Here is a 72,089-nt window from a genome sequence, read left to right as displayed (position 1 = left end):
AGTCCAATGTTTTTTTCCATTATAAAAAAAAATGTAAGACAAGTCATATGCTCTATGGCTTGAGCATAAGTTCGTTCCTTCATCTTATTCTTATTCAAAGGTATTTGAAGGGGGAGATTAGGGGATTAGGGCCTGTAAGGCCCTAAAACCCAGGTGTGAACTAAACAAAGGAAAAGTCTTGGTTAACTGTTCTTCTACCATTTACACCTAAAAATAGTTAAACTAAAATGCTATTCAGTTAGAGCACAAATGCACATCACAAGGCAGATGTGACTGCTGGCAAGCATCAAAAACCCACATTGAGAGCAAAGTTTGGGCCAAGGAGTAAGCTCTTAGCGCCTGCTAGTGGTTATCTTTTATCATTGCATGGCTGGTAAAAAACTGAAGGGAGCTGTAACTTGTAGAGAAATATGATTAACCTCAGCTTCGCACATTCCAAATGAGGGATAATTAAACCCTCTGGAATGTGTATTTCTCTGTGGAAGTTTTCTTCATATATTTAAAAAAGGTGATTCACCTCTTTAGAAAACCAAACATGAAAACACAGGACATATATGAAATTTCTTAAGCAAGATTATTTATTTAAAAAATCAAGTACTTCTACTAGGCTGTCATTTAGTTAGTTAGTTAGTTAGTTAGTTAGAGACAGAGTCTTGCTGTCCCCCTGGAGGCTGGAGTGTGGTGGCACGAACATAGCTCACTGTAACTTCAAACTTCTGGGCCCAAGTGATCCTCCCACCTCAGCCTCCTAAGTAGCTAGGACTATAGGTGCATATCACCACACCTGGCTAATTTTTTATTGTTGTATTTTTTATAGAGATGGTGGAAGGGTCTCTCTATGTTGCCCAGGTTGGTCTCAAACTCTTGGCCTCAAAAGATACCCCCATCTCAGCTCCCAATCACATCCGGCCTGGTGACCTCTTTTTAAAGGATAAATTCCTCTGGTGGATTTTAAATATTTGATAATACACACATTTTTAGAAATACTGTAGAACAAATTCATAGCGTAAAAAGAGTATCAAGCATAGGCTTTGAAAATGAAATGCCTTGTAAGTTACAGGATTTTGTCTATTTTGTTCATCGCTGAAACTGTTGAGTGTGGCACAGTACATGGCATACACAAAGGCACTCAATACATACCTGTTGAATGGAGGGGGGAGAGATTGAATTTGCAAGCCTACAAGTTTCACTAGGATAAGAACCTGAAGACACCATGCAGAAGAAATCAGGAGGTGGTGATTAGAGCTGGTCTAGGGAGTGGGCAAGAGGCAGAGTAGAGCTCTTTGTGGTCTCAGGTACCCACCTGGTGTCCACAGTGAAGTGAAGCCTTCCCCAGTTGAAGAGATGTGTACTGCTCAGGTCTCAAACAAAAAAGTCTCTAATTACCTAGACACGCTGGCCTCAATGCATATACCTCCATCAGATAAGAGTGGCACCTTCACAACTCACTTCCACCTAGAGATTCAAATTCAGCTACAAGAGGGGAAAAAATTCCTTTTCAGGAAATGTCTCCAGTAATCGCTGTGGAAAACACACCAGGTTCTCTAGAACAGACAACAAGGCTCCAGGTGCTCCCCCATATCGTGCCCTTCCTTCGCAGTGCAACTAGAATATCTTTCCTTCAGAAGCCATTTCACCCCAAATTTCCCCTCCTTCAGCTTGTAGAGTAAAATAATGAAAAACTTGTACCTGGAGTTTTAGGCTTGAATCCTCTCTGAGTGTTTTCTATCTTCTGTCTTCAGGCAGGCAATTCTATTCATCTACTTCTCTGCCAAGAGTCTCAGACTGCATTAAATGATATCCTGTCTAATTCAACCTATGAGATCATAGTTCCTAAAGAAGAGCAAAAGTCCTTATTTTTACCCCAAATTCAACTGTTGATTACATTTTCAGAAAACGCAGTAGTAATAGAGTATGTAAGTGCTGAAGGGAAAAATAAGGAAATAATCTAACTAAAAAGCTACTTCTTTAAATTCTCTATCTTAATAATTAAGGGGCAGGGCGCAGTGGTCACACCTGTAATCCTAGCACTTTGGGAGGCCAAGGCAGGCAGATCACCTGAGGTCAGGAGTCAAGACCAGCCTGGTCAACATGGTGAAACACCGTCTCTACTAACACTACAAAAAATAGCTCGGTGTGAAGGTGGATGCCTGTAATCCCAGCTACTCGGGAGGCTGAGAAAAGAGAATCATTTGAATCCAGGAGGCAGAGGTTGCAATGAGCCAAGATCACGCCACTGCACTCCACCCTAGGCAACAGAGTGAGACTCTGGCTCCCAAAAATAGTAATAATAATAATAAAGAACAGGTGTTTGTTGGCCAGGCGTGGTGGTTCACGCCTGTAATCCTAGCACTTTGGGAGGCTGAGGCGGGTGAATCATGAGGTCAGGAGTTCAAGACCAGCCTGTGGTGAAACCCCATCTCTACTAAAAATACAAAAAAGTAGCTGGGTGTAGTGGGGAGTGCTTATAAACCCACCTACTCAGGAAGCTGAGGCAGGAGAATCACTTGAGTCCGGGAGGTGGAGGTTGCAGTGAGCTGAGATTCGTGCCACTGCATTCCAGCCCAGGAGACAGAGTAAGACTCTGTCTCAAAAAAAAAAGAACAGGTGTTTGCATTTAGCTACCTAGGACATGGAAACACAGAGCAATTTATTGACTTTTAAGTCTTTTACTGAAAACATGAATAATAAAATGATCAAAACAATCATGTGTCCTCTTATTATTCATTTAATATACAATAAAAAATCACAAATCATGTTATCAATGCTACACTGTTCCATAAAAAACTGTCTACAGGAGAAGCCTATGTCTCAATTACACCAATTGTTTTCTTTTGTTTCTTATGTAAATAAAGATTCTATTTTATTAAATTATCCTGAATGAGGACATTGTTTGGCACCAAGATCCAAAGCAGACATCAGAGTAGAGTTGTAAGGTTGGAATCCTGGCTCCATCACTAACTAGTAGGCTGTTTAACTTTTTTGTTTAGTAACTGCATTTAATAACTAATATTCTATTTCCTCACCAGAAAAATTGTATTAACAATGGTAACTGGCTGAGCACAGTAGCTCATGTCTGTAATCCCAGTGCTTTGGGAGGCTGAGACAGGAAGATTGCTTGATGCCAGGAGTTTTAGACCAGCCTCGGCAACCTGTCTCTACAAAAACAAAAATAGGCCGGGCGCGGTGGCTCAAGCCTGTAATCCCAGCACTTTGGGAGGCCGAGACGGGTGGATCACGAGGTCAGGAGATCAAGACCATCCTGGCTAACACGGTGAAACCCCGTCTCTACTAAAAAAATACAAAAAAAAACTAGCCGGGTGAGGTGGCGGGCGCCTGTAGTCCCAGCTACTCGGGAGGCTGAGGCAGAAGAATGGCCTAAACCCAGGAGGCGGAGCTTGCAGTGAGCTGAGATCCGGCCACTGCATTCCAGCCTGGGCGACAGAGTGAGACTCCGTCTCAAAAAAAAAAAAAAAATATATATATATATATATATATATATATATATATAACTACTGATAGTCCTAGCTACTGAGGAGGCTGAGGCAGGAGGATCACTTGAGCCCAGCAGTGGGAGGTTACAACATGCTATGATTGCATCACTGCACCCCATGCTGGACAACAGATGGAGACTGTCTCAAAACAAAAAACAACAGTAACTATTTCATAATAGCTATTAGAATGTTATAATTAAATGTTTTCCTAAATGTAAAATTCTTGGAGTAGTGCCTAACACATAGTAAGTACTCAATAACTATTGGCTTCTATACCAAAAAATAATCAGTTGGTTGTAAACCTGTTTGTTTGTTTGTTTGCGGCAGGGTCTCCTTCTGTAGCCCAGGCTGGAGTGCAGTGGCGGGCTATCATGGCTCACTGCAGCCTTGACGCTCCCTGCCCACCAAGTTCAAGTGATCCTCCCACCTCTGCCTCTTGAGCAGCTGTGGCCATATGTGCCCACCACCACAGCTGACTAATTTTTTTATCATTTATAGAGACAGGGTCTTACTATGCGGTCTCGAACTCCTGGCATCAACTGATCTGTAAACACAATCTTAACCTTCATATTACAGAGTGAAACTCAAAATGTTTCAAAATCTGGTAACATATGAATAAGAATTTGGAAGGAAAGAAAATGTGATCTCAACTACAAGTACAGCATATGGCCTTTTAAACAGCTAAAATAATTCTAGCCATCCCTTCTCTTTGCCGTTAAGATTTAACAACTGCATACAATTCCTTTTTCATTCCAACGACGGTATTTTTGCAGAAATTAGCTTGGCCACTGGAGGGCTCTTGCGGTCTCCCGTTAGTTCTAGATAAATGATTTGATAAAAACTAACTTTACTGACACACAAAGGATGAAGTTTACAAAATACCAATAGCACTGCTGACATACCCCATTTCAAAAATAATTTGCAATATATAGCAAAAGAATTTAAAATATATACATTGTTTGATCTAGCTTCTAAAAATGCATCTAATAAAGTATCAAATTGTTTTTTATTTACATTTCAATTAACTGTTCAATTAAGAAGTAAATTATATGCTATAAAATATGAATCTTGGCCAAGCACTGTGGCTCATGCCTGTAACTCCAGCACTTTGGGAGGCCAAGGTAGGCAGATCACTTGAGGCCAGGAATTGAAGACCAACCTAGGCAACATGGAGAAACCCCGTCTACTAAAAATACAAAAATTAGCCGGGTGTGGTAGCGCGGGCCTGTAGCCCCAGATAGTCCGGAGACTGAGGCAGAAAATCGCTTGATCCCAGGAGGCGGAGGTTGCGGTGAGCAGAGATCGCACTAATACACTCCAGCCTGGGCAACAGAGCAAGATCATGTCTCAAACAAAATAAATAAATAAAATAAAACATGAATTTCAAAATACAAATTTCTAAATGTAATTCCAAAATATCTGTACAGTTAGAGGTTAGTTTTTTAAATATATATAAATATATTTGGAAAATATACACCAAAATGTTAACAACTTTTTTGGGTAGTGAAATTGAGAGTTTTTCCTCTTTTGTTCTTCAGACATTTTCCAGTTCTCCATAATGAACGTGAATTCTTTTGATCATGAGAAAAAAAGTTTTAAATTGTAAAATATTTTAAGTATTTTTAAATATTCATTATTATATAAGGATCTATAAAGAGTACAGGCATACCACAGAGATAATATGGGTTCAGTTCCAGATCACCACAGTAAAGCAAATATCACAACAAAGCAAGTCATGCAAATTATTTGGCTTCCCAGTACATGCAAAAGGTATGTTTATGCTATACTGTAATCTATTAAGTGTAGAATAGCGGTAAGACTTGTAAAAATCTACATACCGGCCTGGCGCGATGGCTCACGCTTGTAATCCCAGCACTTTGGGAGGCCGAGGCGGGCGGATCACAATGTCAGGAGTTCAAGACAACCTGGCCAATGTGGTGAAACCCTGTCTCTACTAAAAATAGGAAAATCAGCTGTGCATGGTGGCGCATGCCTATAGTCCCAGCTGCTCGGGAGGCTGAGGCAGGAGAATTGCTTGAACCCGGGAGGTGGAGGTTTCAGTGAGCCAAGATCGTGATGCTGCACTCCAGCCTGAGCGACAGAGCGAGACTCCATCTCAAAAAAGAAAAAAAAAAGGAAAGAAAAGAAAGAAAAAGAAAAAGAAAAATGTACATTCCTTAATTTAAAAATACTTTATTGCTTAAAAAAATGCTAACAATGATATGAACCTTCAGCAAGTCAATCTTTTTGGTGGTGCAGGGTCTTGCCTCCATGTTGATGTCTGCTGACTGATAAGGGTGGTGGTTGCTGAGGGTTGAGGTGGCTGTGGAAATTTCTTTTGGAGTGCAAGGGTGCCATCTCGGTTCACCACAGCCTCCACCTCCTGGGTTCAAGCGATTCTCCTGCCTTAGCCTCCCAAGTAGCTGTGCCACCACACCCGGCTAATTTTGTATTTTTAGTAGAGATGGGGTTTCTCCGTGTTGGTCAGGCTGGTCTTGAATTCCCAACCTCGGTTGATTCACCCGCCTCCGCCTCCCAAAGTGCTGGGATTACGGGCGTGAGCCACTGCACCCAGCCAGCAATTTCTTAGGATAAGAAAACAACGCCTGTAATCCTAGCACTTTGGGAGGCCAAGGCAGGCTGATCATCTGAGGTCAGGAGTTCGAGACCAGCCTGGCCAACACAGCAAAACACTGTCTCTCCTAAAAATACAAGAATTAGCCAGCGTGGTGGCAGGTGCCTCTAATACCAGCTACTCGGGAGGCTGAGGCAAGAGGAGAATCACTTAAGCCTGGGAGGTGGAGGTTGCAGTGAGCCAGGATTGCATCACTGCACTCCAACCTGGATGACAAAGTGAGACTGTATCTCAAAAAAAAAAATTTTATCTGTAGCATGCGGTGCTATTTGATAGCATTTTACCTATAGTAAAATTTCTTTCAATAATATTCCCAGCATCTTCACCAGGAGTATATTCCATCTCAAGAAACCACTTTCTTTGTTCGTCCATAAGAAGCAACTCTGCATCTGTCCGGGTTTTATCCTGTGATTGCAGCAATTCAGTCACATCTAATTCTAGTTCTTTTACTATTTTCACCACATCTGTGGTGATTTCCTCCACTAAGGTTTTGAATCCCTCAAAGTCATGCAGGAGGGTTGGACTCTGCTTCTTAACTTGTGAATGTTGATATTTTGACCTCCTCCCGTGAATCATGAGTGTTCGTAATGTCATCTCAAATGACGAATCCTTTCCAGAGGTTTTGTGTTTATCTTGCCCAGATCCAACAGAGGAATCACTATCTATAGCAGCTATAGCCTTACAAAATCTACTTCTTAAATAATAAAACTTGAGGTGCGGCACGGTGGCTCATGCCTGTAATCCCAGCACTTTGGAAGGCCGAGGCGGGTGGATCACAAGTTCAGGTGTTCAAGACCAGCCTGACCAATATGGTGAAACCTCTTCTCTACTAAAAATACAAAAATTAGCTGGGCGTGGTGGTGCGTACCTGTAATCCCAGCTACTTGGGAGTCTGAGGCAGAAGAACTGCTTGAATCTGGGAGGCGTAGGTTACAGTGATCCAAGATCACTCAACTGCACTCCAGCCTGGGCAACAGAGTGAGACACCATCTCGAAAAATAATAATAATAATAATAATAAAACTTGAAAATCAAAATTACTTCTTGATTCATGAACGTCAGAATATATGTTTTGTAAGCAGGCATGAAAGCAACATTAATCTATTTGTACATCTCCATCAGAGCTCTTGGGTGACCAGACATATTGTCAAAGAGTAGTACTATTTTGAAAGAAACATCGTTTTCTGAGCAGTAAGTCTCAAAACGGGGCTTAAAATATTTTGTAAATCATGCTGTAAACAGATGTGCTGTCATCCAGGCTTTGTTGTAGCATTTATAGAGCACAGGCAGAGTAGATTTAGCCTAATTCTCAAGGACCCTGGGATTTTCAGAATGGTAAATAAGCATTGGCTTCAACATAAAGTCAGCAGCTGCATTCGCCCCTAAAGGGAGTCGGCCTGTCTTTCGAAGCTTTGAAACCAGGCATTGACTTCTCTCTAGCAATGAAATTCCTAGATGGCATCTTCTTCAGATAAGATAAAGGTGTTTCATCTATATTGAAAATCTGTTGTTTGGTGTAGTCAGCTTCATCAGTGATCATAGCTAGATATTCTGGATAACTTGCTGCAGCTTCTGCATAGGTACTTGCTGTTTCACCTTGCACATTTATATTATAGAGATGAAGTCTTTCCTTAAACCTTTGTGTGTTCACTAGAGTTGTACTTTTAATTTCCTTCAATAACTGTTCCTTTGCATTCACAGCTTTGCCAACTGTTTGGCACAAGAGGCCCAGTTTTCAGCATATCAGGGAATGTTGTAACATTCCTTCTCACTAAGCTTAATCATTTTTAAGTTTTTATTTAAAATGAGAGTTAAGTATTTATTTTTTTATTGTATTTTTTATTTTAATGTTTTTTATTTTTTTTGAGACAGAGTCTCACGCTGTCACCCAGGCTGGAGTACAATGACGCAATCTCTGCTCACTGCAACCTCCACCTCCCAGGTTCAAATGATTCTCCTGCCTATGCCTCCTGAGTAGCTGGGTTTACTGGTGCACACCACCATGCCCGGCTAATTTTTGTACAGAATGGCAGTAGTAAGTCTTTACCGATCAATAATTACCTTGAATGTAAAGGATTTAAATTCCTCAATCAAAAGGCCTAGTGTGGTAGGGTGGGCTAGGTGTGGTGGCTTATGTCTGTAATCCCAGCACTTTGGAAGGCGGAGGCTGGTGGGTTGCTTGAGTTCAGGAGTTCAAGACCAGCCTGGCCAACATGGTGAAACCCAATTTTTACTAAAAATAGAGGCCAGGCGTGGTGGCTCACACCTGCAATCCCAGCACTTTGGGAGGCCAAGGCAGGCAGATGATTTGAGGTCAGCAGTTCGAGACCAACCTTGCCAACATGGCGAAACCCCACCTCTACTAAAAATATAAAAATTAGCCAGGTGTGATGGCGGACACCTGTAGTTCCAGCTACTTAGGAGGCTAAGGCAGGAAAATTGCTTGAACCTGGGAGGTAGAGGTTGCAGTGAGCCAAGATGGTGCCACTGCACTCCAGCCTAGGTGACAGAGCAAGATTCCATCTAAAAAAAAAAAACTATCTTTTCTGACCACAATGGTATGGAACTAGAAATAAATAAGGGGAATTTTGGAAAATTCTCAAATATGTGGAAATTAAACAACATGCTCCTGAACAACTGATGGGTCAAAGAAGAAATTAAAAGGAAAATTTTAAAAAGTATCTTGAGACAAATGAAAATGGAAACAAAATATACCAAGACTTATGGAATACAGCAAAAGCTGTCCTGAAATGGAAGTTTATAGCAATAAACAACTACATTAAAAGGAAATTCGATTCCCAAAAAATCAACCTAATGTTACACCTTAGGGAACTTCAAAAAGAACAAACTAAGTCCAAAGTCAGTAGAAGAAGGGAAATAATAAAAGATACGACCAGAAATAAATGAGAGACTAGAAAAACAAGGCAAAATATCTGTGAAACTCAGAGTTCTTTTTTAAAAAAGATAAAATTGACAAAACTTTAGCTAGACTAAGAAAAAAGAGAGGAGGCTGAAATAAAATAAATAAAAGAGATGTTACCATTGATAAAACAGAAATGCAAAGGATGATACAAGACTACTATGAGGAAGTATTGAGTAGTTGAGTACTACCCAACAAATTGGATAACCTAGAGGAAATGGATAAATTCCTAGACACATGCAACCTACCAAAATCAAATAAGCAAGAAATAGAAAATTTGACAGATCAATAACCAGTAGAGACTGAATCTTTTAAAAAACAAACAAAAAGTCTCCCACCAAAGAAAAACCCAGGACCTGATGGCTTCACTGCTGAATTCCACCCAACATTTAAAAAACTAATACCGGTCAGACATAGTGTCTCATGTTTGTAATTCCAGCACTTTGGGAGGCTGTGATGGGAGGATTCCTTGAGGCTAGGAGTTTGAGACAAGCCTGGGAAACATAGCAAGACTTTGTCTCTACAAGAAAAATTTTAAAAATTAGCCAGGCGTGGTGGCACATTCCTGTGGTCCCAGCCACTCAGGAGGCTGAGGTAGGAGAACTGCTTGAGCCCAGGAGTTTGAGGTTACAGTGAGCCATGATTGTGCCATTATACACCAACCTTGGCAAAAGCAAAATCCTGTCTCAAAAAATAAAAAATAAAATAAAGAACTAATAAGGCCGGGCAGGATGGCTCACACCTGTAATCCCAATACTTTGGGAGGCTGAGGTGGGCGGATAACCTCAGGTCAGGAGTTCAAGACCAGCCTGGCCAACATGGTGTTCATCCCCATCTCTACTAAACCCCATCTCTACTAAAAATACAAAAATTAGCCAGGTGTGGTGGCAGGTGCTTGTAATTGCAGCTATTTGGAAGGCTGAGGCAGGAGAATTGCTTGAACCCAGGAGGCAGAGGTTGCAGTGAGCCAAGATCGTGCCACTGCACTCTAGCCTGGGTGACAGAGTAAAACTCTGTCAAAAAAAAAAAAAAAAAAAAAGAGAACTAATATCAGTTCTGCTCAAACTCAAAAAAACAAAATAAAGAAGGAAAACTTCCACACTCATTGTATGAGACCAGCAATATCCTCATTACCCTGATACCAAAAGCAGAGGTCACTATAAGGAAAGAAAATTGCAGGCCAATGTCTCTAAGGATGCAAAAATCCTCAACAAGGGTGGGTGCAGTGACTCATGCCTGTAATCCCAGCACTTTGGACTGCCAAGGTGGGCAGATCACTTGAGGCCAGGAGTTCAAGACCAGCCTGGCCAACATGGTGAAACCCTGTCTCTATTAAAAATACTAAAATTAGCCAGGCATGGCTGCTCACACCTGTAATCCCAGCACTTTGGGAGGCCGAGGCAGGTGGGTCACCTGAGGTCAGGAGTTTGAGACCAGGCTGGCCAAAATGGCTAAACCCCATCTCTACTAAAAATACCAAAAAAAAAAAAAATTATCTGGGTGCGGTGATAGCCGCCTATAATCCCAGCTACTGAGGAGGCTGAGACAGGAGAATTGCTTGAACCCAGAAAGCGGAGTTTGCAGTGAGTCAAGATCACGCTGTTGCATTCCAGCCTGGGCCACAGAGCGAGACTCTATCTCAAAAAAAAAAAAAAAAATTGGCTGGGTGTGGTGATCCACCACCTAATAATTTAATAAGGAAGGAAGGAAGGAAAGAAGGGAGGGAGGGAGGGGAGAGAGAGAGAGAGAAAGAAAGAAAGAAAGAGAGAGAAAGAAAACAAGAAAGAAAGAGAAAGAAAGAAAAGAAGAAAGAAAAAGAAAGAAAGAGAAGGAAAAGAAAGAAAGAGAGAGAAAGGAAGAAAGAAAGAAAGAAAAGAAAAGAAAGAAAGAAAGAGAAAAGAAAAGAAAGAGAAAGAGAAAGAAGTAAAAGGGAAGGGAAGGGGAAGGAGGAGGAGGGGGAGGAGGAGGGAAGGGAAGGGAAGTGGGAGGGAAGGGGAGGGAAAGGAAGGAAAGGGAAAGGAAGGGAAAGGAAGGGAAAGAAAGGGAAAGAGAAAATGGGGTATATGTAGCATATATGCAAAATGGAATGTTATTCATTCTTGACAAAGGACAACCTGTCATTTTTCAACAACACGGATGAACCTAGAGCATATTATGGGGTGTTGTTGTTGTTGTTGTTGTTTTTCTTTTTAGAGACAGTCTCGCTCTGTCACAGACTGGAGTGTAGTGGTGTGATCTCGGCTGACTACAACTTCTGTGGAGGATATTATGTTAAGTGAAATCAGCCAGGCACAAAAAGACAAATACCATGTGATCTCACTTATATGTGGACTGTAAAAAAGTCAATCTCATAGTAAAATGGTGGTTACCAGAGCCTAGAGAGATTGGGGAGATGTTGGTCAAACACCACAAAATCTTGGGAGGAATAAGTTCAAGGACCCATGTTACACGGTGGTGACTACAGTTAATAACAATATATTATATACTTGAAAATTACTAAGAGAGTAGATTTTGTGTCTTCACCACAAAATAATGAGAGGCAATGCATATGTTAAATAGCCTGATTTAGCCATTCCATGTGTATACATGTATCAAAACATCATGTTGTACACCATAAATGTATATGATTTTAATTTATCAATTAAAAGTAAAAAATAAGACATTGGCAGAACAGATTTTTAATCATTATCTAATGGCCGGGCGCTGTGGCTCATACCTGTAATCCCAGCACTTTTTTGTTGTTGTTGTTGAGACAGGGCCTCACTGTGTCACCCAGGCTGGAGTACAGTGGCGTGCTCTCGGCTCACTGCAACCTCTGCCTCCCGGGTTCAAGCGATTCTCTTGCCTCAACCTCCCAAGTAGCTGGATGGCCAGTACAGGCATGCACCACCACACCCAGCTAATTATTTTTCTTTTTTGTATTTTTAGTAGAAATGGGGTTTCACCATGTTGGCCAGACTGGTCTCAAACTCCTGGCCTTAAGTGATCCACACATGTTGGCCTCCCAAAGTGCTAAGATTACAGACACGAGCCACTGTGCCTAGCCTAATTCCAGCACTTGGGGAGGCCGAGGTGGGCAGATAACCTGAGGTGAGGAGTTTGAGACCAGTCTGGCCAACATAGTGAAACTCTGTCTCTACTAAAAATACAAAAAAATAGCCGGATGTGGTGGTGTCCGCCTGTAATCTCACCTACTTGGGAGGCTGAGGCAGGAGAATCATGTGAACCCAGGAGATGGAGGTTGCAGTGAGCCGATATTGCACCATTGCACTCCAGCCTGGATGACAGTGCAGGACTCCATCTCAAAAAAATATAAAAATAAAAATAAGGGATTAATATCCAGAATATATAAAGAATCCCTACAACTCAGCAACAACGACAACAACAATTTTTTAAATGGGCAAAGGACTTGAATAGTTCTCCGAAAATACACAAAGCACATGGTGCTCAACATCATCAGTCACTAGAGAAATGCAAATGAAATAGCACTTCACACCCAATAGGATGGCTAATACTGGTAAAATGGAAAATAACATGTGTTGGCAAGGGTGTAGAGAAACTGTAACTGTCATGCATTCCCGGTGCAGATGAAAAATGAAGCAGTCCTGTGGAAAACTTAGGTGGTTCTTCCAAAAGTTAAATATAGAATTACCATATGAATACACAATTCTACTCCTAGGTACACATCCAAAAGAAGAGAAATCAGGGACTTAAGTAGATAACTGTAAAGCAATGTTCATAGCAGCATTATTTGCAATAGCTAAAAGGTGCAAACAACCAAAGTGTCAATCAACAGATGGATAAACAGAATATGGTATAAACATGCAATGGATTACTATTCAGCCGTAAAAAGAAGTGAAATTCTGCGACATGAAACAACACGGATATATGTTGAAAACATCATGATCAATGAAACAAGCTAGACACAAAGGACAAGTATTTTTATTCCACTTACATACCTAGAATAGGCAAATTCATAGAGACAGAAAGTAGAAAAAACGTTATCGGGGCTGGAGGAGAAGATATGCATTAGGGAGTTACTGTTTAATAGGTACAGAGCTTCTGTTTGGGATAATGAGAAAGTGCTGAAAACAATGGTGATAGTTGCCTAACATTGTGACTATATGTCATTGTACACTTAAAAACGGCTTAAATAGTGAATTGTTGTGTATACCTTATCACACACAAAAAAATTTAATTACAATTTAGAGGATACTATAAACAGACTCTAAGATAGTCCCTAATGATCCCTGCCTTGTGGTATTCAAACCCTATATAAACTTGTCCTGTAATAAAACAAGGCAAAAGTGAGCGTGTGACTTCCAGTCTGGGACATAAAAAAAATTGTGGCATGACATTTTCTTCTGGATCCACTCATTTGGGGTAAACTAGTCATGTCATGAACAGCTCCATGGACAGGTCCACATAGTGAGCAATTGAGCACCTTGTCAGCAACCATGTAAGTGAGCTTGGAGGCAAATCCTTTAGTTCGATCCAGCTTTCAGACTTCAACCCTGGATAACATCCTAAGTGCAACCTTACAAGAGCTCCTGAGCCAAAACAGCAAGCTAAATGTTCCTAGATTTTTTTTTAAATTGCCCTTATTGATAACACCATGATATAATTTGTAAGTAGCTTGGGGTTTTTTGTTTTTAGAGACAAGGTCTCACTCTGCTTACTCTTACCCAGGCTGGAGTGCAGTGGTGTGATTACGAAACAGCTCACTGCAGCTTCATCTGCTACTCCTGGGCTCAAGCGATCCTCCCACCCCGGCCTCCCAAAGCACTGGATTACAGATAAGAGCCAGTGTGCCTGGCCATCTCCTGAATTTCTGACACTGCTAAATACGGGGGCAATTGTTATGCAGTAGATAACTTATTTAGTAAGGATGGTGAAAAAAAGGTTAAAGTCTAAAAATCATTAAAGAAAATCATCACATAATGCTGGTATTTTCATCACCTGAAACATTGTATAAAATTTCCTATTCTATAATAAAACAGGTTTTTCAAGTTAGTGTGTAATAAATAATAGACTTTTTTTTTTTTTGAGACAGTTTCACTCATCACCCAGGCTGGACTGCAATGGCACGATCTCAGCTCACTGCAACCTCTGCCTCCTGGGTTCAAGCGATTCTCATGCCTCAGCCTCCCAAGTAGCTGTGATTACAAGCATGAGTCACCACGCCCGGCTAAGTTTGTATTTTTATAGACAGCGTTTCACCATGTTGGCCAGGCTGGTCTCAAACTCCTCCCCTCGGGTGATCCACCCGCCTTGGCCTCCCAAAGTGCTGGGATTACAGGCATGAGCCACCGTGCCCAGGCAACGAATAATAGACTTTAAAGGAACAAAGGAGAAAATGTCAATCTTAGGGAACAAGAAAGTTAAGCTCACACATGATACTGAAATAACTTGAATCAAATTTAATTGGCATTAAAAGTTTTTATTTAGAATTTGATCCACAATCTATACAAGTTATTTACAAGGCATGAAAATGGAAAACAGCACAAAATACAATTGAGGTATAAGCTCAGAGCACAGTATGTCATGTTTCAATAAATATAATTCAAAATTTGTAAACTAGGTGACCAGATACATGAGTCTTATTTTTAGTAAAACCATATAAAATATTTATTTCACGTGAGGTAGAGGACAGTTTTTCTGTGTCATGTAATGCAACCAACCACAGCAACTTTTAACTGTAAAACTGTACATCATTGGCAAATTTTTAAATTTAATTATGGTCAATGTCAATTATTTGTTTCAACAGTTGCAGAACACATTTACTGCCTTCACAGATTAGAAATTCAAAAATAATTTAAGACTACTATGTTGGCTTAAAATTATCAGGATAAACAAATATTTCTAACAGGATAGTTAAAAACAAGCAAAATTTTATTTCTCATAAACTAATTCCTCAAAAGATGTCCTACATTTAGCAACTGTTTTCTAGGACATGTTTACTAGAACTACTTTAAGTATGCTGTGCTTTCTTTTCAAGTGAGGTATCTATATTGAGGAAAAAAGTCTTATAAATTCCTTTTATATTAAACTAATTTAATACACTATTTTGTTTTCTGGGCTGAATTTTTAGATTTTTTTTTTTTTTACATTTGATCACTTTCTAATTCAAAAATTGTAGCACTACGTAAGACATTTAATTCTATTACTAAATAGGCTCCAAACTACATTATACAGTATAGAAGCCATTTCAATGAAAGGATTTACCAAAAAAAAAAAAAACAAAACTGTCCTTTTAAACGAAATGTAATATAAAATACTCATATGTTTTTCTTCCAAAAGTGGAAATGCTTAAGTACCCTATACTAGAAAAAAAAAAAAAAAAGGCTGTTTATTCAATTCCACAATGTATAATACAGCAGTTATATGTCCCTTATTGCTGACAGCTTCGATAAAAACTATTAACAAGTAGTTCCAAGCACAGAAATACATGTACAGTATGAGCACAATTTTTCTTTATATTAATTTTTAATCTCCTATCATGTGGATTAAATGCATAAAGGGCAAATAAAAATGAGGAATCTTCCCTAAGTAATCAAAACATATGTCTTATTGAAAAGAAACTTTTAGAAGCTGATTAAAAACCTTCCGCACTAGCTTTGCAATTAATTCTGGAGAAATACCTTGACATATCTATAGTATTTGAGTTTCCTTATAACTGTACTTTCCTTCAAACAGAAGCTACCTATGTGCAAATAAACTGATTGTTCTGTCAGGACTTCTAAAAGATATGGATAGCCCACAAATATATACTTTATTTCACCTACTTGAATAGCTGCTTTACAATTCACTATGTACAAATGATTTTATATCTTAACTGGTAATATATTAAATATGTTATAAAATTAGTTCAAGAAGCATAAAACACCCTAACTCTCATGAACACAGAAATTCAAGCAAAAGAATATGCTTAAACAAAAACTAAAGCACACAGCAAACGTAAATTGTTGGTCAAACCTTTTCATAGTGTTATAAGTTACATTTGTGAAATTTAGAGTAGTTGAAGAGCTTCCTCAATAACAGCAAGAGGTTTTACATTTATTACCTTTATAGAGTAGGTACACTTTTCTCATACAATTTAGACTACAGAAACTATCACCACCCAAAGTAAACATCACCCAAGCTAATATTCTTTCTTCCTTCTAAAGATGAGCTAGCAAAACTTTTTATAGGCTGTCCCTTTAATGCAGCTTTTTAGAGTAAACATTTTTACATTTTTCCCAAAAAGAATTATTTTTTGAAGTCTGAGGAAAAATCTGCTTGCCTAGTGAATTTGGTACACAAAAACTAACAACAAATCAAACTTTAAGCTAGCAACCAACACACAAAATAAGCATGCAAAGAATAGAGTAAGTTTTATATGGGTATTTTAGCCGAGGCCACTTATAAGGTATTACACAATCTCTATATTGTTTTCAAGCTATGTGGTGCAGTTTAAAGTTACTTTTAACAATAATACGTATATTTACAATTGACTTAAAAAACTATTTTCAAGGAAGTTAGAAACCTATGGCACATCAACTCATCTTCTGAAAAATGAAGACTATACAACGTCATGTGGCAAATTTTCATTATGTGAAGGACTAGAAAACATATTTCTTTACTCAATTCTGAATTACCAGTTCATAATAATTTAATGGTGTTTAAGCACTGCTTAAAATTTTCAAATAACATATTTCAAGGATTAAGCAATTTATTTTAGAAGTTTTGGGTTGAAACAAATTATTTTATCATTTTCTAGGTAACATAAAGCAGAAAGGTTCCAAGTGAATTAGAAATATAAATGAAATTATAGGTGTTTCAGTTTGTCTTCCAAAAAGCTGAGCTGTGACACAAATAATTCAAAATTAAAATAAAACTATATCATAAATATCTGATTTTTCTTTCTCCAGATCTAAACAGATTGTATTGGGAGAATACATCATTTTAAATATTTGTTTCTGCATGTCATTTTAATATTTGTTCCTCCTTGAGAAGATTCCAAGAATCAACAAATTAAATTAGTCTTAATATAGCAAAATTTAAATGGAAAACTGAAAATACACATTTAGGTCATACTCAGTTTAGTAAAAAATTACATCTGGGGAAATACAAAATTCTTTTTGGATATGTACTATTAAGCAAAATATGAAAATAACTGGTTAAATGACAATCTAGTGATTTCTTTCTACACCGTTAGATTATCTACCTTCTGTGCTGGAAATAGAGTATAACCTTAACCCTAGCTAATTTATTTTAAAATAAATACAGCTCGCTGAAGTAATTCATACATAGTACCTTATAAGAGAACATGAAAAACATGTATTATCCCATAAAATCCATGGGGTAATAATGTCAATTAATAATAGTTTCAGGAAACTTCCCTTAAAAACAGATCTAAGAATTTTACCTAATATATTTTAAGCCAAGAATTAACAAATATGAAATTTGCCATTGGAGAATGACAGACTTTTCTGTGCAAAAAAAAAGTGCAGAAGATGTTTTCCCTCCCGAAACTATGGAATTCCTTTATCTCCTAAAACTTATCTAAAAATCTTTTAGTAGCAGATAACTAAACTGTCCTATATGCACCTATCATGTACTATCAGTTGACTGTAAATTCCTGATTTTTATATTAAGTAGTAATTGAAAATGGTCCATTCGTGCAAATTTTGGTAAGACTTAACATTTAAACATACAAAAGTCCAAAATAACCTTCAAGGTGTTTAACATTTTACAACTTAAAGAAAAACAAGTCCCTTATATAAATTTCAGTAAGACTCATAACTACATATAAAAACTATACAGGAGGATTATGGATTGTATAGAAACTGATATACAACAATGGTATCAGTTTTTCTCAAGAACATTAATATTTTCACACCATTATTAACAACACAAAGTTCAGAAATTATTTTATTTTTGAAAAGTTGCTGCTTAAAAAAAATCTAAATATAACCACATTTAAACTGAAAAACAAATTACAACTGCTTCTTCTGTTTAGCAGCAGTGCATAACAACACATTATTCTTCCCCACTGTGCTCATGGGGTATGCTATAACCTCAATAAAATTCCTCCTAGGATACACATTAAAAAGAAGAGAACTGGTGGAAATTCATTCCACAATCTGAACCAAGTAAAAGTAAATTTGATGTATGTTAATGAGTATACTGTATCAACTTAGAAAAATTGTGTTAATGAGAAAAGGGGAGATTCAACTCTATATACTTAAAATATAAAGCTACATTGTATCTAAAATTGAGTCTGAAATATGGATAACAAAATTGACCACAGTTATTTTCCATCACATACTGCAGCTTTTAAAAAGTACACAATTGTTAAGTTTGCATTAGAAATATAAGCAGATTACCTACTAGTTGAAACCATATGGTATTGTTACTAAGCTGTTTTTTTAAAAAAGTACAAAGAAACATACATTTTCATTCATTTGGAAAATGTAAAAATTTAAGTACTAATATATAATCTCTTCACTTTCTCTGATCTACAAATGGATAGAATGCCTAGTTATCTTCATGCAGATAAGTTCTTCAGAATTCAATTAACAAAGCAAGCAACAAACAAACAAACAAAAAAAACCTTGTCAATAATACACAGATGAATCTCTTTAACATTTTCTATTCTTTAGCAGTCTTGGATGATTTCAGAATTTGCAGCTTTAGCTCTTTTATCATCATCTCTAACTTCTGTCTTGCTTCCCGTTCCTGTCTGAGTTCATCTTGGAGTTCTTGCCTATCGGCCTCAGCATGGTCCAATCTCTGTCTCAGTTCTGCCAGCTATGTGATTTAAAAGGCGATGTCAATTTTAATTGTTTTGTTTTTCCACTTAATCCTCGTATCATAGAAAACACCTATTTTCAAATTACTTCTTACAAAATGAACTATTTCATGTATATTAAATTCATTAAGCATCTAATACTATTAATTTGACATCTGACAGGACATTAAATTTAAGAATAAGCAAAGGAACGAGAGGAACGAACACATCCACCATGTTCATTATGCCCTATACTTTACTATATGGCTCATCACAGCCTGCTCATGTTAGTTATTTGTTCATGTTCCTTAAATTGTGAGATTCTATTAACAAAAGAGAATTGTTTATTTTTGCTCCAGTGCTTTTGAACATAATAGGCAACAGTTCCTGTTTGTTAATTTGCAGATTTGAAAGCTCATATACTACATTAAAATAATATAACATATGATATTCAGAGGGCTAGAGATTACCAACCTAGGTAACTAAACTGCAGTAACCTAATAAAAGTTTAAACTAATAAAAGCAACAAACATCAAAATAATCATCTTGGACAACACAGCATAAAGCTATGTTTAACAGAATTATCTATTTTGAAATCTAGCTTCATAAACTGAGCTTGACAAAAAGTAATTCCTTTATTAGAGAAGTAACCGTGGCCGAGCACAGTGGCTCATGCCTGTAATTCTAGCACTTTAGAGGCTGAGGAGGGCGGATCACGAGGTCAGCAGTTTGAGACCAGCCTGACCAACATGGTGAAACCCCGTCTCTACTAAAAAATACAAAAATTAGCCAGGCATAGTGTCACACGCCTGTAATCACAGCTACAATCAGGAGGCTAAGGCAGGAGAACTGCTTGAACCCAGGAGGCGGAGGTCGTGGGGAGCTGAGATCGCACCACTGCACTCCAGCCTGGGCGACAGAGTGAGACTCTGTCTCAAAAAAAAAAAAGAGAAGTAACAGTTTCCATTTCCATGCTGAAAGGGCACCATTATACAAACAGTAATTCTTACCTGTCCTGCATATTCAGCCTCTTTGTCTTTTTCTAAATTTGAGTCACATGTACATTTTTGCTTCATTATCTGCTCCAATTTTTTCTCTAAGTCTTTCTGTTCAACATAAAATTCTTCCATTCTTTGAGCATGTTCATTCTGCAAAGATTCAAGTTCTTTCTGTAAATTCTGCTGTTCTTCAGTGAGTTCCTTCATAGATTTTGAACTACTCAACATTTTTACTTCCTGTAATGTAAAGAATCACAATACAATTTTTACTTTATTTTCATCATCTTAAAATTTTCAGTTCTGGAAAATATAGCACAGAAAATACCTAAAATTCAGCTATCATTACCAGTTCTATATAGAGGTAATTATTTTTAAAAACTATTTTCTCAAAAAATTTTAAAGTATATTAAAATTGCTTATCAGTGTAAAACAATAATCTTAAGTATATTATAGCATCTCATCTTGACTTTTCTTATAAGCATATACAGGGGCGCTGGGCGCGGTGTCTCACACCTGTAATCCCAGCACTTTGGGAGGCCGAGGCTGGTGGATCACAAGGTCAAAAGTTAGAGCCTGGCCAACATCGCCAACACGGAGAAACTCCATCTCTACTAAGAATACAAAATTTAGCCAGGCATGGTGAAATGTGCCTCTAATCCCAGCTACTTGGAAGGCTAAGGCAGAAGAAATTGCTTGAACCTGGGAGGCGGAGGTTGCAGTAAGCTGAGATCGTGCCACTGCACTCCAGCCTGGGTGACAGAGCAATATACAAAAGTATCTTTTCATAATGGATTATCATTTACATAACAACTTTACCATCTGAAGTTGTTGCTTCTTTTGCAAAATCAAGTTTAGTTTTTCCTGTTGTTTTAAATAAGTTCTCATTACTTCTTCCATGATTTTTCCCTTATCATCCTCACAAATGACATCTTTCACAAGAAGAGGAGAAGAAGCGGCAGCAACAAGGCCAATTCCCACTTGGTTTATGTCTCTGACTAATTTGCAAGTGGCAGACTCAGATTTCCTTTTACTTGTAGAATTATTTGAGATTGATGTATCTTTGAGAGAAAAAAATCAAGTAATAAAGTATGAATATCACTCCATTAAAAAATCACTAGAACAATCCATAAATGAAAATTTTAAAACATTTCATTTATAAATTAGACTAAAACAAATAAAATAGGAATAAATTTAACAAAAGTAGTGCAAGTACAATTACAACTACAAAACATCACTAAAAGAAATTTAAGACCTAAATACATGGAAAGACATCCCAAATTCATGGATTAGAATTTAATATTGTTAAGACAGTAACAGTCCCCAAATTGATCTACTTATTCAGTGCAATCCCTATCAAAATCCCCACTGGATTTTTTGCAGAAATTGACAAGCAGATTCTAAAATTCATATGGAAATGCAGCAAACCCAAAATAGATAAAACAATCTTGAAAAAGAAGACCGAAGTTGAAAGACTCACAATTCCCAATTTCAAAGTTTACTACAGAAATCAAGACTGTGTGGTATGACTTAAGGATAGACATACAGATCACTAGAACAGAATTCAGAGTCCAGAAATTTAAAAAACTCATACTTTATAAGGCAATTGCTATTGACAAAGTGCCAAAGCAATTCAATCAGGAAAGAATAATCTTTTCAACATACAGACAACTATATCCACATGCAAAAGAAAAGGTTGGACCTTATACTGTATACAAAAATAAATTAACTCTAAATTAATCAAAGACCTAAATGTAAGAGCTACAACCCTGAAATATAAATTTCTTGGCTGGGTGTGGTGGCTCATGCCTATAATCCCAGCACTTTGGGAGGCCGAGGCAGGTGGGTTACCCTGAGGTCAGGAGTTTGCCACCAGCCTGACCAACATGGTAAAACCCTGTCTCTACTAAAAATACAAAAAAAAATTAGCCGGGCATGGTGGCGTGCACCTGTAATCCCAGCTACTAGGAAGGCTGAGACAGAAAAATTGCTTGAACCCAGGAGGTGGAGGTTGCAGTGAGCTGAGATCGCACCACTGTACTCCAGCCTGGACAACAGAGCGAGACTTAGTCTCAAAAATAAATAAATATAAATTCCTTGGAACTAGGATTAGGCAATAATCTTAGATATGATACCTAAAACAAGAAAAAAAATAGATAAATTGGATATAATAAAAATTTAAAACTTTTGTGCTTCAAAGAACACTAACACAGCCAAGCATGGTGGCTCACACCCTGTAATCCCAACACTTTGGGAGGCCGAGGCAGGTGGATCGCTTGAGCTCACAAGTTTGAGATCAGCCTCAAAATGGCAAAACTCCAACTCCACCAAAAATACAAAAATTAGCTGAGCATGGTGGTACATCCTTGTAGTCCCAGCTATTTGGGAAGCTGAGGTGAAAGGATGGATTGAGCCCGGGAGGTAGAGGCTGCAGTGAGCAGAGCTGGGTGATACAGCCAGACTTTGTCTCAGGAAAAAAAACACACACACACACATACACACAAAAGAACACTAATAAGAAAGTAAAAAAAAAAAAAACAGCATGGTAAATCAAATATCTGATAAAGATCTAGTATCCAGAATATATAAAAAACTCTTACAACTCAATAGTAAAAAGACAACCTAGTTTTAAAACAGCCAAAAGATCTGAATAGACATTTCTCCAAAGATATGCAATGTCCAAGAAAAACATGAAAAGATACTCAATATCATCATTCACTGAGAAACTGCAAATTAAAACCATGACATATCACTTCACAACCACTAGGATGGCTATATTCAAAAGACAATAACAAGCGTTGACAAAGATATGCAAAAGTTGAAACTCCCAAGCTACCACAGGAATGTAAAATGGTGCAACTGTTTTAGAAAAGTCTGGCAGTCCCTCAAAACATTAAACATAACTACCACATGACCTAGCAATTTCACTCCTAAATATATACCAAAAAAACCTGAAAATATAGTCCCACACTTAAACTGCTACACAAGTGTTTACAGCAGCATTATTCATAATTTCCAAAAAGTAGAGCCACTGCAAATGTCCACCAACTGATGAAGGGATAAACAAAACATGGTATATCCACATAATCGAATCTTATCAGGCCATGAAAAGAAGTCCTGGTCCATCCAACAACATGGACTATGAAAACATTATCCTTAATGAAAGAAGCATAAGCTTTTTGGTCAGACATGAAAAGCCACATGTTGTACAATTCCTTTTATAATGAAATGTACAGAATAAGTAAATCCATAAAGATAGACAATAGATTAGTGGTTGCCAGAGGCTTCAAGAAAGGGAGAATCAGGGTGTGACTCCTAATGGATTACAGGGTTAATTTTTCGAGTGATGAAAATATTATGGGCCGAGGCAGGTGGATCACCTAAGGTCAGGAGTTCAAGACCAGCCTGACCAATATGGCGAAAACCCTGTCTCCACTAATAATACAAAACAATTATCCAGGCATGGTGATGCACGCCTCTAATCCCAGCTACTTGGAGAGCTGAGGCAGGAGCATAGCTTGAACCTTGGAGGCAGAAGTTGCAGTGAGCCGAAATCACCCCATTGCACTCCAGCCTGGGCGACAAGAGTGAAACTCTTGTCTCAAGAAAAAAAAAAAAAAAGAAAACCCCCAAGAATCTCAATTCTCTATAAAAAATTAAATAAATAGAAGACCCTCCACCTGTTCCAAGGCAGCTAAAGTAATTGTCACACTGCCTAATCACTAAGCAAAGCTGTGCTGCTATATGGATGGTAACACGGGCAATACCTGTGGACATGTCTCATTTAATCCACAGTATTTTAAAAGGCATGGTAAGTAGCCAGCTATTTTTTTCTTTTAAACAACCAGCCAATATTCCACATTTATGCCATATGCCTGGCCCCCAGAGCTTTCAATCCTTGCTTTAGTCCATAACTAAGTTTCCCTGAGTTCTAACCTAACTACTCTTACTTACATGTACTTCTTAGTATTAGTTAAATGCTGTCTCAGTTCATGGCAAATTAGAAAGAAAAATAAAGGTTGGGTGTGGTGGCTCACACCTGTAATCCCAACACTTTGAGAGGCCAAGGCAGAAGGATCACTTAAGCCCAGGAGTTCGAGACCAGCTTGAGCAACATAGCAAGACCCATCTCTACAAAAAAAAAATTAAATTAAATTAAATTAAATTAGGCAGGCACAGTGGTGTGTGCCTCTGGTCCCAGCTACCAGGGAGACTGAGGTGGGAGGATCACTTGAGCCAAAAGGTTAAGGCTGCAGTGAGCCGTGATCTCGCCACTGCACTCCAGCCTAGGCAACAGAGAAAGACTCTGTCATAAAAAAAGAAAAAAAAAGGAAGAAAGAAAAACAAGGATCTCCTGAAGACTGACAGCAAACAAAAGGTAGGAAAGGAAAAAAATTCAGACCAAAATAACTTGCAGTCTGAGGCCAGGTAGCCTATCTGTATCTATCTCAGTCTCCTGAGCTATCACCACGCTAGGAAAGTATAGCAACTGAGATTAAAATAAATCACCCAGAGTTTTGAAGGGTAGCATTTTTAAAGGTAAAAGCTCTAATTATCTGAAAATTTGGCTTAAACAAGTCTGTTTGAAAATGCTGAATAAATGTGTTCATTAGATATTTAATTTTAGAAAGATAATCTCTGAATACTTACCTAAACGGCTACATAATTCTCTACTTGTTTTTAAATCCATTTTCTCCTGTTCCTCAAGTGAGACATCTGGATAAGACACTGTTTTTTGAAGTTTACAACTACTGTGAGCCTTCTCTGACTGTCTTGATATGGACTTACTTGACTCTGTCTTTGTGAGCTCTTTAGACTGGGATACAGCAGAAGTAAGCGACACATTTGGGGCAACCACTTTATCACACATGTATAAGTAGTAGCTGAAAACAAGTAAAAGCAAAACAAGACATATATTACATATTACGATTAAGTAAAAATCAAATATGTAACATGCATTTCTGTGGTTAAACTTTTTTTTTTTTAAACCAAAACAGACAATATTACAACTCAGAAAATAAAGGTCACAGTAAAGAATTCTTAGGAAAAAAATCAGCACTTTAGGCATTACAAACAAAATTATAAGGGATTTTTTGTTAGTCTGCAAGTAACCCAGGCTGGAGTGTAGTGGTGTGATCATGGCTCACTGTGACCTCTAACTCCTGGGCTCAAGAAATCCTCCTGCTTTAGCATCCCAGGTAGCTGGGAAGACACATTCCCATTTTTTTTTTAGAGATGGGATCTTCCTAGGCTGCCAAGTTGGCCTTGAACTCCTGGGCTCAAGTGATACCCTCCCATGTCTAACTCCCAAAGCACTAGTATCACAGGCATAAGCAACCATAACCAGCTTGCAAGTAATTTCGTGGTTTTTTTTTTTTTTTCTTCTTCTTGGCAAGTTATTTCTAAGCACTAAAAAGATACTCAGAAAGAAAATCACAGGCTCTTCTCCGTCCCTCAGAACCACCCCAGAACTATAAGCATTAAGCACTTTATACAGCTGTGTAACAACTCTGAGCAGGTAAGTTTTACTCCAGAAAGAGAATCATCTGTAACTACTTTGGAGGACTTTATCTTGCCCACCACCCTTCCAAACAGGGAATCTTGGCTCTTTGCTTTGGTGAGGCTGCTTCAGTTGCAGACTGCAAGGTTATGGACTGATTCACAAGAGGCTCAATGAGGAGCTCTCAGGGCTCTTCTTATATACCTCAGAGAGAGAATATGCACTCTGAATGCCACCCAGCTACTGGGCAGTTCTCGTATCAAACCCCACCGAGCAATCTTCTTAAAATACTTCACTACTTCCTATTCATTTGAGAAAATAGCAATAATAAATTATGCAAAACTAAGATTGAAGAGATTACCAATTTTGATCAAAACTCACATAAAATTGCCCAGTAGACACATCTGAGAAGCTTGTGGAACAAACAAATTTCAGCTACATATTTGTAACTATATTCTGAGTGACACTTAGCAAAAAGATGCAACCATTTAAGACTTGACACTCCATCCCCTGAACTCCAGACAATCTCCTCTTACATTTCATTTTCTTTGTACGTGACATCTATATTGCTCCCCTTTGTTAATAACATACATTTTTGAGCCAAAATCTCAGTTTTCTGACAGGACAAGAAAATTGACAGGTTTAATAGTGCTCAAAAGACTTACTGCAAATACAACAGGTAAAGTAGTGATTATAAAACGTAAATAAGACTCGGTCTCTTTGTCGCCATGCTTGGAGGGAATACAGATTTACACTAGTAGATAAAAATCTAGGACTCAACAACAAAAACTTATAATCTAGGGTGCACATTTACTGAAAAAGTAAAACTCTGATTTTGAGAAGTGTGGTTATTAAGAAAGCTCTAAGTTTCAAAAGAATTTCTTTTTTTTTTTTTTTGAGACGGAGTCTCGCTCTGTCGCCCAGGCTGGAGTGCAGTGGCCGGATCTCAGCTCACTGCAAGCTCCGCCTCCCGGGTTTACGCCATTCTCCTGCCTCAGCCTCCCGAGTAGCTGGGACTACAGGCGCCGCCACCTCGCCCGGCTAGTTTTTTTGTATTTTTTAGTAGAGATGGGGTTTCACCGTGTTCACCAGGATGGTCTCGAACTCCTGACCTCGTGATACGCCCGTCTCGGCCTCCCAAAGTGCTGGGATTACAGGCTTGAGCCACCGCGCCCGTCCAAAGAATTTCTTTTTAAAATATCAAAGTTGCAGGCCGGGTGCAGGGGCTCATGCTTGTAATCCCAGCACTTTGGGAGGCTGACACAGGTGGATCACTTGAGGTCAGGAGTTCGAGACCAGCCTGGCCCACATGGTGAAACCTCGTCTGTACTAAAAATACAAAAATTAGCTGGGTGTAGTGGCGGGTGCCTGTAATCCCAGCTACTCAAGAGGCTGAAGCAGGAGAATCACTTGAATCCGGGAGGCGGAGGCTGCAGTGAGCCGAGATCGCACCATTGTACTCCAGCCTGGGCAACAGAGCAACACCCCGTCTCAAAAAAAAAAAAAAAAAAAAAAGTTGAGGTCGCAGCTGGGCACAGTGGCTCACACCTATAATCCTAACAGCACTTTGGGAGGCCAAGGCCAACAGATTACTTGAGATCAGGAGTTCAAAACCAGCCTGGCCAACATGGTGAAACCCTGTCTGTACTAAAAATACAAAAAAATTAGCCGGAAGTGGCGGCTGGCGCTCAGGCTCAGCTACAGGATGCCATGGCAGAAGAACCGCTTGAACCTGGGAGGCGGAGGCTGCAGTGGACCAAGATCCTGCCACTGCAGTCCAGTCTGGGTGACACAGTGAGACTTTGTCTCAAAAAAAACAAAAAAAAATCAAAGTTGCACACTAAACTCTTGAAGAGTTGGTTTACCTCTTGAAGAAAAGTAAGAAATTAAAGAACTTTCATTTTTTACTTTAGGGCAAAAAGAAAATGACCTATTTCTAGAAAACACATAGAAATACATAGTAAAGGTTATTTCAAATATTCAGTGCAATTTATAATTAATTTCATTTTAGATTCTTTCTTTGAATTTTTTTCTAGTAAGAGTGACTAAACACAATTTGTCTACAATTTCCCTATAATGATAAATGAAACAAAAAAATACATTAAATACCAACAGACTTATTTAAAAATAACTTGGAATTTTCAAAGATAATCTATGATTAACAAGAAAGCCTGAAAATAAAGAAATAAATTCCTGGTCAGGTGCAGTGGCTCATGCCTGTAATCCCAGCACTTTGGCAGGCTGAGGCAGGCAGATCACCTGAGGTCAGGAGTTCGAGACCAGCCTGGCCAACATTGTGAAACCCCGTCTATAATAAAAATACAAAAATTAGTTGGGCATGGTGGTGTGAGCCTGTAGTCCCTGCTACTCGGGAGGCTGAGGCAGGAGAATCGCTTGAACCCAGGAGGTGGAGGTTACAGTGAGACGAGATAGCGCCATTGCACTCCAGCCTGGGTAACAGAACAAGACTCCATCTCAAAATAAATAAATAAATTCCCATGTCCTAGAATAGTGTGTGGTATACAGTTGCTGAATGAAGAAATGAATGAATGAACAAACAAATACCAACTTACCTGGGGTGTAAAAATGAATGTGTCTGAGAAACATGGTCACCTTCCTGCTTTATAACAGGATACCATGACTGTAATTCCATTCCTGATGGTGCATCTGTCTGCAGAAAAACATGGAAGTGAAACATTTATTGAAGTTTTAACCTGTGAAGGTTAATTTTATGTGTCAACCTGACTGGGCCACTGAGTAAAGACAAGTAACATTATTTAGGAGTCATCAAGCCAGGCACAGTGGTTCACACCTGTATTCCCGGCACTTTGGGAGGCAGAGTGGGGAAAATCCCATGAGCCCTGGAGTCAGCCTGGGCAACATAGGAAAACCCTGTTTCTTAAAAAAAAAAAAAATTAGCCAGGTGCAGTGGTATACACCTGTGGTCCCAGCTACTTGGAAGGCTGAGGTGGGAGAGTCCCTTCAGCCCAGGAAGTTGAGGCTTGCAGTGAACCGTGATTGCACCACTTCACTCTATCCTGGGCAACAGAGTGAGACCCTGTCTCAAGAGTCATCTTCCAATAAGGCAGTCTTCCCTTGAAGAAGCCTGATTAATCACCTGAAACTCAGAGACACCCACATAAACTATCCCATCACAAGAACAGTTTCAGTACGCATGTTAATGTGGAGTGCCAGAAATGATTCCATCAAATTTCATACTTATGAAATCTATTTTATTTATTTTGTTTTGTTTTTGAGACAGAGTCTCGCTTTGTCACCCACGCTGGAGAGCAGTGGCGAGATCTCAGCTCACTGCAACCTCCACCTCTCGGGTTCAAGCGATTCTCTGCATCAGTCTCCTGAGTAGCTGGGATTACAGGTGCCCACCACCACGCCCAGCTAATTTTTGTATTCTTAGCAGAGATGGGGTTTCGCCATGTTGGCCAGACTGGTCTCAAACTCCTGACCTCAGGTGATCCCCACTCCTTAGCCTCTCAAAGTGCTGGGATTACAGGCATGAGCCACTGAGCCCGGTTGGAAATCCACTTTAAATAACAGAACTCTGTAAAGGTACAGGACTGGAAAATTCTGATTCTTATTCCTGTGCTACAATCAGCTAGATTATACCCCAGCCCTACAGTATTTGTTAGCATATTAGCTATAGATACCATTCTACAGCAATACTTTGCCAAATTAAATCCAAAACCACATTGTTTGCTAACACTTGTCATTAAACCATATTTCCTAATAAATATAAAAAGCATTTTTTAATGCTTAAGGATGAACTATAACTAAAAATAAAGAAAAATAAGGAGAAAGGTAACTGGCAACTTAGTGAACATCTACCTGCTGAGAACTTTATACATCATTCTTAATTCTACCAAATATTCCCCCTTAAGTAGGTATCATTACCATTTTACAGATGAGAAAACAACTGAGGTTCAGAAATTGAAGAGGGGCCGGGTTCGGTCGCTCACACCTGTAATCCCAGCACTGTGGGAGGCTGAGGTGGGTGGATCACCTGAGGTCGAGTTCAAGACTAGCCTGGCCAACACGGCAAAACCCTGTCTCTACTAAAAATGCAAAACTTAACTGGGCGTGGTGGTGCAGCCCCTGTAATCCCAGCTACTTGGGAGGCTGAGGTGGGAAAACTGCTTGAACCCAGGAAGCGGAGCCTGCAGTGAGCCAAGATTGCACTGCTGCACTCCAGCCTGGGCGACACAGTGAGACCCCATCTCAAAAAATAAATAAAATAAAAATACAAAAAATTGGCCAGGCATGGTGGCATATGCCTGTAATGCCAGCTAGTCAGGAGGCTGAGACAGGAGAATCACTTGAACACAGGAGATGGAGGTTGCAGTAAGCCAAGATAATGCCACTGCACTCCAGCATGTGCTACAGAGCAAGAACTGTCTCAAAAAAACAAAACAAAACAAAAAAAGAAATTGAAGGGAAAAAAAGAATAAACGACCTGTGGTTACGAACTTCTCCCTTATTTTGGTTTGCTTTATTTACATTTTGTCCTCCCTTCATCTCCCACATATTTCCTATTATACGAAATTACCTTGCTCTTGTGGGAAAAGGATACTTAAAAGAGGGAGGCAAGACTCACTGGTGAGGGAAAGGGGAAAGAAGAAAAGGAGAGCTGAAAAGTGGCATGGTTAAGGAGAGCAACAAAAATAGGAAGTTAACAGACAAAACCAGGAAAGTGAGGGAGAATGAGATTAGGAATGAGTTAACCAAGGGATAAGACAAAAATGAGAGCAGGATATTTCTCTAAACTATGCCTTTAAGAGGCTCCATGGCTGGGCACGGTGGCTCATGCCTGTAATCCCAGCATTTTGGGAGGCCCAGGAGGGTAGATCACCTGAGGTCAGGAGCTCAAGACCAGCTTGGCCAATATAGCGAAACCCAGTTTCTACTAAAAATACAAAGACTAGCTGGATGTAGTGGCGCACACTTGTAATCCCAGTTATTTGGGAGGCTGAGGCAGGAGAATCACTTGAACCCAGGAGGCGGAGGTTGCAGTGAGCCAAGATTGCACCACCGCACTCCAGCCTGAGCAACAGAGCCAGACCCCATCTCAAGACAGAAAAAAAAGGGGCTCCAATTCCGGCCGGGTGCGGCAGCTCACCTTTGTAACCCAGCACTTTGGGAGGCTGATGGGGGAGGATCACCTAAAGTCAGGAGTTCAAGACCAGCCTGGACAACATGGAGAAATGCCATTTCTACAAAAATTAGCCGGACATGGTGGCAAGTGCCTATAATCCCAGCTACCTGAGTGGCTGAGACAGGAGAATCACTTGAATCCAGGAAGCAGAGGTTGCACTGAGCTGAGTTCGTGCCACTGCACTCCAGCCTGGGTGACAGAGCAAGACTCTGTCTCAAAACAAAACAAAAAAAAGAGGGTCCAATTCCCAATTCCTTCTGTATGGGGAATGACAACTTCATTCAGTAATGAATAAAACCACACACAGTGGAAAGCCACTAAACACCAACAAATAAGGAAAGTAGGAAAGTTGTTTTGCCTGATGTCCCAATATTCCAGTTTGGAACCAAGAAACTGAAGGACTGGAAACAGATATCTGGATGTTAAGCAATAATGATTAAAACAAAATCAACTCTAAACTGTCCAAACTCTGGTTTGATTACTGAGATCCTACTAATGGAGGAAACCAATGAGAATGAAGAAACCTGAGAGAGACCTGACAAGTAACCCACTGCCCTCAACAGGTTAAAAACAGAAAGGAAATAGCTCTTAGAACATATATCTTAAAATATGATCAGTCAGGAGATGATTTAGGGCCAATTAAAAGACAAAAATAGGCCGGGCAAGGTGGCTCACGCCTGTAATCCCAGCACTTTGAACTTTAGGAGGCTGAGGCAGGCGGATCACGAGGTCAGGAGTTCAAGACCAGCCTGGCCAATATAGTGAAATCCTATCTCTACTAAAAATACAAAAATTAGACGGGTGTGGTGGCACGCACCTGTAGTCCCAGCTACTCAGGAGGCTGAGACAGGAGAATCGCTTGAACCCGGGAGGTGGAGGTTGCAGTGAGCCAAGACGGTGCCATTGCACTCCAGCTTGGGTGACAGAGCAAGGCTCTGTCTCAAAAAAAAAAAAAAAAAAAAAAGACAAAAATATGTATGTGGAAGATCTTTATTTTTGTTAAGAATTATTGAGCAGGCCAGCTGCGGTGGCTCATGCCTGTAATCCCAGCACTCTGGGAGGCTGAGGCGGGCAGATCACGAGGTCAGGAGATGGAGACCATCCTGGCTAACACGGTGAAACCCCATGTCTACTAAAAAAAAAAAAAAAAATACAAAAAATTAGCTGGGCGTGGTGGCGGGCGCCTGTAGTCCCAGCTACTCCAGAGGCTGAGGCAGGAGAATGGCATGAACCCAGAAGGCGGAGCTTGCAGTGAGCCGAGATCGCGCCACTGCGCTCCAGCATGGGCGACAGAGCAAGACTCCGTTTCAAAAAAAAAAAAAAGAATTATTGAGCAATGAATTTGAAAGACTAAGAAGATCTCAAAATTATAGGGAAAAAACTAATATTTTTAAAGGATTTAAGAGTTGAATATTCAGTGAGGATCTCTACACTATATGTAAATGTGGAATTAAAAAAAAAAAGTCCAGGCACAGTGGCTCGTGCCTATAATCCCAGCACTTTGGGAGGACAGGAGAATCAACTGAACCGGGAAGCAGAGGTTGCAGTGAGCTGAGATCACACCACTGCACTCCAGCCTGGGCAACAAAGTGCAACTCTATCTCAAAAAAAAAAAGAAAAAAGAAAAAACAAAACCTCACATTTTGAACTAATATTCAGAATCTGGGCAAATTCAACTACCTATTTATAAAATAAACCAATCACTTATTTATATAGTTTCTCAGCCTACAGCTTAGTTATAACAGTAAATTAGAAAGAGAACTGACTTCCGGCAACAGAAATACTAAATGATAGATGCTAAGTGACAGTTAACAGCCTAAGGAGAGAAGAAAATTACAAGATGCAAACACAAAAACTGCTTCAAAAAGCAAGATAATCTGAGTAAAGGCTTTAGCATAGACCAGGGCAAATAATTTAATATATCTCAATTGTCCCCTACCGAATTCAACAAAGTATAATAATTAATATTTAAGTCTCTTGAGTTGACCAGGCGCAATGGCTCACATCTGTGATATTACCTAGCACTTTGGGAGGCCAAAGTGGGCAGACTGCTTGAGCTCAGGTGTGTGAGACTGGCCTGGACGACATGGGGAAACCCCATCTCTAATAATAATACAAAAATTAGCCAGGGAAGGTGGTATGTGCCTGTAGTCCCAGCTACCTGGGAGGCTAAGGCAGGAGAATCACCTGAGCCCAGGAGACAGAGTTTGCAGTGAGCTGAGATTGCACCATGGCACTTCAGCCTACGTGACAGAGCCAGACCCTGTCTCGTTAAAAAATAAAAAGGAAAAAAGGAAGAAAAAAAAAAAAGTCTTGAGTCAACATGACATAGCTAAATTATGTTCTATATACCACTTAGATTCAAAACTTTTTCAGGCATTTTACAATTCATGAAAACAGCTTTTTGAAAAAAACACAATGCTGGCCGGGCGCGGTGCTCAAGCCTGTAATCCCAGCACTTTGGGAGGCCGAGACGGGCGGATCACGAGGTCAGAAGATCGAGACCATCCTGGCAAACACAGTGAAACCCTGTCTCTACTAAAAACACAAAAAATTAGCCGGCCTGGTGGCGGGCACCTATAGTCCCAGCTACTTGGAAGGCTGAGGCAGGAAAATGGCATGAACCCAGGAGGTGGAGCTTGCAGTGAGCTGAGATCGCGCCACTGCACTCCAGCCTGGTCAACAGAATGAAACTCCATCTCAAAAAAAAAAAAAAAAAAGATCAGCTTGAATTAAATGAGAATTTCTTTTCTAGACATCATCTGTTAGAAAACAAAGAAAGCTCCTCTTTAAATAAGTGTTATACCTGAAACAATTCTAGATATACTGCCCAAGAAATCAAGTGTTTCCAGATTTTTTAAATTAAAACTACTAAAATTGGCCCTACCCAGTGGCTCACACCTATAGACCCAGAATTTTAGGAGGCCAACGCACAAGGATTGCTTGAGTCCAGGAGTTCGAAACCAGCCTGGGCAACATAGAGAGACTGCATCTTCACACAAAAAAATTTGTTTTTAATTGGCCAGGTGTGGTGACGCATGCCTGTAGTCTCAGCTACTCAGGGGACTGAGGTAGGAGAATCAGTTGAAGCTGGCAGGTGTGAGTTGCAGTGAGCTATGATCCTGCCACTGTACTGCAGCCTAGGCAACAGTGCGGGACCTTGTCTCAATAAAAGAAAAAGAAAAACAAATAAAATTACTAAAATTGATTTGCATATTTAAAAGTTTTTCCTATAATGAATACTGGAATCTCAAATCTTCAGAATATCAAGCAAATTCTAAATTTGTTCAAAGACCTTGACTTGAAATCTGACTCAATTTTGATCATTAAGTTCCTTTCAAAACACTATAGTTTGATTTTTAAGAGTAAGTTTTATCTTTACTCATGAGCCAAACCTAGCATCTATTTATTTCTGTGTCTCTAAACTTCAGGTGCCACCTTAAATAATTACTAGCACATTCCTTTATTTTTAAACAGTCATCCCTCTTAGTTCCTATTCTTTATTTCCTAGTCTTGACCAACCCAGTAAGAGTCAGACTAGAGCTTCTAAGGAATATGAAAAATCACCTAGCATAGTCCCCTAGCCAATGTCCGAATTCCCTATTTAAAATCCCTGTTAAGTGGCTATGCAACCTCTGCTTAAACAGCAGCTTGAGGTCAAGAACCAGCCTTACCTTTTTATTTTTAATACCTAGCACTATATGCCTAGCATGTAGTAGGGACTCAATAGATACTTGTTGAATGAATTCTGAATGATAGTGCAGCTCATTAATTCCCAAGGTAGCCTTTTACAAGGTTATTCTGCTACCACAAAACTTTTCATCTCTTTCACATTTGATATCCTTCTACTCCACAAAGCACCAAGGAAGCCCACAAGTTCCTAGGCTGCATTTTATCAGAGATATAAATTAAACAATATAAATGACGGGGAAACGCACAACACTAACCATGATAAAATGCTGCAAGCTAATTTTACCTAATATGCTGTGGTAAGCCATAAACACATTTATAACAAATTATCCTAACTGTATGTTAAAAACAATTAAGAAAAGCACAATGTTTATGATACAACAAAACATTCAGAGGCATGCCAGATTTTCTCATCTATTCTGCATTTGTGTCAACATACAAATTAGGTTTTCAAAAAAAGAACAATATAATTAAATGGCTCAGCAGTAATGCTACTAATCAGGAATAAAAATTAGATACCAAATTATGCGTATCTACTGCCTGGTATCTTACCTTTTAACATGCGGATCATTTATTTTTAAATAATTTAATAAATTTTAAATAATTTAATAAATATTAAAATAAAATACATATTACTTGCCAAAGAAGTGGATCATTTAGCAGCTTAAGTTAGAGCGTTAATATTTCAAAATGCTCTTATCACCCACTTTCCCCATCATTATTTACCCCAAAATGAACAGACAGCATCCTCATTTCAAACGCATAAGCAAAATTTCAGACACATTAATTTCATTCCAAAGGTTCTTTCTCTTAGGTCATAAAACTCCAAATAATGTCTATGAATGCACAATTTAAACAATTCCAAAATATACAGTAAAATAATTAATACAAGTAAAAACTAGGAAACATTTCATGAAAGTTTCTCTAAATTTCTGCACCTTTCTATGGTTATTCTGTATACACGACCCTTTGATAATCAGATTCCCTAATGAAGAACCACTGTATTTTAGTGATACGATGCTAATTAGTCTCACAACAAAAAATAATTTAGAGAGCTTGATTTAATTTACAAAAAACTTCTTGTTACTACTTTCTAAATACAAAAGCAATTCCAGCCACTCAGCATTATTCATGTACAAATATTCAAATTTGTACCCAAAAAAAAAATGCCTTAAAATTCCTAGGCTTTTTTTTTCCCCCTTGAGACAGGGTCTTGCTCTGAGGTACAGTGGTATAATTATAGCTCACTGCATCCTCCAACTCCTGCGCTCAAGGGATCCTCATGCCTCAGCCTCCCAGGTAGTTAGGACTACTGTCACGTGCCACCAAGCCTGGCTAATTTTTTTTACTTATTTTTGTAGAGACGGGGGTTGCAACATGTTGCCTAAGCTGGAACTTATTTTCAATAATAAATCTTGCTTTTAGGTGGCACTCTAATTTTTAATTACAGCATCAGATTAATATTTTGATCTTTAATTCAGTCCTAATGACAAACACTAATGAACTAAGAAATCAAGATAATGCCTCAAAACACTAGTGGGAATTCCAAAATTCCAACAAAAATCAGAATTAAGCCTTTTGAAAAATACATGGGCCAGAAGGCCCATATATTTTTGAGAGGCCGAGGCGAGAGGACCACCTGTGGTCAGGCGTTTGAGACCAGCCTGGCCAACATGGTGAAACCCCATCTCTACTAAAAATATAAAATTAGCCAGGCGTAAAGGCTGGGCGCGGTGGCGGCTCACGCCTGTAATCCCAGCACTTTGGGAGGCCGAGGCAGGCAGATCACGAGGTCCAGAGATCAAGACCATACTGGCTAACACGGCGAAACCCCGTCTCTAACTAAAAATACAAAAAAATTAGCCAGGCGTGGTGGTGGGCGCCTGTATTCCCAGCTGCTGGGGAGGCTGAGGCAGGACAATGGCGTGAACCCAGGAGGTGGAGCTTGCAGTGAGCCGAGATCACACCACTGCACTACAGCCTGGGCGACAGAGCAAGACTCTGTCTCAAAAAAAAAAAAAAGTAAATAAAATAAAATACAATAAAATAAGCCAGGCATGGTGGCGTATGCCTGTAATCCCAGATACTTAGGAGGCTGAGGCAGAAGAATCGCTTGAACCCAGGAGGTGGAGGATGTAGTGAGTCGAGATCACACCACTGCACTCCAGCCTGGGCAACACAGCAAGACTATCTAAAAAATAAAAATAAATACAAAAATAGCCAGGTGTGGTGATGCATGCCTGTAGTCCCAGCTACTGGGGGCGCTGCGATAAGAGAATGACTTGAACCCAGGAGGTGGAGGTTGTGGAGGTTGTCAAGGTTGCCATGAGCCAAGATAGCGCCACTGAACTCCCACCTGGGAGACAGAGTGAGACTGTCTCAAAAACAAAAAAAAAGTGAAAATTATTTCTAAAAACAGAATTATTAAAGTGCTATAAGTGATAAAGATTAATTTTTAAATTTGTGTTCATAAGACAGAAGCAGTAGTATAGATTGGTAAATTTAACAGTCTATCTCACTAATGGCATATTCACACAAGAAATAAAATATAATGCATATGAAATGCACATTACTTTGTCCTGACCCAAAATAAATCATTAGCAACCTTACTAAACACACGACTGGACACACAGGAAGTGAATATACCTCATCAGGGTTTTTTTTGCTGTGTACAATACTAAGACATTCAAGTGGTCAACAAATGATTTCAGAAGTATAAAGACACCCTACCAGATAGCTGCCAACAACTCTTACTGAAAGAAACAGAATCCCAGGCCGGGCGCAGTGGCTCAGGCCTGTAATCCCAGCACTTTGGGAGGCCGAGACGGGCGGATCACAAGGTCAGGAGATCGAGACCATCCTGGCTAACACAGTGAAACCCCGTCTCTACTAAAAAATACAAAAAAAAACTAGCCGGGTGAGGTGGCGGGCGCCTGTAGTCCCAGCTACTCTGGAGGCTGAGGTTGAGGCAGGAGAATGGCATAAACCAGGGAGGCGGAGCTTGCAGTGAGCTGAGATCCAGCCACTGCACTCCAGACTGGGCGACAGGGTGAGGCTCCGTCCCAAAAAAAAAAAAAAAAAAGAAACAGAATCCCTCAGGACAGTATCAGGTTTCCTTAATACTTCCATCGTGTTGTGAATGAGTGTTTCAACAACTGAAACAGAATAGTGTTACAAGGTAGCAAATAGCTACTTAGAGATTTTAAGGCTTAGTCTCAGGCCTCATTTCACTGTAACCAATAGAACTGATCAAATTAATGCAAAACTGGGACAGTATGATCTAAGCACCTGCACTAAACTGATCAAAAACAGATCGTCAGGAGTCACAGCAATGGCTGCTGTTTCCACAGGCTGAAAAATCATACCACGTACCTCACAAAGCCAATTTTAGGTTTGAGATACTTAAAAATGCTCACAGAAAATGCAAAGGCTCAAGTTCTTATAACACTTTTGCAATTATTATTTTAAGTCTATTATGGAAACAAAGCCATGCAAAGTTGGTAGTATAACATCCCCTTTACAACTTGAAGGAAGAGAAATACACTGATAAAAATCCTGTTAATCCCGTAACATTTTATACTGAAGGTCTATGATGCCCAATAATTTAATACGCCAACTACATGGAAATCTCAGTGTCATACACTATTTTTCCACTGAAATATTTGTTGTCAAACATTTTAATCTCTATAATTCTAAGGCTTTACTTTTCTATCTCATTTTAGCATATATGTTTAACAATTTACAGTCCTGGATTATTCTGGCCTTCAAATAATGTAAACTAGCAATATCAAAATGGAGACTGATTAATCTTACTATGTGCAACGTCCTCTATTTTCCATTTTATTCTACTTCAGGTTTTTATGTTTTTTAATGCTGGTGACCCACTAAATTGATTTCATGACCCTCCTGGCGGTTTTCAGTTGAGTTTCCCAGGAGAATTTAAAATGCCCCAAGGCATCCTTTGTATGTAATGAATTATCTTCTCTCCAGTACATTTAGAATGGTACCAGTACCATCATTGGGAGAAATGACAAAACCAGCACTCAATTCATTTTCTGTAGTGCTTATATCTCCCCTTATGGAACCCTGCTTGAGATGGCTACATGAATGACAAACTGCAGTTTGAAAAACACTGCTCTAAATGAACTGTCTTACAATTAGTACAAAAGTATTATTCCAGTAACCACTCCTTTTGTTTTTCTTTTTCTTTTTTTGAGATAAGAGTCTCACTCTGTTGCCCAGGCTGGAGTGCAGTGGCACGGTCTCTGCTCATTGCAATCTCCGACTCCTGGGTTCAAGCAATTATCCTGCCTCAGCCTCCCAAGTAGCTCTAATTACAAGTGTGTGCCACCATGCCCAGCTAATTTTTTTTTAAATTTTTAGTAGATATGGGGTTTCACTATGTTGGCCAGGCTGGTCTCGAACTCCTGACCTCAAATCATCTGTCTGCCTTGGCCTCCCAAAGCGCTGGGATTATAGGCATTAGCCACAGCACCAGGCCTACCACTCGTTTATTAATACTTATGCACTCTAGAGATGCTTTCGCACAGTTACAATTACATATGCAAGTGAATAAATTCCAGCGGCAGTTATCACATGGTACAATTATGAGGAAATTGTGTTTTCTTCTTTGTACTATTTTAGTATTTACTACAATGGGCCTATACTGCTTTCATAACCACACAAAAAAATTAACATAGAATATAAAAAGCATAAAAGTCTTAAATCATCTGTATTAAGGGGTTTTTTTGGTTTTTGTTTTTTTTTTTTTTTTTAGAAAAAACAGAGTCTTGCTCTGTTGCCCAAGCTTGGAGTGCAGTGGTGCCATCACAGCTCACTGCAGTCTCAACCTCCCCAACTCAAGCGATACTCCTGTCTCAGCCCCACAAGTAGTTGGGACTACAGGCATGCCCCACCAAGTCCAGCTAATTGTTTTTATCTTCTGTAGAGATAGGGTCAAACTATGTTACCCAAAATTTTAGTAAGTTTTGTAAGCTTTTTAATTCCTTGTTCCCATAAAAAAATGCAAAATACGTACTTTTAATGTCATTTGAAATGTCAAAATAAATTCAGTATCACAAATAAAAACAAAATGCTGCTTTGTTTTAAAACTAAACCGGTTTCCCTCTTCGAGAATCACTGGTAACTTTATAGGGCCACTTAGACTTCACTGTTATCCAAACCTTTATTAGGCATCCACCACATTCTAGATTCGAAGACTACAAGGTGAACTCCTGCCCTGGGGGGGCCTCTACCTAGTCTTTACATTATATAGTTCTGTGATCCACTCTTAAGTCTAGAAGTCATGAAATCAAAAGGACTCGAACTAATTTTATATCTTTCCTATTCATTCCTCTTTCTGCCTCATATAATGAGTTAGTGATTGAAGCAAATCACATCTTAAAACAAGATGCACTGTTTATATATTCTTTTGCTTTCTAGAGTCTAATAACATCCTTATTTTATGTAATATGAACCCCAGTAGAATAAGATTCTATATGTGAACAAAATACAGATTCAAGCTATTACCAAAGCTATTCTCAAACAAGTTCTACCCCTTTACTAGGAACAGAGTTCTGGCTCCACAATCACTTACCACTCCCAGAATTCTAAAGGGATTAAAATTAGCCCAATTCGCCAGGTGCAGTGGCTCATGCCTGTAATCCCAGCACTTTGGGAGGCCGAGACAGGCAGATCACCTGAGATAAGGAGTTCGAGAGCAGCCTGACCAACATGGTGCCACACGTCTCCACAAAAAATATAAAAATTAGCCAGCCATGGTGGCACATGCCTGTAATTCCAGCTACTGGGGAGGCTGAGGCATGAGAATTGCTTGAACCCAGGAGGCGGAGGTTGCAGTAAGCCAAGATTGCGCCATTGCATTCCAGCCTGAGCTACAAGAGCAAAACTCCGTATCAAAAAAAAAATTAGCCCAATTCTTGATTACTTCTTTGGTTTCCCAGTGGCATAAATGATAACATATGCACAACTATGAGAAAACTACTGGCTGACTGTGATGATCCAGGCCTACTGTGAAAACACGGTGATCTCTTTTTTGTTTTTCTTCTTTAAAGTTTCTAAGTTTTTTCCCATTTCTCAAACAAAAAGGATAAATTTCTAACTTTTAAAAATCATATGCTAACAATTATATTTTTTAATAATAAAAACAAATATAGACTCCATTTCCTAAACCACAGGGGGCACTATTTGCAAAGCCACTCTAGAGATTTCAAAAAAAAAAAAAAGTCAGGGATAGGGAGGGTCCATATATCCTGTTATTAACAGAATGAGCTCCAAAAACTTGATTACTCTGAAGTTATTATAAAAGTCATTTTATAAAAGCCGAGAAAGGCACTAAACAAACCCTTATCCTATCTAAGCAGGTCTGTGTTGGTCTCCATCATTCAAAACCCCAATATGGTATCAACCGAATAATTGCAATGGGCACTATCTCCAATCAATGTGCCTTTTTGGGTCACAAATCTAAAACAATGAAATAATTCAGAAAATGCTTCAATTATTTAAAAAAACTGTTTCACACTTTCTTCTTGCACACTTCATTTTAGTAAGCTAACAAATATCCAACTAGTATAATTACGGTGTACAAAAAAACTATAAATGAGATACATTTGAACCCAATACTCAGTTATCTTATTTGTCTCAGAAACATAATTCTAGATAAGAAAATGTTTGAGCAAAGGAGGACTTCTCAAATACATAATATTTCAATAGCAGTTTGAAATACCACCCTACATTTCTGCAATAAAGGCTCTTAACTTCCAAAATGCTCATTCTCCTGTTTGATGAGTTATAGTAACAGTTTATGTGCAAATTGTATCGGTTTAAAGGTTAAGCCAACTTTAAAAGAAAATCCAAATATTCTAAAATATAGTTTAGTGTTTGTTATTTTTCAAAAATCTAGTCAGTTAAAAAAAGAAAAATTTAATTGAGTGCCTTTGACATGCCAGGCTTTGAATTCAGTTCCAAAAAAAATAGAAAAAATACTCTCTAAACTAGTGGGAACAGTTACTAATTTTAGAAAGTTAGACAAAAGTATTCATACTGGTCCCTCATATGAGCACAAATACTTCATTTGACTCTCACCTTATCCGCACTTGATCAAAAATTTTGCTAATCGCAAAATGTAATCTATATCACTGGGGTAGCAAATCACTATCAAATCCACCACAATGATTACTGGATCATATTCTGTCCCAACCCAACTCTTTATAGTTGTCCATTCTACTGTTCCTTATCTCATTTAGGTGTATACTGACAAATACACTGCATAACACAAGTATAATTAAAAGCTTGCAAAAGGGGAAAAATATTTTGTACTATTATTACTCCAATGATCTCTACAGAAACAGAGAAGCGAAACGAAAATGCAAAATTAACCTCTGAAATGGCTAATATGCTTTCAGGGAAAAAAAAATTTTAAGTTGCTATCTTCAGGTCATCTATTTGTATCATAGGTAATCTATAGAATTCTTTCCCCCACAAGTATATTAAAAACTAAAATATTTTACTTACCTAAGAGTAGTCCAGTCTAAATGTTAAACGTTTAAATTTTAGCTGCGCACGGTGGCTCACACCTGTAATCCCAGCACTTCGGGAGGCTGAGGCAGGTGGACTGCCTGAGATCAGGAGTTTGAGACCAGCCTGGCCAACATAGCGAAATCCCCATCTCTACTAAAAATACAAAAAATTAGGTGTGCATGGTGGCAGGCGCCTGTAATCCCAGCTACTAGGGAGACTGTGTGTGTGTGTGTGTGTGTGAATATATATATACACATTTTTTTTTTTTGAGACAGAGTTTCACTCAGTCACTCAGGCTGAAGGGCAGTGGTGTGAACTCAACTCACTGCAACCTCCACCTCCTGGGTTCAAGCGATTCTCCTGCCTCAGCCTCCCAAGTAGCTGACAGGCGTGTGCCACCATGCCCTGCTAATTTTTATATTTTCAGTAGAGACAGGGTTTCGCCACGTTGGCCAGGCTGGTCTTGAACTCCTGACCTCAGGTGATCCGCCCACCTCAGCCTCCAAAGTGCTGGGATTACAGGCGTGAGCCACCATGCCTGGCCTAAAATCAAGTATATTTCTTATGGTGACTTGAGTAAGAAAGAGTTATTAGTTATATTTAAGTTGTCTCATTTCACATTATTTATAATTTAAAGATATTATAATTTATTAATATATATAAAATGTATTAATATATTACATATAATTGTGAAATAATTAAGTTGTTTCATTTCAAACAACTGCCTATTGAGTTTCAGGACTTTTTTTAATCCAAAAGCAATACTTTGATTACATAAACTATACAAGCATGTCAAATCATGTTAGTATTCACACTAAACATCAGGTCCTTTACATAACACGTTAATATATTTAGCACAGTCTTTAAAAAAAAAAAAAAAAAGGCCAGGCACAATGGCTCATGCCTGTAATCCCAGCACTTTGGAAGGCCGAGGCAGGTGGATCATCTGAGGTCAGGAGTTCAAGATCTGAAACCCCGTCTTGACTAAAAATAAAAAAATTAGCTGGGCATGGTGGCAGGTGCCTGTAAACGCAGCTACTTGGGAGGCTGAGGCAGGAGAATCACTTGAATCCAGGAGGCGGAGGTTGCAGTCAGCCGAGATCGTGCCATTGCACTCCAGCCTGGGCGACAAGAGCGAAACTCCATCTCAAAAAAAAAAAAAAAAAAAAAGCCTAATTTGACTTTTTATTTTTATTTATTTTTTTTTTTTTGAGACGGAGTCTCGCTCTGTTGCCCAGGCTGGAGTGCAGGGGCCGGATCTCAGCTCACTGCAAGCTCCGCCTCCCGGGTTTACGCCATTCTCCTGCCTCAGCCTCCGGAGTAGCTGGGACTACAGGCGCCCGCCACCTCGCCCGGCTAGTTTTTTGTATTTTTTTAGTAGAGACGGGGTTTCACCGTGTTAGCCAGGATGGTCTCGATCTCCTGACCTCGTGATCCGCCCGTCTCGGCCTCCCAAAGTGCTAGGATTACCGGCTTGAGCCACCGGGCCCGGCCTGGCTTTTTAAAATGAGCTCCCCCTGGGTCAGTTTGGCTTGTTTGGCAACCAACTCAATGACTCACAGAAGAAAATAAAAACTGTTTCTCAGTCAAGGACTACCTCATTCTCAGTTAAATACCTTAGTATTTAAATTTATATGCAGGTTAAAACAGAGTTTGAGAATTATCATACAGATTGAATATCCCTTATCAAAAATGCTTGGGACCAAAAGTATTTTGAATTTCTGATTTTTTCAGATTCTGGAATATCTGCACAATATGGCAGTTGAGCATCCCAAATCCAAAAATCAAAATCTGAAATACTCCAATGAGCATTTCCTGTGAGTGCTATGTCAGCATTCAAAAAGTCTTGGCCTTGGCCGGGCGCGGTGGCTCAAGCCTGTAGTCCCAGCACTTTGGGAGGCCGAGACGGGCAGATCACGAGGTCAGGAGATCGAGACCATCCTGGCTAACACGGTGAAACCCCGTCGCTACTAAAAAATACAAAAAACTGGCCGGGCGTGGTGGCGGGCACCTGTAGTCCCAGCTACTCGGGAGGCTGAGGCAGGAGAATGGCGTAAACCCGGGAGGCGGAGTTTGCAGTGAGCTGAGATCCGGCCACTGCACTCCAGCCTGGGCCACAGAGCGAGACTCCGTCTCAAAAAAAAAAAAAAAAAGTTTTGGTCTTTAGAGCATTTCAGATTTTGTTTTTTTTGTTGTTGTTTTTTTTGTTTGTTTTTGAGACGGAGTCTTGCTCCGTCGCCCAGGCTGGAGTGCAGTGGCGCAATCTCGGCTCACTGCAAGCTCAGCCTCCCGGGTTTAGGCCATTCTCCTGCCTCAGCCTCCCGAGTAGCTGGGGCTACAGGCACCCGCCACCACGCCCGGCTAATTTTTTTGTATTTTTAGTAGAGACGGGGTTTCACCATGTTCACCAGGATGGTCTGGATCTCCTGACCTCATGATCCGCCCGCCTAGGCCTCCCAAAGTGCTGGGATTACAGGCGTGAGCCACGGCGCCCGGCGCATTTCAGATTTTAGATTTGGGATGCTCAACCTGTACTAAGGTAAACTGATAAGAAAAGTTAATGTTTCTCAAAATTCACTTTCTGCTACTAACATGTGCTTCAGGGCAAATAGTGAAAACTTACTAAACTTCAAGTTAGAAGATGTGTATTCAACTCCTGATTCTGTTTATATAACCAGGAGCATGTGACCCATCTAAGAGGGGGAAATACTGTCATTCATCTTCCTCACAGACCCTAAAAAATAACTGTACTTCACAATGTTCTGAGTACGTTTTTAAAACGTGAAGTGGTAAGCAGAATAAAACAACCACTCAAGTACATATTAAATATGAACCAAAAAAAACAATCTTTCTTAAAGTACTGGGTGTTTGAAATTTTCTTAAATTCCTTTAAATTTCTCAAATTCACATGAAATTACAGGCAATATCAAAATACACCACAGCCGGGCGCAGTGGCTCATGCCTGTAATCCCAGCACTTTTGGAGGCCGAGGTGGGCAGATCACGAGGTCAGGAGATCCAGACCACCCTGGATAACACAGTGAAACCCCGTCTCTACTAAAAGTACAAAAATTAGCTGGGCATGGTGGCGGGCGCCTGTAGTCTCAGGTACGCGGGAGGCTGAGGCAGGAGAATGGCGGGAACCCGGGAGGCGGAGCTTACAGTGAGTGAGTTCATGCCACTGCACTCCAGCCTGGGCAACAGAGCCAGACTCTGTCTCAAAAAAAAAAAAAGAAAAAACCACAAACACTAATTCAAAAACTGCAAAGTATAACACAGCAAAAAGATCAGAAAAAAAATCTCACACCTTCCTAAAATCAAAAATGTATTCAAATTAGTGAATTCTGGAACAAAAAGGGATTACATCCCAGAAGAAAGATGGTTTCAGTGTTGACTAAACCTTAGCACATTGTTTCAGTTAAGTAAATTCATCCATCATCTTTTTTTTTTTTAACCTTTAAAATGGTTCTCAGATGTTTTTCACATAAACACAGAACAAGAATATTAGGAAAAGTAGTTTATCCAAAATACACTTAGGTCAGAGTAATAAAGACCGGAACGGGTCGGATGCCATGGCTCATGCCTGTAATCCCAGCAACTGGGAGGCCGAGGCAGGCGGATCACCTCAGGTTAGGAACTCAAGACCAGCCTAGCCACCATGGTAAAATCCCATCTCTACTAAAAATTCAAAAACTTAGCTAGGCACGGTGGCGGGCACCTGTAATCCTGACTACTCAGGAGGCTGCAGCAGGAGAATCACTTTAATTTGGGAGGTGGAGGTCACAGTGAACCGATATCGCGACATTGTACTCCAGCCCGGGAAATAAGAGCAAAACTCCATCTCAAAAAAAAAAAAAAAAAGACTGGAGCAACAATATCTGGCAAATAATGTGGCCTTCAATAGACGTGTAAGAGTACAGCACCGTCGGGCATGGTGGCTCATGCCTGTAATCCTAGCATTTTGGGAGGCAGAGGCAGGCGCATTGCCTGAGTTCAGGAGTTTGAGGCCATCCTGGGCAACACGGTGAAACCCCGTCTCTACTAAAATACAAAAGAAATTAGCTGGGTGTGGTGGTGTGCGCCTGTATTCCTGCTACTCGGGAGACTGAGGCAGGAGAACTGCTTGAACCCAGGAGGCAGAGGTTGCAGTGAGCTGAGATCACGCCACTGCACTCCAGCCTAGGCGACAGAGCAAGACTTGTCTCTACAAAAAAAAAAAAAAAAAAGAGTACAGCACCTAATTAGCTTGGGGGCAAGATATCACAAATATCAAAAGGGGCATGTCACATTTTGAAATATAACCTCTGAGCACAAACTTCAGCACAGGACAAGTCCAGCTGTAAGCAAGTTCTACACTGAGCACTGGCTTGAAGTCAATCCTGATTTAAAATTAGTTAATAGACTGGGCGTGGTGGCTCACACGTGCAATCCTAGCACTTTGGGAGGCTGAGGTGGGTGGATCACCTGAGGTCAGGAGTTTGAGACCAGCCAGGCTAACATGGCGAAACCAGTCTCTGCTACAAATAACAAAAATTAAAGGGCGTGGTGGCGGGTGCCTGTAATCCCAGCAACTCAGGAGGCTGAGGCAGGAGAATCCCTTGAACCCAGGAAGCGGAGGTTGCGGTGAGCTGAGATCGCGCCACTGCACTCCAGCCTGGGCAACAAGAGTGAAACTCGGTCTCAAAAAAAAAAAAAAAAAATCAGTTAATAACTGCACTTGAAGAATATAAACTTATCTAGCAGACACTGGCAAGCAACTTCAAAGTGCTGGTCTTCTGGAAGCAGCAAGCAGCAAACTACCATAAATGAGTCTAAAATTATTATCTTCATTAGGCTAAACCAATGTCTTAAACTACACTGTGAACTAAATTTCCCTCAAAATCTTAAAGGCACCAGAATAAAGCACAGGATCCCAAGTCTTAAGGACTAAGTCCAAGTTCTAACTTTGCTGTGAATAAACCTTCAGTCAGTCATTTAATATGCTTTATTCATTTCTTCTGTAAAATAGAAAAGGGCAAAGATATTTCAAGGAATCAAAACTAATAGTGGAAAAATTCAAAGTTCCTAAATGAAACATAGCCAGCCTCTTGTTAAGAATTAAATAAAATTATATATGTAAAACTGCTCAAGAACAACGCTTGCCACATTTTAAACACTTAGTGTTAGGAATTGTTATTATACATCAATTTTAGTCAAATAGAAAAAATATAAAACAACCCAATCAACAAAGTGAATATTTAATAATCCAAATCTTGTCCATTACCTAGGACCTAGGCATTCAAAACCTCAGAATGAAGATAACAGCAGCAGGAAAAATAAAATTATGATACCTTGGCTGATAGGTGGTTGTTTGTGTTTTTCTTCTTTTTTTTCTGAAACAGAGTTTACTCTGATGCCCAGGCTGGAGTGTGGTGGCGTGATCTCAGCTCACTGCAACCTTCGCTTCCCAGGTTCAAGATTCTCCTGGCTCAGCCTCCCAAGTAGCTAGGACTACAGGCACACACCAACACGCCTGCTAATTTTTGTATTTGTAGTAGAGATGGGGTTTTACCATGTTGTCCAGGCTGGTCTCAAACTCCTGACCTGAGTGACCTGCCCGCCTCGGCCTCCCAAAGTGCTGGGATTGTGAGTCACTGCTCCCACCTGCTGATAGGTTGTTTTTTTTGTTCGTTTGTTTTGTTTTGTTTTTTGATGGAGTTTCCCTCTTGTCGCCTATGCTGGAGCGCAATGGGGCAATCTCAGCTCACTACCACCTCCGCCTCCGGGGTTCAAGCGATTCTCCTGCCTCAGCCTCCTGAGTAGCTGAGATTATAAGTGTGTGACACCATACCCGCCTAATTTTTGTATTTTTAATAGAGACGGGGTTTCACCACGTTGGCCAGGCTGGTCTCAAACTCCTGACGTCAGGTGCTCCACCTACCTCAGCCTCCCAAAGTGTTGGGATTACAGGTGTGAGCCACTGAGCCTGGCAGGTTTTTATATGAATACTTTATTAGTTTAAAATAAACTTTTCCTTATTCTGTCTTTTTTTTTTAGTTACCCTTTTCTTAAAAAAAACTTGCTTACTCAAATCACAAATTCTTCAGATACATGTCTTTTCCGTTTCAAATATTGAGCAAGCCTAAATATCTAAGCATAGAAACATCAGAAATCATAGGTGCATCTCTGAAAAATGCTGTTTCAAGCCCACAGGAATTGTTTTGACTAGTCATTGTACCGTTTGCAAATGGAGATAACACCAAAGTGCAAATTATCTTGAGTCCTAGGAAAACAGATGTAGTGGTCAAGAGGCAGGATGTGTGCAAAAGAGGATAAGAAAAAGAAGCCCTGGCGGGACATGGTGGCTCAAGGCTGTAATCCCAGCCCTTTGGGAGGCCAAGGTGGGTGGATCACGAGGTCAGGAGTTCAAGACCAGCCTGGCTAAAATGTTGAAACCTGGTCTCTACTAAAAGTACAAAAAAATAAAATAATAAGCCCTAACTCCTCCACTCCCTAGCTACATAATTTTGGGAAAGTCATTTCATCTCTCTGAGCTTCATTTGCTTTATCTATAAAATGGAATAATAGTCTCACTTCTCTCACAAGTCTTACTTTTCCACTGTTTGGAAATGAGAAAACATACTGGAAAGCACTTTATGGCCTAAAAATTGCAATACAAAAATATCAATCGGCATTTTGTTGTTGCATGAGCAATGTTCAACATACAGGTTAAGTTTACACACTAAACATTTAATTTTCATTTCAAAGTAAACCATTACCATTATTAAAAATTGATATAAAAAACTTGCCTTGGATTGATTTCTCTTTCCACTTCTCATGCTAAACTTCTCCTTCATTTCTTCTAAAATTATCTTCACTTTCTTTTCTTCAGGTGTTCCTAAGTATTTTTGGTTCACATGAAGATAGCAATGCCATTTAGCTGATTCAAAGCCCCAGTGGCAAGTTCTTTTGTCAGGTGATCTGTGAGAATGCATCACAAACGTCTGGGGTGCAAACATTCCACAACACTCCAGACATTGAATACATGGAGCATCAGGCTGAACATAAAACTGGGGTGCAAACAGACCCTGACATTTGCCCAGGCATTCATGTTCCACTTCAAAGGCACTGCCAGTTTCCTTTAACTGGGCCAATGAGTTTTTAGCAGGAAGTACACTACCATTTTGAGGAAAAGTTCGTGGCCGCAATAAAGCATTACATAATCTTTGTGCATCAGTTAATGTAATCAGCCCACAGGATGGGGCATTGAATGGAAGTATGCCCAGTACCTTTAAGATATGAAGCTGGTCTGAAGTACACCTTGAACAATATATGTACAATTCATCACACACTGTATTTATTTGCTGGAGTGTAAATTCTCGGAGAACAGAATTTAAGACTTGGGGCAAACAGAGTCTCTTTTCTCCTCCAACTTGAAAACAAGAAATAGATTCCCCTTCCAATACAGTCTGAGTGAGTTCTGTGGAGCTATCGGAAGGGATGAGCAATGGGCCAGGAAGAACCTGAGGTGATGGAAGAGGCAGAAATACAGTAGGCGACATGCTTTCTTGGGAATGCCGAGCAGAAAATGCTGCTGGTCCACCCAGCGAGCTCTGACTACTTAAATGGAATTGTGCCAGGGTGTGTTTCAAACTGGGATTTAAATGTAAAGTTTCAGGAACAGAAGCACAGGTTCGCTTGACATGCTCTCCATCAGTTTCCACTGGCGCTTCTCCATAGTCATCCAAGTGTTCCTTCTTAACTGTTGGCACCTTGTTTATCGTTTTTCCATTTGCATGAATGTCTGTTACCATTTTTTTCGCTGGGGGGCTGCCATCATCTCCCATCCCATTCAGTTTTTTATTTGAGCCCTGAACCAAGGAGAAATTTGTCTGGAGGTTTTCCATCCTACACTCTTCTGTTAAATAATTAAATCTGAGATTAGCATTTCTATTTAGTTGCTTATTTGAAAAAGAGGAAATGAATGTATACAAATGCTTATGGTAACTTACTCTCAAACTTTTCAAAGAGAGATTCCCTTAAATTAATAAATTTTGCGACTTAGTTTTGGTTCTCCTTATATAATCTGGTATAATTTCACTGCAAGTCCTATATAATTGTTTGTTTTGCCTCTAACAATAAAGAGGCACACCTCTGAGAATGCCTTTGTTTTCTTGAATTCTTCAGAGATACATATTAAAATAAAGTTACCAATTTCTCAATTAAAGATGTCCAGGATCAATGCAATGGTTTGGTCTGTTTTAAGCAAAACACATGAAAAGTTTATGCCATTCCTTGGGCCATAAAATCTAGACTCAAACACAACTCAAAATCATGCAACCAAATTTAATCTTTACCACCAAGGAAACCAAAAAGGAGGGCAGAGGGAGTATTTCCTCTAAAAATGATGGTCTGCTGGTCTGTGCTGGAAAACCGAAGACGTGTGTAAATCCTCAAACCAGTAAGAACAGCCTCCGACTTAAAAAACTGCCCAGTTATCTTCAAGGATTATAGTTCATTCTTCTTTTAATTAATCTGGAAGAAGAGAACGGGGGTGGGGGAAGAGTTACATTTGAATTTGCTTCAGAGGCCAAACGGGGCCAGTTTAAAACCAGTTTGTTTTCTTTTTTCTTTTTTTAACGGAGTCCCGCTCTGTCACCCAGGCTGGAGTGCAGTGATCTCAGCTTACTGCAACCTCCGCCTCCTGGGTTCAAGCAATTTTCCTGTCTCAGCCTCCCGAGTAGCTGGGACTACAGGCGCAAGCCACGACACCCACCTAATTTTTTAGTATTTTTAGTTGAGACGGGGTTTCACCATATTGGTCAGGCTGGTCTCGAACTCCTGACCACAGGTGATCCTCCCACCTGGGTCTCCCAAAGTGCGGGAATTACAGGTGTGAGACACCGCACCCGGCCGAAACCAGTTTCTTAATCTTAAACTGAGTTCACTTTACCAAAGGTGAAGCTTGAGTGATTTCTTTAAATCTAACACCAGTTTACTAGAAGAACATTCATTTAAATAGGAAAGCAATTGGGAGCTGGGGAAAGCGAGCAATAATACAACACAAAAGGCCATTCGAGTTCAGAATATGAAGACTCTTGAACAGATCATCTCAAGCAGTACCAGAGGCTTTCTCAGTTATGCCATTTTAAGGGAGGAAAAAAATCCATTACTTCATCTCCTATTTAAAAAAAAAAAAAAAAACAGTTTCATCCAAAAAAATCAGATAGGAGTTAACATATCTACCATATGTAACTAAGTTACAATTTTAAGTGAATTAATTCAGCTAGTTCGTGTACACTATTTTTCTGGTATGACTGTAGACAAAAATTAACTCTCTCTTTAAAAGGTTAGCGATTTTACTTAATGGAAGCCAAAAGCTATAGACTCCACGCCTGGGAATCTCCATCCTTGAACAAGACTAATCCGGGACAAAAAACACAAGGCAGACAAACCTCACAAAGAATGCAAATGGAGGAAGAGGGGAAAAGAAAAGACTACTCTTCTACTCCCTTCTTGAGAGAAAACCCAAAAGAAATCCAATAAATAGAAATTTTTACTTCCCAAACTCTCAGCAATTTACCTTAAAACAGACCCAAAGGATTAAGGACCAATGCCACCAACCATCGTACAGACTTTTGTCCACCACGAGAACACACCTCAGTCAACACAGGCCAAGGAAGAGGGCAAGAGGCATGCCCTAGAATGCGGGAGCCCCTAAAACCCTGAAGTCCTCCGCCCACTCAAAGCCACCCACCTATCTCTAACCCGAAGAGGGGAAGAACAAGGGACACGGGAAACCTGGGGGTGGGTGTGCAAGGGGGCGGAGGGAAGTAAAGGGAGGAGTCCCCCCACCCCCACCCGCGAGCCTGGGATAACCCCAAGTGCCCTCCCAACACCGCCCCCCCGCGGGGGCCGCGGGAAGGACTGTGGAAATCCCCCCCCCGCGCACCCTCTCCCTGGGAAGTTCTCGGGTGTCACCTCAGCGCCCCTAATGCTGCACCTCCCCCCGCCAGCCCCGGGCCAGAACGAAGAGGGCACTGGGGCAGTTCGGGCGCCGAAAGCAGATCCCCGCGCAGCCGGGGGCTGACGGACCAGATCGAGACCACGGCATCCCCGCGGAGCACTGCTGGAGTGGGGGAGGGGGGCGGTGACGGGCGTCCGGGTCTCCGGGGTCCCCGCGGCTCCCGTCAAGTGCAGTGCCCTGCCCTGCCCTGCCCGCCCCCACCGCCTGGGGCCAACGAAGCGTGATCAGCTGTGGGACACGCGCCCAGAGACCCCCTCTGGCCCCGACCCCACCCGGGACCCGCGCATCCAAACCCCCTACTCGGGCCTCGGTGCCCGGGGAAGCTCCACGAGCTTTGCGAACTCCCCACCGCCCCTGTCGCCACCGTCGGGCTCCCAGGAGGGTGAGCGCCTCTGGCCTCCCACCGCCTCCGCCACGTCCCCGCCGTGAGCCGGAGCCGCACCTGTGCCCGCCGCCGCCGCCGTCGCCGCTCGCCCGCTCCCTTCGGCTGTGCCGGCGCCGCTCCGAACCCCACACACATCGCTACACACAGCCCTCTGACGTCACCGAGTCCTCGGCCCGCCCACGTCACTGCGGAGACACACAGCTTCCCGCAGACGCCGCCGCCGTCTCCGGCCGCCCGGGGGAGAGCGAGGGCGGCGGGGAGGGGGAGGGGAAGGGAACGAAGCCAGCGGCGGCGCCGCGCGCGCGGGACCGCCGGCGTCGCCGCCGCCGCCACTTCGCGGCTGCCGACCCCCTCAGGGACGCGCCCGCCGTCTGGCCTATTGTGGCTCCTCAGAGCACCCCCCTGGCCCAACAGTCTCGCGCGCGTGCCCCTCCCCCCAGGCGCGCGCCCGGCGCTTCTGGCCCAGCGCGCCGTCTGGGCGGCTGGCGCGCGGCGCTGTCTGCGGTGCACCCGGCGCAGACAGGATGTTCCCTCCCCACCCCACCCTCACCGCCGCCCTCCCTCCTTCCTTCCTCTAGTCGCCCAGCCGGCTGTCTGGGGCCACCGCCCCGCCCCCCGCCACCCGCCGCTCTGTGGTGATGGGCCAGACCCGGGGGCGCCCTGGCCGCTCGGACGCCGCGCAGCGGGGAAGAGGGGGCAGGGCAGCCGCGCCGTGCACTGTGCGCGACCCCAGCAGCCGGCAGGGCGGAGGCAGTGCTCGCCCGGCAGAGCGCCGCCGCCCGAGGTCAGGCACGGGCGACCCTCCCCCTGCGGGGCCGCAGCTGGGCCGCCCCGCCCCGGAGGCAGCCGGGCGGCGGCCGCCCTGCAGGGCCCCCGGGGCCGGCTCTGCTCCCCGCCCCCGCGGGACCTCCCTTCTGGGCTGCCCCTCGCCCCCTTGGGGCCTCCTGCCCGAGGGCCGCCCAGCCAGCTGCCGGCGCTCCGCCCCGCCCCGGCGGCCCCGGCCTCGCCCGAGCGGCCTCCACCCAGACGCCTTCCCCTGGCTGACCTCCATCCGCCATCGGGTCGGGCGGGAGGAGTGGCCAAAGTTCTGGCAAAACCGAGAGGAAACATTTTTATCCCTGCTCCCCAGCCTCCTGCCTCTACCCCACCAGCCTGCTCTCTCGGTTCCAGAAGGGAGCTATAAATTACAGGTTTTTACAGTGTTTACTGAGGGCTTTTTTTTTTTTTTTTTTGGAGAGTGACGAGACGAGGTTGGGAATATAGGACTCAAGAGCTTTCCGGCTGTGACCCTCTGAGGCGTGTAGGGTGGTCTTCCTGGTTCCCAGGGTAGTCAATTAGCATATTGAACTCTGCAGAGCTGCTCCGTCACATTTCGAAACACCAAGAAATCCCCTTTTCTCCACCCCACCACAAGATCAGGAACTGAAATAGTCCACCGAGTAGCAGTGCACAGAATTCAGGAGACTCGAGCTTTGTCCCTTTTTTCCCCCCATTTTCGTCCAATTTCTTCTAGTTTTACTGCTTCGAGTTGTTCCTATGGGGGCCCACGTTTGGAGTCGGCCGGCTGGAAATACTCGTGCTCGTATATATTTTTATTATTATTATTTCCTCACAACAGGCCTCCGAAAGGCTCACAAGCCTCTCAATCCCCACCACTCGCTGCACCTCCACCCAAGTTCCATTCTTTAGGCCCCCACCGCCGAGCTGCCAGGTCGTGCCCCCTCTCCACCCCGCCCCCCTTTTCTTCCTTCTTGACTGCCTCCTTTCCTGAACATGAATAATTCCACAGCACTTCCCATCTGTTATTGCCATAGAGACAGAAGCTTGGCAAAGATAATGATGTTCTGTGCAGAGCCAGTGGGGGAAAAACAGCATCTGCGAGTCTGGGGGGATAGATTTTGTAACTGTGAGAATATTCAGAAGGCCTGGCTAAAGATCTGCTGTGAAGACTGGACAATCCTGAAACTTCGCACCAGGTCAACTCAGCACCTGGCTCCTGTGTCTAGCCAGAAGGAACAATTTTTAGAAACCCACATGACTGGTTAATAAAAAAAAAAAAAGTAATTCTGAAACTGCAATTATTAATAAATGTTTAGTAGTCATTTTAACAGCCATAAGAATAATTACTTGCTAGCATGTCCAAGGACCAAGATAAATTGGACAGTAAATAGACTTTTGAGAAATCAAACACATTAATCCGCCTCCCCATTCTGTTTATTTGCATTCCTCAGAAATCTGTTTTTGAGAGATCTTTCATGCCTGTGATTTTCTGTGCAATGGTTTGACAAATAGTGACCGGCAAATATGACTAGAACCAATCAAAATTGAGGGCATTTATTTTTCCCTTACTGGTCGAAGTACAAAATGCATCAAATTAAAATCACTTTGCCCTTGAATTCCCAAACCTCAAAGGTACGTGTTTGAAAGCAAGTGAAACTGAACGGGGTCCCTTTATACATAGATCTGAGGCAGATAGGGAGGCTCAAAGGAAGCCACATTTTTGCAGGCCTACTTAAGGATTTTCAGAACTTACCAGTAAAATTGATTGTATGTGTCATACGACATTGAAAAGAAATGATAATAGTTCTTTATTCCAAATACAGAATTGCACAGACACAGAAAATGCAGGCCTTAGAAAAAATAAGCACTGCGAGGTAATGAATTTTGTAATTCCACAGGCTCTTGGTCTTCATCAGTGTCGAAAAGTCAATTAAGGATTGGTCAACAAATAGTTATTAGGTGGATTTTGCATGACCTCCCACCTCACCTTCTTGGCTGCCAGCAGGAGTTGAGCAAGACCACCATGAGAGCGTGCTTGCCTGCGCATGAGAATTTCAAATGACTGGGGATGGAGACTACCTATTGTTTCATCTTCTTCCATTAAATAGTACAGATAGAAGATTCAAATTAACTGGTACTAGGTAGTCTAGAATGTCTTCTTCAGTAGTTATTGCTGTCTGATAATAGAGACCAAGAATGGAGAGGTTACAAACTCGAAGGCCAGTTCTGTTCTGTGACCTGATAAATAGTTTCAGGCAAATGCTTTTCTTTTGTCTCCATTTACTGATCTGTTGATAATGACTCACTAATATTAATTACAAAGAAGATGGAAATGAGAAAGGATAGGGTAAGATGCAAAAATTCAACATAAATTATTTTTATTTTTATGAAGGAGAGGGAAGAAAGTCAAATGTTAATTGAGCTTTCTAACACTGGCTTGTGTTTGCATTTACACCTTCTGCTCTTTTCCAAAGAAAAGAAACCAGTTATGGTCTCTGATGGTCCTTCTGCCAAAGTCTTCCTTCCTTGAGCCTCGATTTTTAAAAATGTGTTTAAAAGTTTTTTTGTTGTTTGTTTGTTTTATTTTTAGCAGCAAGTCAAATGCTAGGAGGTCCTTCAGTTTCACGAAAGAATCTCAACCATTTCCTTTTCGATCTCATTTTTTTCCTGTAGCTTTTCATTAATTTCTATTTTTCAGAATTATGATCTTCAACTTTTTTTTTTTGAGATGGAGTCTGGCTCTGTTGCCCAATCTGAAGTGCAGTGGTGCTATCTCCCAAGTAGCTGGGACTACAGGCGTGCACCATCACGTCTGGCTAATTTCTGTATTTTGTAGAGAGGGGGTTTCACCATGTGAAGCAGTTCAAGTGATTCTCCTGCCTCAGACTCCCAAGTAGCTGGAATTACAGGCGTGTGCCACCATGCCCTGCTAATTTTTGTATTTTCGGTAAAGGCGGGGTTTCGTCATGTTGACCAGGCTCATCTTGAACTCCAGACCTCAGGTGATCTGCCCAATTCGGCCTCCCAACGTGCTGGGATTACAAGCGTGAGCCATAGCGCCTGGTCTGATCTTTAACTTCTTCACAGCACTTTAATCATTTTCCTACCTGTCCTCTTCCCTTTACACTTTACTCCTCCATACTTGTTTTGTGTTACTGTTACTGCCAGTGCACAGTTTCTTCCCCTCATTGAGTAGGGTTTCTCCTCTGGACTGCTTTCTCCTCTTATCTGCCAAGTCAGTACTGGATCTACAAGGTCCCTATTTCTACCTCTGTACCATAAATAAGATGAAAACCAGATGCTTGAAAACTATTAACCTCATCTCCCTGAATAGTGTCACACAGCACTTCCTTTTGTTTTTTTCCAGCTTTTTTTCCTTTCTTTTCTTTTTTAAATAAGACAAGGTCTAGCTATGTTGCCCAGGCTGGAATACAGTGGCTATTCATAGTTGTGATCCTAGCATACTGCAGCCTTGAACTCCTGCACTCAAGCTATCCTCCCACTTCAGCCTCCTGAGTAGCTCGCACTATAGGTGCATGCCACCATGCCCAGCTGCTTTTTCAGGCTTTAACTTAGGCTCCATGCAACTGGAAGGAAAGAGAAAAATACAAAAAGGAGTAGCAAGAAATGGTAAAATAGAGAAAAATCGTGTTATAAATGTTTGCATTTTCAAGTCTTAGATTCCAGTTCATCCCAGAGGCTGAACTGTGTTTCTGTCCTTGGATGCTCTTACAACTTTTTTTTTTTTTTTTTTTTTCTGAGGTGGAGTCTGGCTCTGTGGCCCAGACTGGAGTGCAGTGGCCGATCTCAGCTCACTGCAAGCTCCGCCTCCCGGGTTTACGCCATTCTCCTGCCTCAGCCCCCCGAGTAGCTGGGACTACAGGCGCCCGCCACCTCGCCCAGCTAGTTTTTTTGTATTTTTAGTAGAGACGGGGTTTCACTGTGTTAGCCAGGATGGTCTCGATCTCCTGACCTCGTGATCCGCCCGTCTCGGCCTCCCAAAGTGCTGGGATTACAGGCTTGAGCCACCGCGCCCGGCGGATGCTCTTACAACCTTTAAATGAATCCTCATTTTTGACTTGAGCTAGCCATAGTGGGTTTCTCTTACTTACAGCCAAAAGAGCCCAAACTAGGCAGAGCACAGTGGCTTATGCCTGTAATCACAGCACTTTGGGAGGCCGAGGCAGGTGGATCACGAGGTCAGGAGATAGAGACCATCCTGGCTAACACGGTGAAACCCCGTCTCTACTAAAAATGCAAAAAATTAGCCGGGCGAGGTGGCGGGCGCCTGTAGTCCCAGCTACTTGAGAGGCTGAGGCAGGAGAATGGCGTGAACCCGGGAGGCGGAGCTTGCAGTGAGCCGAGATCGCGCCACTGCACTCCAGCCTAGGCGACTGAGTGAGACTCCGTCTCAAAAAAAAAAAAAAAAAAAAACCATAAAGCTTAAAACGTAAACAAACATAAAAAATGCCTCAGCCTCCCAAGTGGCTGAGATTACAGGTGCGTGCAACCACGCCCAGCTAATTTTTGTATTTTTAGTAAACCAACTTTACGATTTGCTTCCTGTCACAGAAGTAACTCTCTATTTTCAATGGTTAGAGGGCTGTGCTGTCCGAGTGTTAACCACTAGCCACAGGTGGCTACTTAAATTTAATTAATTAAAATAAAATATTTAAAAATTCAGTTTCTTAGGGTTTTATTTTTCTTTTCTTTTTTCTGTTTGTTTGTTTTTGAGACAGGGTCTCACTCTGTCGTCCAGGCTGGAGTGCAGTGGTGAGATCTTGGCTCTCTGCAGCGTCTACCTCCAGATTCAAGGAGTTCTCCTGCCTCAGTCTCCTGAGGAGCTGGGACTATAGGTGCATTCTATCATGCCCAGCTAATTTTTGTAATTTTTGGTAATTTTTCACCATGTTAGTCAGACTTGTCTCAAACTCCTGACCTCAAGTGATCCATCAACCTCTGCCTTCCAGAGCTCTGGGATTACAAGCGTGAGCAAGATGAAATCAAAAGAAAACTGGAAGTGAGTACTGCAGAAACACTAGGGGACAATTGTGAAGTACCTGAACCAGTAACTGCAAACTATGTCCCTACCTCCCACTCTATGCAGTAACTTGGAAAAAAAGGATATTAAATTGGCTCTCTGAGAATTACCTGTAAAACAAACAAAAAGAAAGAAATAAAAATGGGAAGGAAAGAAAGAGGAAAGGAAGCAGAAAGAGGCAAAGTCACTTCAAAGACAAAAAATGATTCTCTGTTCAGAGTAAAATTTAACTGAATGCATTAACAAATCAACAAAATAAATGTATCCTTCAAAAGGCATAATTGATTAGCAAGGTTACAAAATTATCTCAGTTGTGGAGATTAAAGAATCAGCCTCAATGTATTCAGAAAATCAGGTATTTACCTTCCCTTATTCTGATTGGTTTTGTTTGTTTGTTTGTTTGTTTGTTGAGATGGAGTTTCACTCTTGTTGCCCAGGCTGGAGTGCAATAGCACGATCTCGGCTCCCTGCAACCTCTACCTCCTGGGTTCAAGCGATTCTCCTGGCTCAGCCTCCCAAGTAGCTGGGATTACAGGGATGTGCCACCACGCCTAGCTAATTTTGTATTTTTTTAGTAGAGACGGTTTTTCTCCATGTTGGTCAGGCTGGTCTCAAACTCCTGACCTCAGGTGATCTGCCCACCTCGGCCTCCCAAAGTACTGGCATTACAGGTGTGAGCCACTGCACCCGGCTGATTTTTTACCCATGAAATAAGCTTGTGATTATAATGGGGCTTCTCAAACCACTTGCACATGGAGATCTGTGCCAGTGTAAATGCTCCAGTTCCTTTTCTACCTGTAAACACACGTATGGCATGCTGGTGGTGTGCTTCCAATGCTGTATATTTAGTTAGGATGAGTCTGCTCACAGACCAGATCACTCTTGTTTGTTGACAAAATCGGGTATCTGAACCTTCAAGGCAAAGAGCCAGGTTCTAATTAACCCAGATAACCTTGGTCTGGCCAGGTCTCTGGTAGACAGCAAGATGACCTCCCTACCAACTCCCTGACCTGTCCCAGGGACAGATCTTCAAAATATTATTTTCTAAGTAGCATCAGGAGAAATTGTGGAGATCCTTAATGGATTCTGGCATGGCCTAATAAGAACAGAGAGCCAGAGGGGTTAGATATGGAAGACTATGAGACAGATGGATTAATCTAAAGGATGATAGCAGGAAAATGAGAGGGCCAGCAGCATTCTTATCTGGGAAGTATTGAGCACTTCAGAATTCAATATCCCCATCAGAAAACTGTTTGATGAGACCCAGAACTGACTTACTGAAATGAAGAGTAGCACAACCAATGTTTTTAAATAGGAAACTTTTCATCTTGACTTCCCCCCCTTTTTTTTTTTTGAGACAGAGTCTCGCTCTGTCGTCCAGGCTGGAGTGGAGTGGCACGATCTCGGCTCACTTCAACCTCCAACTCCCAGAATCAAGCAATTTTACCGCCTCAGCCTCCCAAGTCCTCCCAAAGACTATAGGCACATGCCATCACGCCCAGCTAATTCTTTGTATTTTTAGTAGAGACGGGGTTTCAACGTGTTAGCCATGGTGGTCTTGATCTCCTGACCTAGTGATCTGCCCACCTCGGCCTCCCAAAGTGCTAGGATTACAGGCGTGAGCCACCATGCCCAGCCTCATCTTGACTTCTTACTACCCGAAAAGTACCCATCAAAGCACCAGAGCAATTTTTCTGAAAGTGGGATTTGCCAAGTGCCTGCACCAGAATCATCTAAGGAGCCTGTTAAAAATATGAGTTATTGGGCCCCAGAACTACCAAATTTAAATATTGGGGATCAGAATGCAGGAATCTTCCTCCTTTAATCTTTTTTTTTTTTTTTTTTTTTTGAGACAGAGTTTCACTCCATCACCCAGGCTATAATGCAATGGCTCGACCTTGGCTCACTGCGACTTCCACTTCCCAAGTACAAGCGATTCTGCCTCAGCCTCCCAGGTAGCTGGAATTGTAGACGCGCACAGCCATGCCTGGCTAATTTTTATATTTTTAGTAGAGACAGGGTTTTGCCATGTTGGCCAAGCTGGTCTCGAACTCCTGACCTCAGAGTGACCCACCCACTTCCGCCTCCCAAAGTGCTGGGATTACAGCATGAACTATTGTGCCTGGCCTTCTTCCTTTAATCTCTATTAAACAAGCTCCCGAGTGCTTCTCTGTCCTCTCAAGTTTGAGACTCTATAGCAAGTGAAGGGAAGTATACAGAAAAAGTGAAGGAAGAGTTCCCCTACCCAAAGGGTGACCAAGGGACAACAGTGGCAGCAGGGTCACTCAGATTGCTCACTCAGGCAGGAAGGACAAAAGCGTAATGCAGACTTTCTTAAGAGAAGGAACAGGCCTGACTGTCCAAGATAGGCCTGCTGCTCCACCACCCTGAAAGTAGTTTTTTAAATGCTCTTTAGCAAAATTGGTATAATTAAGTAAAAAGAGCGCTCTGGGATTCTCTCTCTCTCTCTTTCTCGCTCGCTCTCTCTCTCTCTGGGCAACACGGCGAGACCCCATTTCTACTAAAAATACAAAAAAATAGCCTAGCATGGTGGTGTACACCTGTGGTCCCAGCTACTCGGAGGCTGAGGTGAGAGGATTGCCTGAGCCTGGGAGGCAGAGATTGCAATAGGCTGAGATGGCACCACTGCATTCCAGCCTGGGTGACAGAGCAAGACCCTGTCTCAAAAAAAAAGAAAAAGAAAAAGAAAAAAAATGTCAGGCCAGGTGTGGTGGCTCATGCCTGTATTCCCAGCGCTTTGGGAGGCCGAGGCGGGCAGATTATGAGGTCAGGAGATCAAAACACAGTGAAACCCCATCTCTACTAAAGATTAAAAAAATTAGCCGGGCGTGATGGCAGGAGCCTGTAGTCCCAGCTGCTGGGGAGGCTGAGGCAGCAGAATCGCTTGAATTCAGGAGGTGGAGGTTGCAGTGAGCCAAGATCGTACCACTGCACTCCGCCTGGGTGACAGAGTGAGACTCCCTCTCAAAAAAAAAAAAAAAAAAAAAAAAAAATTCAAATCCTTTGACTCAACAATTATTCCAAGAAATTTATCCTAACAAAGAGAGTGAAAAAATGCAAAAAGATGTATAACAAGTATGTGCATCAACGGTGTTTACCATAACAAAAAATTAAGAAACTTTCTATTTTGAATTATATCAATCATGATGCATGCAACTCCTCTATCCTCTTCTAACAGAAACCATCTGGCTCACTGTCACTTACTCTGGCCTTAGGGTATCCCCTGAGCAAAGGATGGTTGCTGAATGAGTCAGGAGCAGGGACCAGAACCAAAAACCTACACTTAGCCTGACCCAAAAAACCCAGCCCAGAGGGTTAATACTAATTAATTAGGCCAATTAGACTCTCTCTTTTTACAACTTAACAGGAAAAGACAGAGTTAGACAAGTGGAATTGATGCATTTTTCCCTTATTAATTAGTTATATATTAAAACCTCAGGCAGTAAAATGATTATTTGCAAATATGCCTAATGTAAGTATTAAAGTTATTTTCCAGAAAAAAAATGTGAACAACACTGTCGTTTTATTCATTAATGTTTCAACCACTCCCCAGTTAAATTAGTTACAGTAGGTGGTCAACATATTCTTTCAGTTGACAGCAGGGGAAATAAGTGTTGATACTAAAGTCTTACACTCACGAAGTTAACTATCCTGGATTTAAAGCTCACTAGAATTGGCCACTATGGGAGATAAATATTGGCTCTGTTGCCAAAGTCAGAGACTGGATTTCTAATGAATAGGTTTCATTTGCACAGGTAATATAGATTTTAAAGAAACCACATGGTCTCATTAAAGATTAACGTAAATGTGAAGTTACTACCCTGCAGTTCCATCAACCATTTTGTCGATTTTTAAATAAATCAGTTTCTGAAATAAAGCTCTATATAATATCTTTATGTATTTATTATTTTATTTTATTTATTTATTTATTTTTGAAGAGTTTTACTTTTGTTGCCCAGGCTGGAGTGCAATGGTGCAATCTCGGCTCACTGCAACCTCCGCCTCCCAGATTCAAGCGATTTTCCTGCCTCAGCCTCCCAAGTAGCTGGGGTTACAGGCATGTGCCACCACACCCAGCTAATTTTGTATTTTTAGTAGAGACGGGGTTTCTCCATGTTGATCAGGCTGGTCTTGAACTCCTGACCTCAGGTGATCTGCCTGCCTCGGCCTCCCAAAGTGCTGGGATTACAGGCGTGAGCCACTGCACCCAGTCTATAATATTTTTTAAGTGTGCTTTAGTCAGCTTCTCCTGAATGGACAAAGGCCAGACCTTCAGTATTCAATATTTAAATATTTTACACATTTTAAAATAGATACTAATAAAATAAATACTTCATTTTACAAAAGTGGAGACAGCATGCTAATAAATGTTGCAAAATTATTTAGTTGTAAACAATCATCCACACTGAGGTAGACTTCTGAGGCCATTCACTAAATATACATGTATTGCAGAGATCATGGTGGGCCAAAATAAATAGGAAGTAAGAGTCCAGTCTCCTGCAGCCCTCTGTGACCTTACCAGCAGCATCACACCTGCTCAGATATTCAGCTGAGATCTCTAACTAAACTGGAAGACCTTATGTTGCCTCTCCAGGTTTGGCTTCTTGCTTCAGAAAATGACACCAGTCATAATCTCTGCTCCATCTATTGTTCAAATATCAAAATGTCAGAAGTAGGCTTCTGCTGTTAATCTGCTGTATTGAATTTCTGTCCTTCAGGATATAAGTTCTCTGCACTTTAATTCTTATCAAAGCACAATTGTGAAGAACGCTATTCATCAAAGATTGCCTGGAGGACTGCAAGGCCATTTGCTCTTTAGACTTGTTTTCCCCTCCTTGGATTTTTCCCTTGGATCAAATCAGATTTTCAGAAATGCTCAAACTTAAAACATGAAGAGTTCCCTTTCTGAAGAGGATTTTTGGCATTATGTTCTCTATCTGTATATGGAATTTTCTAAGAAAGAGCCACCTATCTTTTGTTAGTTGAGGATAACTCGGTGTTTTCTTTATGATAAACCATGAGAGAAGTTTCTGTTGGGCCTTAACTGCTTTGCTTCTGTCTTATGAAAACTAAGAGGATTTTTTTTTTTTTTTGAGATAATGTTTCGCTTTTATTGCCCAGATTGGAGTGCACTGGCACAATCTTGGCTCACTGAAACTTCTGCGTGCCGGATTCAAGTGATTCTCCTGCCTCAGCCTCCCACATAGCTGGGATTACAGGCACATGCCACTGTGCCCAGCTAATTTTTGTATTTTTAGTAGAGACAGGGTTTCACCATGTTAGTCAGGCTGGTCTCAAACTCCTGATCTTAGGTGATCCTCCCGCCTCGGCCTTCCAAAGTGCTGGGATTACAGGTGTGAGCCACTGCACCCAGCCCTAAGAGGATTCTTATTAATCACATTTTTTCCCCAGCTCCTTAGAAGCTCAGGATCACACCTGTAGGCTACCACTAGCTGCGATTGTATGTTGACTATACCCTTGATTTGATTTTATTTCCCACCTTAAATTTCTCTTTGCTCTCTTTTCAGCTATGAGACAGGGAAGAAAGAGGGAAAGGAGAGAGGGAGGGAAAGAGAGAAGCCCAGGGTAAGAGAAAGATAAACTGAAAGTTCTGGTTAATATGTCATTTGTTGATTCTTTTTGCATGCATAGAAGTGCCATGTCCACCTTATAAATACTAAGATGACTTTCTTCTTAGTACAAAGTATTTTTTCCAAGAGGATGTCAGAACTAAAAGAGAGAGAGAGAGAGAAAAAAAAAACCTTTGTCATTATTTTCATCCATCCTGTCCATATAATCAGATAATTTTGGTTAAGGGGTAGGTATCCATTCCATTAGCTTTAAGTCATGTGGAGGTGGTGGATTATAAGGAAAACTGTAACTGGCACCAGAAAGTCCTCAGGCTCCCAGGTAGCCAAGTACACCTTCTTTTCTTCATAATTTTGACTTACAAGTGGTATGGTTAGAGGCGTGTGAACCAGAGCAACCACATCTAAAATAGAAGCTGGGTAAAATAAGGCTGAAATCTACTGGGCTGCATTCCCAGACGGTTAAGGCATTCTAAGTCACAGGATGAGATAGGAGGTCAGCACGAAATACAGGTCATAAAGACCTTGCTGATAAAACAGGTTGCAGTAAAGAAGCCGGCTAAAACCCACCAAAACCAAAATGGCCAAGAGAGTAACCTTTAGTCATCCTCACTGCTACACTCCCACCAATGCCATGACAGCTTACAAATGCCTAGGCAACGTCAGGAAGTTACCATATATGGTCTAAAAAAGGGGAGGCATGAATAATCCTCCATTGTTTAGCATATTGTCAAGAACTAACCATAAAAATGGGCAACCAGCAGCCCTCAGGGCTGCTCTGTCTATAGAGTAGCCATTCTTTTATTCCTTTACTCTCTTGTTTTTTTCTTTCTTTTCTTTTTTTTTTTTTTTTTTTTTGAGACGGAGTTTCACTCTTGTTGCCCAGGCTGGAGTGCCATGGTGCTATCTCGGCTCACTGCAACCTCCAACTACCAGGTTCAAGCGATTCTCCTGCCTCAGCCCGGACCCCGCCCTCCTCCAGTAGCTGGGATTACAGGCATGGCCGCCATGCCCGGCTAATTTTGTATTTTTAGTAGAGACGGGTTTCTCCATATTGGTCAGGCTGGTCTCGAACTCCCAACATCAGATGATCCGCCCGCCTTGGTCTCCCAAAGCACTGGGATTACAGGTGTGAGCCACTGCACCCAGTTTATTTCTTTACTTTCTTAATAAACTTGCGGCTCCTGCCTGTAATCCCAGCGCTTTGGGAGGCCGAGGCGGGCAGATCACGAGGTCAAGAGATTGAGACCATCCTGGCCAACATGGGGAAACCCTGTGTCTACTAAAAATACAAAAATTAGCTGGGCGTGGTGGCGGGCGCCTGTAGTCCCAGCTACTTGGGGGGCTGAGGTAGGAGAATGGCATGAACCCAGGAGGCAGAGGTTGCAGGGAGCTGAGATCGCACCACTGCACTCCAGCCTGGCAACAGTGTGAGACTCGGTCTCAATAAAATGAAATAAAAAATAAACTTACATTTGCTTTGGACTGTGGACTTGCCCTGAATTCTTTGTTGCGTGAGATCTAAGAACCCTCTCTTGGGGTCTGGATCAGGACCCCTGTCCTGTAACATATTTCTGGCGACCACGGAAGGGACTATAGTGCAGAAACCCCCGACCCAGCGGCTACCTTTGGGTAAGTGTTGGAGTCTGGTAACATATTTCTGGTGACCACAGAAATGACTATACTACAGAAACCCCCAACCCAGCAGTTACCTTTGGGTAAGTGTTGGGGTCTGGTAACATCTTTCTCATGAACCACGAAAGGGACAATACTGAGGAGACCCCCTGACCCAAAGGAAATAGACTGTAGCACTGATTGGACAACTTTGGGTAAATGATGGAGTACCCAGATAAAGCATGGGATTGGGTTAGAGGCCCAACTTAGGAGAGTTCGAGTCTCTTCCAAAACAGAGTAATTAGAAGTCCCTCTTTAAAAAAGGCAAGGATGAGGCCGGGCACGGTGGCTCATGCCTGTAATCCCAGCACTTCGGGTGGTCGAAGCAGGCAGATCACGAGGTCAAGAGTTGGAGACCAGTCGGGCCAAGATAGTGAAGCCCCATCTCCACTAAAAATACAAAAAAATTAGCCGGGTGTGGTGGTTTGCGCCTGCAATCCCAGCTACTCGGAAGGCTGAGGCAGGAGAATAGCGTGAACCTAGGAGGCGGAGGTTGCAATGAGCTGAGATCACGCATTGCACTCCAGCCTGTGTGACAGAGTGAGACTCTGGCTCAAAAAACATATATATACTTTTTGAAAGCAAAATACAAATTGTAATGCCTTTCAGTTCATATAACTTTAGTAATCTTTGGGAAATAAAAACAGCTTTAAAAATTATTGATAAAAACATTTAGTCTAAATTATGCAGGTCAAATATTAAGTTTGCTAAATGCTTTAAGGTCATAAACTGCTTCTTCAACTTTTAAAAATTTTTCAATGGCTATCTCAAAGCCATTAGATTCTAGATAAGGCCTGTAAACTTGTGGAATTAGCCACGCCCCATAGCTATACAAAGAAGATTATAAAGAAAGAGATTTTATGTAAGAAAAGATCTTGCATGACAAATTCTTGTTCTAAAGTAAATTGACAGGTTGTTTAAAAGGAGGGATGTTTAGGGCAAGTCACAAAGTCCAAGAATGTTTCAGATGGTCTGTGTAAGTAGTAGAAGGGAATTTATGCAAGACATGTACAATTCAAAGGTTATTAGGTTTCCTAAATGCTTCATAAAATGCCACTATGACTCTTACTGTACAACTCGCCTGTTAATTAAGGTAAGGCCTGGGGCTGTGTGGAGTTAGCCTTGCCCCCTAGCTATGCTAGAGAGTCAGCCTTTATCTGCACTTCTGCCTGGTGTGTCCTAGGCTAAACTTCACACCTAGTACACAATTAAAATGGCTTACTAACCAGGGTTTTCACCAAAAGTAGAAGTGGCTAAAAGTTAACATTGTGACATGTAATTGAGTCTACTGAGTAAACAATTTTACATGTAAGGTGTCTAAGGAAAGTAGAATGTACTTTTGGTAAAATATTATAACAAGGCATGGGAATATGGTTTTATTGCCTAAAGGGTTAAATAATTGTTTTAAGTTAGAGTAAAGCTAAAGGTTTAAACAAGTTATGGAAGGTTTATAAAAAGTAATTGTAAGAAATTCTGTATGTGAACATATTGACTAAAGTTAAAGGGGTATTACTCAGTGTTTCCATAAATCAAATATTGGAATAAAAGCACAACAGACTTTTCTTAGAACACTAATCTGCTCTTTCACAAAAAAAAAAAAGCAACGTGTTATAGAAGATTTATAAGAATCTTACCTTATTGCTAAACATTAAAATTGGGTAAATATGTCTATAAGGTTTTATTAAAAATTGGGTTTAACACTAATAGTACATTAATGTGAAGGTGAAATTTGGCTTATTTGGTATAAAAATAATACAGGAAGCATTATCAAATGTGGAATGGTATTTTGCTTTCTTTGGACTATCTTAACATAAATGTGTTATTGGTATAAGTTCCAGAGTTACGGAAACTCCTATAATTCTAATATGACTTAGTGTATGTTACTAGTAATTATAATTGTTATGTAAAATTTTGTGTGCCACAGAAGTAACCAAATTTCCTTGTCAACTGTGGCTTTAATAGCAGCTGTCCTAAAACTTTTTATCTTCCACAGACAATTGTTGTCTTGTTTTAATTGTAACAAGTGCTCTTAAATGCAGGTTTTCTAATAACTTTGGAGACTGTGACATCAAAATAGCAGAAAAAGCTTTCAGAACTCTCAAAGAGAACTAAAATGTTAATAACTATCAAACAGAAGTTAACTACATGGACTAAACTGAAGAAGTCTAATCTTTTTAACTTTGCTTAAAATGCTGCTGATCCTTTGTTTCGTTTTTCAGAGTTGAGAAAACTTTTCTTTTGAGCTATTTACAGCTTTTAACAGTTGAGTATATTCCTATGAACAAAATTTGGAGCATATTTGTTTCTCTCTACCTGATTTCTCCCAAATTTGGAAAGTAGTTGTGAGTATTCTTAACTTATGGCAATATAGTTATTTGCATAGGCGCAATAAGAATCTGTTTTCTTTTGTAACAGGACACAATTGGTTATTTTGCCAAGGCTTTGACTGGAATGGCGTGCTTTTCTGTAGGGAATTAAACTTGACTTATGGAGCCAATCAAAGCCGGATGGGGAACTGGCCTCATACCTTGCCTACAACAGTCCCTTTGCAGGGTTTCTGACCTGTGGTGAGTAAAGAATGTCACTTTCCGACAGATCCAGGAGCCCCAAGTTATCTTGGACCTCAAGAGGAAAGAAATTTACCCAACTCATTTGTATTTGTGGTTACAAACTCATAGCTGGGCTCAGCTTTAAAAAAGTCTTATCTGGCCGGGCGCAGTGGCTCAAGCCTGTAATCCCAGCACTTTGGAAGGCCGAGACGGGCGGATCACGAGGTCAGGAGATCGAGACCATCCTGGCTAACACAGTGAAACCCCGTCTCTACTAAAAATACAAAAACTAGCTGGGCGACGTGGCGGGCGCCTGTAGTCCCAGCTACTCGGGAGGCTGAGGCAGGAGAATGGCGTAAACCCGGGAGGCGGAGCTTGCAGTGAGCTGAGATCCGGCCACTGCACTCCAGCCTGGGCGACAGAGCGAGACTCCGCCTCAAAAAAAAAAAAAAAAAAAGTCTTATCTAAAATTCTTTCTATGGAACAGAATTCCATCAAAGCCAATTTAAAAAGAGCTTCTGCTGGGCATGGTGGCTCATGCCTGTAATCTCAGCACTTTGGGAGGCTAAGGCAGGCAGATCACCTGAAGTCAGAAGGCTGAGACCAGCCTGGCCAACATGGTAAAACCCCGTCTCAACTAAAAACACAAAAATTAGCTGGGCATGGTGCTGGGCATCTGTAATCCCAGCTACTCAGGAGCCTGAAGGAGGAGAATCACTTGAACCCAGGAGGCAGAGGTTGTAGTGAACCAGGATTGCATCATTGCACTCCAGCCTAAGCAACAAGAGCAAGACTCCATCTCAAAAAATATAAAATATAACATATAAAATAAATAAAAACAAACAGATCTTATGTGAAAAATAATTATTCTTGCTGCACTTTATGCAAATAATCAGGCCAAGTAAAATAAAGCAAATCACTCTTACTATGATTTGTCTATAGTAAAAATGGGAAACTGGAGAGAGAAATATTATATTTCAAAAACTATGGTATGCTTGTTACTAGAGTCTAGTTTCACTAGTTGTTTTTAAGTTTGCTTCTTTAATGTAGGCTAATCTTGCTTATTCCTTTTTTTTTTTGAGACAGAGACTTGCTCTGTCGCCCAGGCTGGAGTGCAGTGGCACAATCTTGGCTCACTGTAACCTCTGCCTCCCAGGTTCAAGTGATTCCCCTGCCTCAGCCTCTTGAGTAACTGGGACAACAGGCACACACCACTGCACCCAGCTCATTTTTTATATTTTTAGTAGAGACGGGGTTTCACCATATTGGACAGGCTGGTCTCGAACTCACTATCTCATGATCTGCCTGACTTGGCCTCCCAAACTGCTGGGATTACAGGCATGAGCCACTGTGCCTGGCAACCCTGCTTATTCCTGTGAACCAACCAGTAATCTCTGTTGCTCAGAAGAAACAAGAGGGATGGGTAACATAAACATTTGGATCAGAATTCTAATTCTGGGCACATTACAATCAGCTAAAAGCCCCATATGGACCTAGTCCCAACAGTTGCCCAGTTCATGAAAAGCCTTCTAATTTAACTTGGAATTGATTTATTTATTTGCTTTACACTTTTTTTTTGAGACAGCGTTTTGCTCTTGTCACCCAGACTGGAGTGCAATGGCATGATCTTGGCTCACTGCAACCTCCGCCTCCTAGGTTCAACCAATTCTGCCTCAGCTTCCCAAGTAGCTGTGATTACAGGCATGCCCACCATGCATGACTCATTTTGTATTTTTAGTAGAGTCAGGGTTTCACCATGTTGATCAGGCTAGTCTTGAACTCCTGACCTCAAGTGATTTGCCCGTGTCAGCCTCCCAAAGTGCTGGGATTATAGGCATTAGCCACCATGCCTGGCCTATTTTGCTTTACTCTTGGGGAATATATTGCCGTTATGCTCTTTGTATAGGAACACAGGACAAGTTTACTGAATCTTTTCTTAAAGACTTATTAATCTTCCAGATACCACTTCTTGTCGAAACTCAAGAGTTATGAGTGTATCTTACCATACCGATGCTTTCTGACTGAGCTCCACTCTACCCTGAATGCAAGAGACTCTCATAGTTAGGCAGGAATATCATTGCCCTATTCAGCCTGAAGGAGTTACAGAAGCTGGATCTTCCTCCCTCTGCAGCTCTTAGGATTAAAGGTTCTCTTATAAAAGGGAGGGGGGAAATGTCAGAGGTTCGTGAATCACAGCAACTCCATCTTTTTTTTTTTTTTTTTTGAGATGGAGTCTTGTTCTGTTGCCCAAGCTGGAGTGCAGTGGTGCAATCTTGGCTCAGTGCAACCTCCGCCTTCCGGGTTCAAGCAATTCTCCTGCCTCAACATCCCGAGTAGCTAGGACTACAGGTGTGTGCCACCATGCCCAGCTAATTTTTTGTATTTTTAGTAGAGACAGGGTTTCACTGTGGTAGCCAGGATAGTCTCGATCTCCTGACCTTGTGACCTGTCCACCTCAGCCTCCCAAAGTGCTGGGATTACAGGCAGGAGCCACCGGACCTGGCGCAACTCCATCTTAAATAGGGACTGGGTAGAATAGGGCTGAAACTTACTGGGCTGCATTCCCAGGCAATTAAGACATTCTGAGTCACAGGATAAGATGGGAGGTCAGCATGAAATACAGGTCATAAAGACCTTGCTGATAAAACAGGTTGCAGTGGCGGGGCACAGTGGCTCACACCTGTAACCTCAACACTTTGAGAGGCCGAGGCAGGTGGATCACCTGAGGTCAGTCGTTTGAGACCAGCAAGGCCAACATGGCAAAACCCCTTGTCTACTAAAAATACAAAAATTAATTGGGCATGGTGGTGGGCACCTCTAATCTCAAGCACTCAGGAGGCTGAGGCAGGAGAATTGCTTGAACCTGGAAGGCAGAGATTGCAGTGAGCCGAGATCACGCCATTGCACTCCAGCCTGGGCAGCACAGTAAGACTCTATCTCAGGAAAACAAACAAACAAACAAAACAGGTTGCAGTAAAGGAGGTGACCAAAACCCACTAAAACCAAAATGGGGACGAGAGTGACCTATGGTCATCCTTACTGCTACACTCCCACCAGCACCATGACAATTTACAAATGCCATGCCTACATCAGGAAGTTACCCTATATGGTCTAAAAAGGGGAGACATGAATAATCTACCCCTTGTTTAGCATATGGTCAAGAAATAACCATTAAAATGGGCAATCAGCAGCCCTCATGGCTGCTCTGTCTATGGAGTAGCCATTCTTCTATTCCTTTTGATTTTTTTGAGATGGAATCTCGCTCTGTCACCCAAGCGGACGTACAGTGACACGATCTCGGCTCATTGCAACCTCCACCTCCTGGGTTCAAGCAATTCTCCTGCCTCAGCCTCCCAAGTAGCTGGGACTACAGACATGCGCCACCATGCACGGCTAATTTTTCCATTTTTAGTAGAGACAGAGTTTTGTAATGTTGGCCAGGATGCTCTTGAACTCCTGACCTCAGATGATCCACCCCCCTCGGACTCCCAAAGTGCTGAGATTACAGGCATGAGGCACCGCACCTGGCCAGAATCTTTCTTTTCTTTTCTTTTACAGGGATAGATTCTCACTCTGTCACTCAGGCTGGAGTGCAGTGGTGCAATCACAGCTCACTGCAGCCTTCACTTCCCTAACTCAAGTGATCCTTGACCTTCAGCCTCCAGAGAAGCTGTGACTATAGGCGTGTGTCATCACACCCAGCCAGTTTTTATAATTTTGTGTAGAGATGCATCTCACTATGTTGCCCAGGCTGGTCTCAAAGTCCTGGGCTCAAGCGATCCTCCTACCTCAGCCTCCCAAAGTGCTGGGACTACAGGCATGAATCACCATGCCCAGCCATCTCAACCTTTCTTAATCTCACAATCCGGTGCATTTACCACATTATGTCTTAGAATGTAATTTATTTATTTTTAGGTGATTTTTTTGTTGTTGTTTCTTTTGAGACAGGGTTTCACTCTTGTTGCCCAGGCTGGAGGGCAATGGCGCAATCTCAGCTCACTTCAACCTCCGCCTTCTGGGTTCAGCCTCCTGAGTAGCTGGGATTACAGGCACCCACCATCATGACCAGCTAATTTTGTATTTTTAGTAGATACAGGGTTTTACCATGTTGGCCAGGCTGGTCTCAAACACCTGACCTCGGGTAAAACCTTCATCTACCACGTACAATCTGGCAGGGCAGAAACTGCATCTTCTTCATATCTGTGTCCTCACGGTTTGCTGTGGTTCCTTTACATGGTACTCTCAATAAATATTCCTTCTTGATAGTGCAGAAGTTGATACATTGAGTCTTTCTGCTAACCCACCAATAAATATGAATCTTACCTGATGAGC

The 72,089-nt window shown here is 41.4% G+C and overlaps 1 protein-coding gene across 2 annotated transcripts; it reads right to left on the bottom strand.

Moving 5' to 3' along the window:
* Positions 1–14,467: 14,467 nt before the first annotated feature.
* Positions 14,468–52,598, bottom strand: SKIL (SKI like proto-oncogene). 2 transcript variants are annotated; one of them, XM_033211693.1, is made up of 7 exons: positions 52,162–52,598; positions 48,502–50,227; positions 27,889–27,986; positions 24,604–24,698; positions 20,635–20,876; positions 19,831–20,055; positions 14,468–18,840 (listed from the first exon to the last, which is right to left on the bottom strand). In XM_033211693.1, exons 2-7 carry the CDS (start codon positions 49,597–49,599, stop codon positions 18,682–18,684), a joined length of 1,917 nt encoding a protein of 638 aa, XP_033067584.1. In that variant the 5' UTR covers positions 49,600–50,227; positions 52,162–52,598; the 3' UTR covers positions 14,468–18,681. The 2 variants fall into 2 exon arrangements, with proteins under 2 accessions (XP_033067584.1, XP_033067583.1); XM_033211692.1 differs by having other exon boundaries at positions 24,466–24,698; positions 52,162–52,596.
* Between the last annotated feature and the right edge of the window lie 19,491 nt (positions 52,599–72,089).

This window comes from Trachypithecus francoisi, unplaced genomic scaffold (assembly GCF_009764315.1).
Source record: "Trachypithecus francoisi isolate TF-2019V2 unplaced genomic scaffold, Tfra_2.0 Lachesis_group0, whole genome shotgun sequence".
Lineage (NCBI taxonomy): Eukaryota > Metazoa > Chordata > Mammalia > Primates > Cercopithecidae > Trachypithecus > Trachypithecus francoisi.
This window is presented reverse-complemented; position numbering and strand designations above follow the sequence as displayed.

Coding starts and splice junctions, on each gene's coding strand:
- SKIL (XM_033211692.1), bottom strand. CDS start 49,599: ATGGAAAACCTCCAGACAAATTTCTCCTTGGTTCAGGGCTCAAATAAA. Junction 27,987..48,501: donor GAAAGAGAAATCAATCCAAG/GCAAGTTTTTTA, acceptor GTTTTTCTGCAG/ACAGATGCACCATCAGGAAT. Junction 20,056..20,634: donor AGAAGCAACAACTTCAGATG/GTAAAGTTGTTA, acceptor TTTACATTACAG/GAAGTAAAAATGTTGAGTAG.